The sequence below is a fragment of the Aptenodytes forsteri genome, unplaced genomic scaffold (genome assembly GCF_000699145.1).
Source record: "Aptenodytes forsteri isolate BGI_AS27 unplaced genomic scaffold, ASM69914v1 Scaffold63, whole genome shotgun sequence".
Taxonomy (NCBI): domain Eukaryota; kingdom Metazoa; phylum Chordata; class Aves; order Sphenisciformes; family Spheniscidae; genus Aptenodytes; species Aptenodytes forsteri.
The window spans coordinates 2,263,240-2,327,740 of NW_008794709.1; the positions used below are offsets into that span (position 1 = coordinate 2,263,240).

Consider the following 64,501-nt stretch of genomic DNA (forward strand, 5'->3'; position numbering starts at 1 on the left):
CCATCTGGCCCCATAGACTTGTGAGCATCCAGATGGCGTAGCAGGTCGTTGACTGCTTCCTCTTGGATTACGGGGGGTTCATCCTGCTCGCCTTCCCTGTCTTCCAGCTCAGGGGGCCGAGTACCCTGAGGATAACTGGTCTGCCTGTTAAAGACTGAGGCAAAGAAGGCATTGAGTACCTCAGCCTTTTCCTCATCCTTGGTGACAATGTTCCCCCCCGCATCCAATAAGGGATGGAGATTCTCCTTGGCTCTCTTCTTGTCACTAATATATTTGTAAAAACATTTTTTGTTGTCTCTAACAGCAGCGGCCAGATTGCGTTCTAGCTGGGATTTTGCCTTTCTCATTTCCTCTCTGCACGACCTAACGAGATCCCTGTACTCTTCTTGAGTTGCCTGCCCCTTCTTCCACAAGTGGTAAACTCTCCTTTTTTTCCCTGAGTCCCAGCAAAAGCTTCCTCTTCAGCCAGGCTGGTCATTTCCCTGCCCGTTCTTACAGCACATGGGGACAATGTGCTGGCATGGGGACCAACGTCCTGGCTAGCAGCAAGCAGAAGCAGTTACCTGCCCAAACCCCAGCCTATCTTACTGCTGCAAATTATACCATCTGCACCACCTCATGCTGGGCAGCAGTGAAGCAGTTAATGTGACTTTTGTGGGAGAGATATGAGCTCCTTGCAAGCCTAGGTAAGTAAGTCAATATTACAAAGCAAACTCCATAAAGAACCTCAGGTTCTCCGGCAGAGAACCTTCATTAAAGCAGCAAGCGAAGCAGTATGCTTATTTCCCAGGGGTCAACCACTTACACCTTAAACTTTCAAAAATTAAATTTATTCCCTGTGTTCCAAAAGTCATTCTACATAGTAGTGCCCTTTTGGGATTATAAAATCAAAATCTCTGACATTTTCCTGAAATTTCTGTGATAAGAAGGCGGGCATAAGGATCATGTTGTTAGAGCTAGCAACAACCTGAAGGACACTAGAGTGCCCCACAGTGGAAGAGCTCTCTTTTTGAATATCTGAGCCACCCTTGGCTGAGATGGGGTACCTACAGGGAGAAATCAACACTCCAGCAAAATCTGGAAGTATAGATGGCTTCCAGAGAGAAACAGAACTAAAGCCGCAGACTGGAGCTCCTCAAAACTCTACATTCTGCTGCAGGTATTTTTCAGATGAGACTTATTTCTATCTGAAGTCTCTATCACATGCTAATGTGAATTTGCAGCCACAAATGTGGGCAATTCAAGCAGCACGTGGCAACTGGAAGAAGTCTTGAGTGAATGAATACAGTTTAGGACTCAGGGCAAAAAAAATGGCTAACTTGAGGCTCTTTATTCTTGAGATGAGAAGATGGAAAGGGAACATCATATCTTCAAAGTGCATAAAAGACTGCTGCAAAAGAAGTAGCTTCTTTTCTTTATTTTCTTGCCAGATGGGACAAGAAATAATGTGTTTAAACTGTAGGAAGATTCATGTCAGGCACTAGCAAAATAAACTTTCTAGCAGCAACACACTGAAGCACTGGAGTGGCTTCACTTGGAAGCTCTTGGGATCTTCTTTGCTGGAGGTATTGAAGTCCTAGACCAATCTGGTGACCTAAATATAGCTGACATTATCTTGTGAGAAGGCCAGACCACCCTGCTTCTTGAAGGCCCTTTAAGGCTGCTTCTTTTGCTCAGGGTCAGGAAGACTCTACCGCAGACCAGGCCAGTTCCAAGACTTCAGAGGAACTTCAGCGAAGATGCAGGAAGGACGATGTTTACCCTGGCACAGCAGTCTGCCCAGTCGCATGCTTTACTTGTGCCACAGAGATGGCACTCAAAACCTTGCAGTGTGCTTTTTTTCTCCTCGTGCATGATTTCTGTGATGGTAAATAATATTGGAGAGGTTTTTACACAGTTTGTCAACTACTTTCTTAGCCACAAAACATGACAGCATGAGGCACCACTTGTCTGAGGGTAGAAATTTCTAAAATTGAAAATAAATTTCCAAGTTGAGGCTCATAGAAGTCAAAGGGGAATTGCAGACCAAAACAAACACACAAAATGAATATTAATGTCTCCCTATATAAATGATGTATAGAAAGCAACTTTTCTCATGCCACATATTTGAGATGCTCAGGTAAATCTTAGAAATATGCCTCAGAACACTGAAAGTAATGCATAACATGTACAAAGTTGTACTGTTTTCCCTGGCATCAGCTGCATTTGAGATTTGGGGAACTGCTCGTATTACCTCATTTATCAATCTCTTGTCCTGTTCTATTCCCACATTATTCTAACTTGAAGTATAAAAAAACTTTCCTGTTTTATTTAATCATTTATATGTAACAGATATTAGACCACAAGGAGGGCAAGTGGAAGGAAAGAGCTAAAGCAGTGCCTATTAGGTATGTGCGAGTCTATGAAATAGCTCACCTGGAGGTAAACCAAAACATTGACTACAAAAAGCTTTTCTTTTTGTAGTTCTTTAAGAAATATTTAGACTTAAGAAACTAAATATGTTAGACATTTCATAAAGAGCTCACTCTGTGCTCAGACTACTGAACTGACAGGCTAAGATGAAAAGGAGAATTAATTAGAATTAGTCTTAGTAGGAATAGGGGAACTGTTGGAAACGGATCAAATTTTTGCAGGAGAAAGGAAGAGGCTGTTTCATTACCTAAAATAAAGGAAAAGCAAACATTTTTTGATCTTGAAATCAACTGATCCAAAGCAATTTGCACCTGATCAACTGAGGAGTATTTATTCAACAGCCTGCAATGTAATATAGAAACACCTAAGCTAACTTGAGTCAAGCTGGGTAAAAGAAAGCAGTGTAAATTAGCTGGAATAGATTTCCATTCTGGCATGATTAGACTGCTTTCAGTGCTTAAGATATACTGTTTTAAGCTAACTCAAACGTTTTCACACTGCACTAGCACAGACTACTCGGTTCTGCTCTTTCGCTGCAGAAAGTTGTACTGTGGTCGAACAGAAAAGGTGGGAAATAACTGAACTTCAAGTTGATCTGAAAAGTCTTTTTTTTCTTTTTACATTCCCCAGAGAAGTGTTTTGTGTTTAAAGACCTTATATTTGGCTTTTAATTTTATCTTTTCTATAGATTTGTGTTTTTTTCTCACCATTTTACATGTCTAAGTAAAACATTCCTTTGAAACAAAAAAAGGATGTTTTGAAAAATTTAATTTTAATGAGGGGAGGGGCTTGCTAAAACAATTTGAGTTTGGTGGTAATTTGTGCATACTTTTGATCGATCTAATTTTTTGGTAGTTAACATTTCAGTTAAAAATTATTTGCTCTGTGCCCATCAGCATTTTCAGTGTATTTAACTAAAAAAAATCCCTTAGTTATCCATGGGCATCTGCTTACCTTCATCGTAGTGCAGCCTTAATATCAAAATGGAGTTGGACCATGGTGTGGTCCTGCTAACAGACTTCTGAGCAATGAGCATGAGAAAATTACACATCCCTGCCTTGCTCTTTTCCCACTGCAGTGTGCTCAGGGAGTGTCATGAGTGACTGCAGACTGTAAGACATGCATCCACTTAAAAGATTTCCATCCTAAGCAGACATACAACAAAATGTAATCTCCCTCTGCACTACCAAGGACGTCTTTCATGTCCTACACTATCTAAGAAATATCCAGTTCATCCATTCTCTTTCTGAGAGGGGAAAAAAAAAAAAAAAGAATTCAAGACTTTGGAAAGTCTTATGACTGCTAGACAGAGGAGCGAGTTTGGATAATAGGGCCCATGTGAGACAAGCTGACACTACATATTCTACCTAAAGAAGAAACAACTATAGGATTCAGGAAAGGTGAAGACTGGTGCCTTAGAGCACTGTCCTCAAACCAGCAACCACTGAAAAGGCTATAACCAAACACCTGAAATACCCTTTCTGGGGTAAAATGACTTATATGCTACTAAATCCTACCCCAAACAGTGCTTTCCAATGTGAAGATTTAGAAGGCAGAATAGTTTGTTTAATTAATTAGAAAATAGGTATTATCCCTAGGAGTCATTGTATTTTCATTCTCCTTCTTAAGACTATTTTGCCTTCCCCATGCTTAAAGGACAATTTAATCTAATCAAGATAGCTTTTTATGTGTCAAGATATGTATTTGGTCTGAGTGCCATTTAATGTGCTCCAAAGAGCCGAGATACCCCTCTGAAGCTGTCTATCGGGCAAAAATGTATGTTGCCACATGCATATAGAGGAAAACAGTTTCAGAAGTGTAGGCAGGGATTTTCAGAGGTAACTAAAGGGAAAGAGCTCAACAGCAAGCACCTCTGGTCATATCACAGTTACCGTGGGGACATTTACTGTTGAAAAACAGTAGAGAGGAACATAAGAAAAACCAACACAGCTCAAGGAGAATAAAGTCATCGGTCTTTTAAAAACAACTCAAACGGCTTTTAGGAACTGTGCAAGGATTAAAGTGGCACACCAAGTTTGGTTAACAGAGTACCCAGATATTCCTTGCAGGTAATTCATGCTTACTGTAATAAACTGCCCCTTCCTTCTCATATTAGCCTGGTTTCAAATGACTGTAAGAAACCAGCCAAGGGAATATGGCTGAAACAAATCAATGAGCAATACTTGTCACCGAGCGAGGTGGACAGTGCCACATGAGGGCACAGGCTGCATTAAAATATTTGCCAGGTTTTTAGGCAGGCAATTATCACCTCAGTCTTTTGTAGGCCTCTGATGTATAATGTCATATTCGCACACAGACACATTCTCTCTCACTTCTGCATTTGCCATTTTAACCACATTTCTCTAATTGAGCTCTTTTGATGGGGATTAGCAAGCTACTTTAACACGGCAGTTATGGCAGTTCACCTGGAAGAGATGAGGGTCAGCGGGGTCAGAGAAGCAGCCAGACGAGTTAATCATCCTCTGAATATGAAGATGACAGTCTCACCACAAGTGTTTCACGAGTATGGCTTAAACGGAGAGGGAAGAGACAGGACTGCCGAATCAGAGCTCAGACTTCACTGCTTGTTGGCCCAGGCGTAACAGATTGCACCTTACACAGACCCAGTGGATTTTTTCTTAATAATATAGTATTATCTTAGCCATTGCAATGCAGACTAGACACCTTTAGCCAGCTAATGAGAGAAGGAAATGCAGAGAGTTATGGTTGTGTAAACACAGCTGATTCCACCTCTGGTGTGTCGCTTGATCTCCAAACAGTCTTCCAAAGGAAGGCAAAACACTTCTAACAAAAGTGCATTTTATCTGGAAGACTGAAAGGCTTCCCATGAAAGATAAAATTGTACGTGTTCAATCCTAGCATTTATGTTATTGTTCTGAAAAGCACAAAAGACTGAAATGTTTAGACATTAGATTGTCAGTCTGTGGGGTAGGGCTGTATTTTCCCTGTATGTCTATAGTGCCTAGCGTAATGAATACCTCTGCAAGTTAAGTAAGTAGTAACTACTGAGATACTTCTAATGTCTACTGAGATGCCTCACAATATGTGAACGAACAATGAATAAAGCATTTTTTAGTATCTAAAATGTCACTATCAGGAGGAATTATTTGTTTCTCTACCAGTAACTCCAAGAATGGATACATAAATAGAAAATCTAGTTATATGTAATTTCTGCCTGATGTTTAAAGGTTAAAAATCAGATAAAATCTCACGCAGCTTTCCATTGCTGTAATCTGCATATGCCCACTATACTTCTGAGGACAGAAAATCAAAACTGTTCTCCTAAGACAGAGCAATTCCCTACCTGAACAGTACTCATCTGTCCATGTTCATGTTGAAAAATCTCTGAAAATCTCTCTGACGCATATTTTCCCCCAGGCACTGAAGTATCGAAGTCACTCTGAAGTTAGTGGGTGTTAGGAACCTAAATGACTTTGGAGATCTGAGTCTTAATGTCAGGTGAATTCTTTCTACCTTCTTTAACACCGAGTTCCTTTACACAGAAGGCTGAATACCGGTTGCGAATACGCTGTGACGGCTGCTGAGAATATGGGACCTTTGAAAGGTGGCCTAAAATGAAGCTATGCTGCCCAATACTAATATACCAAATACATTACTCATCACTGCTTCCGGGCTGTTTAATTATGTGGCTGAAGGAGGCTATTCCATGAGTCCTTCATACAGATCTGCCAGTATCCTTTAAGGATGAAGCTCGGCTGTACATGATAGGGTGGATAATACATCTTTTGTTGCTATGTGGGTAAGCACAATAATCGAAACTATTTAGAGGATAATTGGTGTGCTCTTTTTAAAAGGAAATAATCTGGTTTCCAAGGGGACTAACTATGAGGCCTAAAGCCTGTAGTTTATCTCGGTGTAGGAATGGGATCATTATGGAGGAAAACAGAGCGCCCATCCAATTCAATTACCCCAATTGTATTACGAATGTAAAAGAGGAAATTGTACGTATCCCAAAAAGGAAAGTTTCCCACTCTTCCACTTCCACGCCATTTGGAACCTACCCTGGAACCACTTGGTCTCCTGCAGACTACAACGGGGCTTTTGTACTCAGAAAACTTGCAAGGTTTGTTCCTTGCAGATTACCCAGCTACCTCTTAAACCCTTCTTTGTCCTATATGAGCAACACGCTGGAGCTTGTCAGGCTGTATTCAGCCACCCGGTAAACTGCCGCATCTACAACTTCTTGCTGGTATTTTTGCAATCAACAAAAATGTAATTGAAAAAAACACTGCTTGGAAGGGGCAAAACATTTGCCAAATATAAGTCAACTATTATAAAATTTGGTCTCTTTTTGGGAAAAACTTTACTTGGAACTTCCAACTAAAAAACATTAGGGGTGGGGAGAGGGGAGGAACCATGTTACCCACTCCAGAAGCTTTTATTCGCTATTTGGATATTGCTGTGTGGCTCTCTTCTTCCAACTGGACCAACATCGCCAGATGACTAGAAGCTTATGCGATCCGAACAGCTGATCAGCATATAGATACTGAAAATACTGCAGTGGGAAATGAACTGCTGAGGTGCTGCTCATGAGGGAGCTGGTGCCAGGCTGGGATATTCTGCCTGACCAACAGAGCTACCTGCCCTGCTGCTGGGCTGGTGTTTAATTAACCACTGCAACCATCAGCTCTGTTACACTGGTTTCTAGCCTCTTATGGGACAGGTCGTCTGCTAGTAGAATTCATTGTAAAGCTGTGTATTTCTCCTTAGCAATATTTTTACCTTCTCCCTCCTTGTTAGCAGGTTTCCTCTCCTCTTCTTCAGTAATGTGGGGTCTTCAGTAACTTGGATGCTGTTTTGGTTCTGTGTGCTGACTGCATATGCCTGTGACCAGATCAAATTAATCAGATGCCATTAAAAATGAATGCATCTGAGCCTATTTTGCTATTCTGTTTCAAATACAGTCCTATATCTGGGCCCAGTATGCTGAATTATTGGACTTTGTTCAGTATGCTCTGGAAATACTTTGGCAGTCCTGTTGTGGCACCCAGAAAGCATGCACAGAGGGCAGCACCAGTGCATTTTAGGATGATTTACTCGATGTATAGAATAGCATGAAGTGTCAGACATCCATCATATTTGTACTGACCTAATTGAGTAAACCAGCTTACTTTTTACAGAGGGTTGTGAAGGTCTTGACCATAAGAAGAGAAAAAAATATATCCCAGGCTGTTTAGTTCATTATTTGGTTCTAAACTATTCACAGCTTCTAAGTAGTGGCCTAGTAGCACAGGTTTGACATTTGGCTTTTTTTCCTCTGAAAACTTTGAGTTCGGTGCAGCCTTATTAATCTGTGCCTGCTCACTGGAAAGGAACGATTGGACCAATTCATCAGAATAAGTCTGTAAGTCAGTATGGTAGCTGGAAAAGCTCTCTGCAAATCCTGTACATTACTGCTGGTGGGACTGATATCCTGATGATCTACTGCCAGTGGCTCTGGCAGGTGATCAAAACAAGTATTCATCAAGAAGGCCACACCTAATTTTGCATATGCTTCCACTGCAGCTCTGGTGCCATACGACCAAGGCTGGACAGCTGTTGCTGTCTGAGCCAGCCAAGGGAACTCCACCTTGCACTGCAGTCACAGCAGCGGCTTCAGTTTTCCGTCTGAAAATAGCTGGAAAAAACAAGAATCCCCATACCCTCCTGTTTCGCAACCCTTTGTGGGTGCAGAGTAGTGTGAAATTATAAAGATTCTTTTTTTTACTTTTTGTGGCTTGCAGTCTAAAAAACACGGATTGGGAGCTGATGAACGAGCACTGCTAGATTAGCCCCCCCCAAGCCGTTCATGATCTGCCAGTTGGGCCCAGCTCTGCAGAAACATTTAGATCCTCATCCATTATAGATTTTAGCAGGAATTAGGCATCGTGCAGCTGGGCCTCACTATACATTTGTCTGGTGCAGAGTTCTTTCATAACACAGAGTTTGTTTTAGGAGCATGGGATTGCAGGAGACCCTGCAAGCTGTCAGAACCAGTTCTTCAAAATGCGGATAACAGCCATTCAACAAACCACCACACACCATTAGGTGAAAACCACCTCCATTTCTCTATGCCTTCCATAGAGACTTATGATGTGTGACTGAAAGAGAGAAAGCCCATCACGATGTCTGTCTAATACAATGCTTGTTTTTAGTCAGTGCTGTCAGTGTCCCGCTTCCAGGGGAAATAATCTCAAATATTAATTAGATTCCCTGGAAAAGAGTTTGCTGTTAGAAAGGTTTCCAATGCAGCTTTAACAGACCTCAATGGATAGCAGAATTGTTTTATTGCAGGTGAAGCATCATTTAAGAAAAAACAAGAGTTCTTAAACCATATAGTTCTTGACAGCACCACTTAGAATAGGAAATATCACAATGCAGCCCAACAACAGCTCAGTAAAAGTTGCCTTTTAAATGGCAACTAGTAAATGCCAGGGGCAAGGTTACAAAGCAGCTCATTAGCAGCTCAAGTGTACTCTAGCCACTTCTTTCTCTCTTTCTCTCTCACAACAGGAGGCAATTTTAGACTGCAGAGCACAGATGTGTCTGGCAGATACATCCTTCTTCCTGCATCTTAAATAAGTGTCTCAGAGATTGCGAGCCATTCATCTCGTAAAAAACAGCTACTCAAATAGGATTAGAAAAAATATAACAACAAAAATCACCTAAGAATTGTCACTAGCTGTAAGAACCAAATGGACACCTCCTGCAGTGAAAAAACCACTGTCTGCTATTGCTATTATTACTCAGACTCATAGAACAAAGGCCGGAGGAATCCATTTATCTACGTATTTCTAACTCGGCCATCCTTTTAGGACCAAGTGCCAATGCCAGGTGCATTCCCTTAAATATTTTATTTAACCACTCCACAATGCGTGTTTGGGTACGCTGTCATGGTGGTGACTAATGTAGTAATTTTGCACTTTTGTGATTATTTTTGATTGGTGAGTGAAGTGAGCACAGCTTCTTCTCCCTCAGCTCCCCATGCTCAGGCTGGTATCTCACAGCCAGGTCCTTCCCATCTGCCAAGGCAAAAGCAGGGAAGTACTTCACCCAGGACTGAGTGAACTGAACCTCACTGCTTCACATGCAGGGATTTTCCTCCCATCTCTCCAGGTGACCTAAAATGGAGTCCACCAGAAGCGATATGAAAATGTTACGTACTACAGAGTACATAAATACTCTAAATATTCCAATAAACAATCAGTTCAAATGTCATGGAGCCTCTGAGACTGAGAAAAATTATTGACTCAATCTGATGTTTTCGGCGACTGGAGCATGGGTCGGTTTTAATGAGTCATTTGCACAAGGTTGCACACAAAGACACTGTCAGGGTGGGAGCTTTCAAGTCCTGTGTCTAGGACTTGGAGTTCATTATAAATTACCCTCTGACTATACTTTTTGTGCATTATACATAGTAGGTAGGCACCAGATAAACTTAAGAGAAACAAATAGTGTTTTCCAATATGAATCCTGAAAAATGAGGTTAGCCTTTGACTGAATCTCTGCACAATGGTTAAAACAAGGGCTTGAAAATTATGAAACCCAGGCTTTATTCCTGACTTTGCCACCGGCTGACTGTATGATCCTGAGAAAGTTGTTCATTTGCTCTATGCCTTTCATTTCCCCATCTGGGAAAGCTGATACTTTATCCTAGGTACATATTTGGAGATCCGTTGCCTGCTGTTTATAATGCATTTTGATATACGCATACAAAAAGCATTTTGAAAGTGGAAGTTAAGTGCTGTCTGTAACTTTTTCAATGTTTTCAATTTCAGGTGAGTTTCCTCACAGGACTAAAATAAAACAAGACTTTTAAAGGATATTTTCCTTGCCTAGCTAGAAATGGTACATGTAAAGCAATAAAAACGTTGCAGAAAAGCTTTGGTTACATTGTTTGACAAAAAAAAAATTAATTTGCATTTTTCAACTACCCTACAATTGATCACTGTTATCAGAGCTGGGGAAAAGGTTTTCTCTGCATTCCATTCCTGAGAACACATTGAGTCTTTGCCAATCAGGAAAAGCCATATTTTCTTGAGCACAAATTTATTCTTCCATCTTCTTCCTGCCAAAACAACTTATGTCCTGTTTTATGACACACAGCAGTCAAATCACATCCTACACACAGACCTGGATCCATTCACCAGGTGAAATGTAGCACTCATACAGCAAAAACAAGTTAACCTCTTGTGCACACTTGCTCAACACAATTCTGAATCACTTTGCTTTCTGAAAAACACCTCTTTGAGAAAAAAAAAAGTTATGCTACCAAAATCTATGTTAATTCACTAACTCCTATGCAGAACTTCTCACACAGATATTTTATCAAAACAGCCCTAGCTGGCTTTAATGCTTTACTTATGCTGCATCAAAGCTCATATGGTATTTGATATAATTTACTTACTGCTTTCAGTGTAAGCTTCTTTCCAACTTGTTTCTTTTAAATGAACTGTTGCTTTAATACTGTAAATATTCAGCAAACATCAATATTGTGGCCAGCACAATGCGGTTCAGTGTACCAGTGCCAGGTTTTCATTGATTGCTGCTTGTATGTGCCAGTTTTAAGACAGGCTTTTAATAAGCTCAAAATATGTTCATGGGATTGGTCTCAAAATGTCTCTAGTGGAATAACCAAGCTTGTAAGAGGCTGCAGAGACAAACAACAATTTTATTCAAAGAATTCCAGCTCAGACACTCAGTCAAAACAATTCCTGCCTTAGCCTCATTAAGCAGGTCTCAAGCTGAATGTCCAGATGACAAAGGCAGCTCTGAAGGGCTGCTGAGGGCTTCCCCTAGCCCTGGCACCCCGTGGTGAGATTTCAGGCTGCTCCCAAGTCCTGGTCCCCAAGACCATCAGCGTGTTTGTTGCTCCCTGGGACTCCACTGCAACCAGGGATCCCAGCCTACCTCCATGAACTCTCATCAGCCACATTTCACAGACTGAATGCAGTCCACCCTGTCCACCAGCTCCTACTACTATCCCACATGTTAACTGTAGATGGTATCTTCATCTTAGGCTTCGGCTGTCCAAAAACCTGAGCTACCCTCAAAACCCTGGGCAACTACCACCCACTGATACAGAGCTGAAAAGCGCTGGGGCAGGGGAAGGTCACCAGGCACTGGGGTCTGTGGGACACCAGCCTTCAGCCTGAAGGGCCCAGGCAGCAGCAGAAGGCCATTGCCCGAGGGAATCATGAAGAGGGAGAGAAGGGGACACAGGTAAGGGCAGTATGAGCAACAGCAGGATAAGATACCCAATTTTGGCGGAAAGTACTAGAGCAGAATAATGTAGCACTTTAAAGGAGAAGCAGTTTGGGAGGTGGAATGCAAAGGTGAACATGGGTGGGGGCTTTCCCCTGTCTCCTGATGTCAAACAAAGAGCTCCTCTGTACTAGCAACCCATTATTTTTGTTATCCTGTTTCAGCAATTCTAGCAGTTCTGCAAATGAGAATTGAACCAAACCTGGACCTCTCTGGGAAGAAAAAAAGGACAGAAATAGAACAAAGAAAGGCACAAGAACAAATGGAAGACACTTTTCAAACGGGAGCTGTGATTGTTACAGTTTATTAGGACCTTGGAGGTAGTGAGTGAATCTTTAAAGCCAGTGTGATGATTTGACCACGTTAATGGTGCATATACTAAAGAGAAGAATCTGAGAAAAACATATGTTGCCAAAATGGAAAGGAAATAATAAGACAGTATTTGTCATTTCATAGACTTTCAAGTTGATTTTAAAGACTGTAGACTAAAACTAAATCTTTAAAGTTAATCTTTCCAGATCTTAAGTCAAGAAAACAGATCAGAATTAAGACCTGAACTCACCTAGGGAGATAAGCTACATTTTCCTTTACAACATATTCCACACAGACCAGAATAAATACAATGACAGGTTCTGGAAACTCCTCTTGCAAAATGTGAGCCCTTGTCTGAAGTTCAAATGCAAGCGTATTTCCCTGCCTCATCTTCACCATCCAGCACATTTCAAGAGCAATGATTCTCACTCTAGAATCAGCCCTCTGCCTTCTTTTAGCAACTCAGGCGTGTTCCCAGGGGAACATTAATTTAACCTGTGGCAAAGAGACATTCCTCAGTGCAGTTCAAGCTGGGATAACTCAAATGTAAATGAATAGAACAAACTTCAGTCTTTCTTTTTTTAATAGAAAGGATGCAAACCCAGAAAAAGCCCCTGCTATTTACGCAGCCTTTCTATGACGTGGTTAAGTTAATTTTAGATTCCGGAGGCGGTGCTGTTTTTGCTGTTCTGTATTTTTAAAGCCGCGTTACCACACAAACATTGACTTTATCACATATCATACCATTATGTTATTTCCCCATTGCAAAGTTAAGAATGTGAGTTTTAGAGGGATGTGTACAAGTCCACGCAGGCTACAGCAGGCCCTGGAAATTAATCTAGGTCTCCTGAGTCTCAGTCGAATACTTTGTCATAAGATTACCTTTCAGCTAGGTTAGATTTCTTGCTTTACTTGCACAGAGACACCAGCACCAGATTTGCACAGAAATAAGACAGAGTTTGAGGGACTGAAGCAAGTGTCAGACCATTTTCCACAGTAGCCACCGTCCTTTTTGTCATAGGACAATTAATGTGTAAGCTTGAAGTTCTGGAAGAAGACCTAGTCTGTTCCACTTTCTTTCTCTCCCACCCTTTAAAAAACAAACCGTGTCCTTTAGCTTTGAACGCTCAAGGCTAAACTCCCACTTTAAGCACATACATAGGAAGAAGCTCTTGCTTCTGCTCACATCAAAATCCTGAAGCTCCTGCTACAAATGAGATAACCACTTTGGAGAATGAATCAATCAATTGAATGACCTTCTTTGGGGCTCAAAATATGTATTTAGAAATTGTTTGTTCAGGTGTTTATTTTTCTCACGTATTTCTGGCTTTGCCTGAGACTAAAACTCACAATGTTCAATATAATTCAAAGACAGTCTTTTTCCATCTAAAGAGAACCTGAATTTTTGAATGATTGACAGGCTTTACAAAACTGATCGTGATTTCTCCACAACACTGACTGCTCAGTGAACTGTCAGATATTATGCAGCTGTAGAACAAAAAAGTAAGTAAGTAAGTGTGTTATTTGCTGGAATTGAAATATCAATTAGATCCTGTGATAAGTTAATTCATATTTTTAATGAAGAATGATATTTTCCTTTGATATGCAGGAAAGAAAGTGCCCTGAGTATAAAAAATGTTTGCTAAGTTTGCTGCAGAAGGCAATCGCTCTTTCTCTCCTCTTTTTGAAGTATTTTGCTTAAAGGGGGGTGAAGCTTTTGAACTGAAAAATGTTCACTGAACTTAATGCCTCCTGTCAGACTGTATGCATCTGCCTCCCTGATGAATAACATAAAATAGAAGTCAAACTGGAAAATACAAAAGTTTTTGCATGGCCTTTGTTTTATTTATTAATCTCAGAGGAAAAGAATGGGCCAAGAAAAAGGATATGAGGTAATTTCTCACTCTTAAATGGATTTCATTTTAAAAACAAGTCTGGGTTGAGGCTTAATTCCTTCTACCATTTTCCCTGGCAACTTTCAGTGCACCTGTAGCCACTGCAACTGCTTGGGTCTCAGAGCCCAAGAATGACAGGCTATGGTTGAAACACACAGAGGCAGTGAATAAGTTGAAATCTTTCATGATTGAAAAGGACATTGTTTGGCTCAAATGCTGGCCATGCCTGACAAAAAACTATGAACAAATAGTTATAAAAAATAACTATGAAGGACTTAGAGTCAAGGTGCAACGCTGGAATGTGCTCTGATCTTCTGCTGATAGGTGTCAAAGGAACTTGATATAACATCAGGTATATTAGATTAAGCAGGATTTTGATTGCTATATTTTCCTCATGATCAACTCAGGATCCTCAGCTGTGGATGAAAACCAAAGCCTAGAGTTAGTTCAACTGGACTGATGGAGACAAATTCCCAGCTCCGTATTCTGGAGATCCTCAAGTTCTGATTTAAATTCACATATCTTGATTTAGACGCATCTCAAGAACAGAGCAGGCTCAGTTCACAAGGTGTGTGGAGTAGGTGTTCAGCAAGACTAATCAGTGCCTGTGCCAGCAGAGAGCTTAAAGAATAACCATTTCCACAACAAGAGGCCATTTGCCTGGCCACCTGGCCTTCCAGCTTCTCTCTGTTGTCTATGCCTCCAAGTCTGATGAGGCAGGAAAGCAAGGATGGAGCAGCGGTCAGGAGAATAACCTAGGACTCTTCAGACCTGTGTTCGGTTTGTTATTTTACTGGTCCATGAATTCGGGTAAAAAAATGGAAGAACAAACCTACTGGGATTATTGAATTTAGTCCCAAGTAACTAGGCAATCACATGTGCAATGTTAAGGGCAAGTGCCATCTCCTTCAACACATACCTTAAAACACCTTATGGCAAATGTAAGATTACTGATAGAAAAAATGACCCAAAATAGCGTGCGCTTCAGGAAGAAGGATCAGATCTACCCTGGTATGTATCATAGAGATTAAAATTTACTTATTTCACAGAGGTGCATCCAGAAGAAGTGGTGAGACGTGACAGTGAAGTCTGAGCAAAAAGAGGTAGCTGAATTAGAGAGCGATGTTTACTCACCAAAAAGTTCTCGCTAAATGACCCCAGCTCTGCACTTAATGCAATTGCTATGTCACTGAAGTAATGAAACCATCCTAGGGCTGATTTTGCTTTTAAAATTTAGCTTGTGTTTGGCTAAAAGAATTGAGGCACAAAACTGTTTTGGTTCTTGGCTGTTATTTAATACAATGATCTATGTTTTTTAAGAATTCTTAGTATTCGATTTACAACTTGGGCTTAAAATGGAAGGATCAAGCCAAGATGCTTTTTCTGGGACCCTAAAAATCCCTACTCATTTTTTTGGAAGGGTAAGCCATTAACACAGAGCTGCTAACAGCAATTAGTAAACCATCCTTGTACAGAAATAAAAGCATCAATTATATCAGCTGTTTTCCAGTTCTATTGTAGCACATGAAAAAAAAAAATTTTAAATGCTGAAAAATACAGCCCATGCCTAGAGCTGTTTAAATGATTCAAAACAAATGTGTCATAATTTGGCTTCCATAATCTCTTTGCCTTTTTCTCACGCACAAAAGGCTAAAGCCACTTCCTTCTGTTTGAAGAATTTTGTCCTCTGAAATGCATTTTCCTGCAATGCAGTAGGCCTTTAATGAAGCAAATAGGATTAGGCCACGGGAGGAATAGTTTATCCTGATTTTTGAAAATCTAAATCCAATATTGTTTGAATAATGCTGGCCCTTCTTTCATTAATCCTAGTCCAAAAGATGTTCTGAACTTTCTGTCAAAGTACATTGTATAACAACAGGACACTGATATGTGTTACTAGAATATCTCTGCTCCTTATAACAGAACATTTAATCAGGCCAACACTCTGTAACTCTTTCCATTGCCACCATATAAATACACACATTAGAGAAACAATATTTGGGGCTGTCCCTCTCCAGGAAACTCCAGTCAGGCTAAAACGGCCTCTGTATCCAGACTTAAGAGCCAGGGGCAAGTCTGGGTAGGCAGCTCACAGCACAGCCGCAGTGTAAAATTGGGGCATTAGAAGCCTCACAAAACAAACCAGGTCATCCAGGTAACTGCATGGTTCTGCCAAGAAAACTGTTTCTGAACTGGAGGCTGCTCCCAGCTCGGTTATGCTGGTCAAGGTCGCCATCTCATCTTTTCCCTACTTAAGTAAGTGGATAAAACCTGCCAGAATAGCTCTGCTGGCCTGAGCTGGAGCGATTTGATGTGGGAGCCCATCAGAACTGCCACTGAAGGGACGAACAAAGACGTAATCTCTGTGGCAGTCAGCATGGAAATCTGCCTTTGCTATGGCCAAATTCAGTGCTGCCAATTCTTCTTCTCAACTACGCTGGTTCTGCCTTTTGAACTACTAAAATATTAAGCCAAAAATTTCCTCATGTATCCTGTAAACAATACAGTGAAGAAACGCTCACGTAACAATTTCCTTCCTGGTTTCTTCTAACCTGAATCATGCGGTAAATGAGGCTTTCGAACACGCAGTGCCCTTCGGCTGACACCTGGTCAGTAGTATAGTCATCACTCCCGATCTGCATAGGGCAGATTCTGTGCCCTATGTTCAGAGGTTGTCATGAACGTTTGTACAACTCCCCCAGAAGTTCCTGAGCTGCCACATGCAATCCTGGCCGTACTTCTCCCTTCTGCCTCCCAAAGGGGCAACATTTGAATAGCCAAAGGATCTGCTCTACCTTTGGCAAAAACTTCAGGAGTTCTTCAACAGTCTTTTTAAGGTTTTCTCTATGGAGAAATAAAGAATCACTGCAATATAGCATGGAGAAGAGATAATGCAGGACTACAGCAATTGTCTCCAGCCCATCACAGCATCTAGCCTCCCTGCTGTGCCCTATATATCATATAGCATGCATTTTCCGTTTCCAAGGGTGAGGCATTTAACTGGATGTGTGCAGGTGGGAAACTGCACAACTGTGATACTGCCCCTCAGGGAATTATTGGGTTTAGTGGGTTAAATCCAGCTCTATTACAGCTAAATTTGGATCCAGTTCTGAGCAGGTGTTGGTGCACCCCCTTTTGAGAGGTCTTTGTAGCCTAGTGGACATGAGGTGCACTCAGTGGTCCTTCTGGGGACAGAAGGCGCAGGATGCAGTGTGGGGGGGTGGATTTCTCACTACTTCCATTAGCTATGGCCATGGGGATGCTAGCATGTTGCATTTCCCTCCCACCCCATGAACTCTACTCATCCCAAGCCTACCCACCCCAAGTGAGCAGTGCCAACCAGCTCGCATAGTTCTCATCACGCCAGGCATTTACTGCACCGGTTGAATCTACTCCAAACACTTTTGTCTTTATCTTGCCTCTCTTTTTTCCCCATGCCTTTTGGAAATATTGTATCCTAACTCAGATCTTCTGCTTAACCAGCTGCATACTACACACTTATATTACAGTCCACCACCCCTATAACCCAGTTTCCTGTTTTCTTCCAAGTTCACAGTCTTCATGACTTCACTTCCCAGAGACATATATCTCTGCCTAATCTCACTGTTCTTTCCTCACCCTTGCCTTCCTTACTTCGCAGCACTTTGTCTCCACCTAGCAATCCTCTGCCTTTTCTCATGCCATTTTTATGGTCCCGATCAGCATTTGCTTCTTTACCTGAGCTTTGTTTCTCATCTGATTCAGTGCTTCCCTTTCCCATCTTTGCACCTTACAATTAATCATGGGATTGTGTCTGTCTCACTCTCAACACAGCCCTCTCAGGTCACACAACTCATCTTCCTACAATACTCGTAGCACCTATGGTGTTACATAAATGATCCAAATGGGCACTGTATCGTGCAAGTTATATCATACAGCCTGGACCATGGCCAGAGCACAGACAGAGATTTCTATTCATGGCATCAGTCCTCTGCTTGTTCCCCTGTTCTTAGCGTATTCTTTTTCTGCAGATTCTGAGAATAGCTGGTGTTCTAGAGCCCAATTTCTGCATATTTTCCACTGTGACTCAAAAGACAGAGGCATTTTCCTTTTCTTCACATTTCCTCAATCTTTTGTGCATCAACAAAAAGAGTGTAAGGAATACATTGCAATTAGCACTTCCCCAGATGCACTTATCTGTTGAGAGCCCTCAGCACTGAGCCAGTCTTCTGCAGGTGGGTAACTTAATGCCTCCTCTTACCACTTTTATTTATCTTAAGTTAATTGCCAGAAGTGGCAAGCTCTCAGTGTTCTGCACTGAATTCGTGATCATACAAATACTTAAGATGGTGGATTGTGTGGCTGTGACAGCTACCAGTAAACCAGAGATGGAACAGGGATTCTCAGAGCCAAAACCAAGAGTACTTGAAAAAGCTGGTGCAGACAGGATGTAGAAAAAGACCTGAAGTTCATAGAATCACAGAATAGAATCACAGAATCATTAAGGTTGGAAAAGACCTCTAAGATCATCGAGTCCAACTGTCAACCCAACACCAAATCAAATTGCCTGCCATGGCAGGCAAGTTGATACACATTCAGCAGCTGGTGACAGAAGATCCTGTTTAGACTTCTCAGATCCATCTTGATGCAATATTGCAATAATGCAATAGATGCACACATTTCTCCCCGCTCTCATTTTTACACTTAGTGGGAACAATGGCTTACATGTAAAGTGAAGTACACACCACTGTCACTAGCACATTTTCAGCACTGTAGTCACTGGCACCTGAGAACAGGACTGTGAGGTGTCCACATGACAGAGCAGAGTATGACAGCTTTGTGTGCCATTGGTTTTTCAAGCTGTCTCTAGAGCAGAACAGGGTTGGAAACTTTTGCCTTCTCCCAACAGAAGGTCTAATCGTAACTGTACTGGCACCATGAACCACAATGATAGGTGAGTTCATCTTGTGCAAGGCACTGTGCAAACAAAAGCAATTCCACTTCCAAAAAGCCAACAGTCTGAAGTCTTCATCCAACAGTCACATTGCCCTTGAAGTCAAATGGTTGGCCCTGCCTTGCATACTGTTATATATTAGCAGGGCACAGCCCAGAAAAACAGGTGGTTATTACTGATTAGTGCTCATCACTAATCTGTTAATTCCTTATAGATACTGGGGGATGCATGTGTTGTGAGGAAAGACACAAGTGCTAGAGCAGTGCTGCTGTGACACACCAACCCATTGGGCTTCGCGCAAGAGGAGCTTTACAGGAGGTGTCGCATCTATGTATGCGTTGACTTTCTCAGCAAGCTCTTCCTAACAATGTTTCTGGTGCATATACTGTTGTGAGAAGCCAGCTGGCTGCCATCTGAGAGCAGATGCCAAGTGGCTGTCAGATTGTCATCTTGAGTTTTAGTATTCAATTCGTCTTTCTGTGAATTGGCTTTTGGCCTTTTTTTCCCCAGGAAGAGTTGTGCCTGAGCCAAACAACCTCAGATTTATCTCCTGTAAAAGATATGAAAGTATGAGTCACTATTGCTTCTGGTGAAACAATCTATAAATCAGAATTTCAGTGTTTTAAGTGGTTTTCCCACTTTTTTTTTGTAGTAGTAGTTACATAAATTTTCTCCTGCAGTTCCTAAAAGAAATCTCAGAAAAACACGTAACAGCCACTTCAGACAGTTTACTCATTCAATCTGTCCATTATGTAATTAATTAGAAAAGCTGAGAGAAGTATAGTTTTTCAGTTTCTGAGCTCCTGATGCTCACATTTTAAGTTTTAATAAAAAGGCTGGTTGCATATGGTCTTCAATATAGGACTGGTCAGTCCTGGAGAAATGTCACCAGTTTATCCAAAGATGCAAGACAAAAATACATGAAATCTGAAAAATTCTCAAAACTGTACAGCAAAAATCCCTGGAACAATTTTTCCATAAGTAGTGATCCAAAAGATGCAACTTCAAGTAGCCTTAAAGGATTGCAACTTTTAAGAGAAGGGCTCCACACGCACTCTTTGGGAATGGAATAATTTTCAGACGTGTCACAGCAGGCAATTTAATTCACTGGTCTTGTAGGAAAATAATACCCTTAAGAGTTCTGGAGACCTGAATAGAAAGAAGTTGTTATTGCCATTGAAGCAAGAAAGTATCTGCTGGGAAGATACTTACATGAGTAGAAAAAGCATGATTTCTGTAAAAAGTACTTGCTAAAAAATATGCAAGGGCCCAGCAAAGAGATAGTTCTGAGTAACTTGTTCCGTCATGCGGGATTCCCATTCTGTGTTATTATTTGACCACCTGAAACCAATCACACTTGTGTTATATCCCATTAATGCAGAAGCACTATACAGGGGGCATACTTGTTATATTATTTCTAATTCTGCTAAAAAGTAAAATAGTTGTTTCTTTTTATATTTTGGGCATTCACATCTAACTTCTGACAATAAAATATTACTGGAGTTTATCCAATGACACAAACATAAGTGTCTGCTTGTTCACTACCGGACTGAAACGGCACTAGGATTCTGACTGAAACCAAAGGGCTCTCAAATAGCTGCCCCAAAGGATGGGAATCAAATAGTGCATGTTCTTACTGCCCCCACTAATGCATGAGCTAGAGCACTAGCCAAATGGTAAAGAGAACAATCAGATGCATACTTGTCTGTACATTTTTGTTTGAGAGTTACCTAGGATTAGTTTCACAGGTATACTTTAGTTCTCACGGGTGTAACTGTCAGAATGAGAGTGAGATATCATTTCACATTTCCTGGCTTCGGAATAGATGCGAGCCTGTTTGCACCACTCCAATCTGCAGGAAGCTCTCAGCTGACGCTACTACAATAAATTGGAACTTTCTCCTTTATTTTTTTCCCGGTGGAAAGAGAATAAGGCCAATGAAACTGAAAGGAGGAAAGATGTTTCATGTACACTCAGAGTTTACAGAAACAGGTTTTAAGCACAAGAATCAGAGCAAAGCGAAATGCACCTTGCAACACCCAATGAAAAGATCACAAAAATGTTAAAGGACCTGAAAGGTCTAATACAGAAAGATCACGTTGGTTTGTGCTGCCAGCTCCCATAGAACTAAGCTGGTAACGAGGAAATGCATTTATTTTTAGGTCTTTTCAAGAAGGAGAGGGCTGACGTCTTGACACAGCAAAAAACCTTGGGACATTGCCAGCACTTGGCACAGTGATCCTTTCTGTATAGCTCACATGCTGGCTTGGGTGAAGAACTCTTGATGTCATTTTGGTAACAGCAGTAGGAAATTAAAATGTTAAACTAGAGACAGCAAAAAAAGAGCAATACACAACATCCAATGCAGCAGCATGCTGTTTCCTGGGTATCGGTGCCTGGCCTGGCAAAGGTTGGAGGCTCCCAAAATAGACATCGTTCGGTATTTGTTGCATGTCCTGAAGTGCCACGTCAGAATTTTCTTGAGGTCTCTAAGTTAAAATGTTCTCTCATTTGAAAGAGACAAATTGCAGCAAAATCAGGCACCTTTTCCTTTACCATGGAGGTTCTAGTAAGTTTGCATTTCCAGGAATTTGTAATAGCACCAAGAAATAAACCAAAGCATTTTAAGCCACAGTTGGGATTAAAGGCATTGCTGCAGTGACGGTGGAAAGCAGGTGTCTAAATTACTGTGCGTGAAGGCATGAAAAGCCACACAGGAGGAAGTGCAAGCAGCAAGGGCGTATCCCTTCCAGTACCCAGCCAACAGGGTTTTGGGAGAAAGTAGATGAGAAGAAAGAAGAATTGAATCACTGCAATGGAAAAAAGAGATACAGGGGAGAGGCAGGGCAGCCGCAAGCACACATCTCATTGACTCTCGACAGTGCTTCATCTTAATTTTGCATCTTATTACACACCTTTGGCAGGTTAATAAAATGAAAACAAGGTAATTATCAGGGCACAGCAAGGGACAGCAGCACCAGGTGTGGTGGTGGCTCCCCATGGGACTCAGCAGGGCCCATCCCACCATCCCATCCAGGGAGCCGGGCAGGCCAGGGGGCATCAGGGGCAGACCCAGCCCTGGGCATTGGGCACTCACTGGGGCAGGGGTGGGCCAAGGCCAGGCTGGGATGTGGCCCATGGGCAGGCAGGGCAGGGCTGTAGGGAACTGGAGACCGGCACTGCTGCGGCGTCACTGGGGCAGGGTCTGACAGCCCCGGGCAGCTGAGATGGGGTAGCTGAGATGGGGTCCTGGGCTGTGGCAGGGTAGAGGGAGCCTGAGGGGGCTGGGCAGGGACATTGGGGCTGTTGGTGCCCTTGGGTCCCTCACAGTTAAAGTTGTACTTGTACCAACTTGGACAGATCCAGAGATATCCAGGAAAAACGCAAGGTCTTGTTCAGGACAGCATATACCAGTTTCATAGTAAAATACGATTTCAGTCAGAATACCAGAAACTCTGAAAAGAGGACAAAAACATACTTGGCACGTGTTCATTAAAAAAAAGGAACAAAACCACGTATGGATTTCTGAAAAATTATTTGGCTGTTTTTGAGGAAAAATATTGTGTTTTTCTGATTTATTGTTTCTAATCTTCACATGTTGTTTTACTCCAAGTTTCTCTGTCTCATCTTAAAATCACTCCATTTGATGGGAAGCTTGTGTCATCTGACCAGACTCATTGAAATGGACATTTCTCATGCAAATTTTATTTTTGTGAAAATGTGAAATGGAAAAGGGTTTTCAAAAGAAGGAATCTTTAAAAAAAAAACCACAGGATAAAAAAATCTATTTTAAATAGCTTTTTTAAAATTCAGTTTGGCCTGCAAGGAAGTACACAGGACAGTTGAAGAGAAAAACCTCCCCATGGTTGGTCTCCAGGAGTTACAGCAATATTGCCATTAAACAGTGAAATGGTACCCAAGAGACGTGAAGACCTCTAAGACTGTTTTGGTCCTGGTCTGGCCAGATCTCTGAAGGTCTTGCAAAGAGGGACAGGGAAAGGGACAGCTCTTTCCCACAGGCATGCTGAGCTGCGAGGGGAAGAAGGATGCTTCTGCCAGCACTGACCATGTGGTCCTCCATGCAACGGAGGATGCCCCTGGGGCTATGCCCAGGCTCTTCACCTCACCAATGGCTATGGGAACAAGGTCTCTTGGCACAGAGTTGGGGCCAGCTCAGGGACCTCTGCTGGGCACTCCCTTGCTTGGGTCACTTTGTCCTTAAAAACTTCCCTTGCATCACTGCCAACCCTGGCTACTGTGACCACCAACCCATTTGCTTTCCCAGGCCATGACACTTGGTCCTCTGCTCCTCCTGTGCTGCCAAAGGCACGCACCAACACTGCTTCACTTTGAGGAACATCGCAGCCACATGTGAGTGTGATGACTCTGCTGGCCTGGGCACTGGTAAGAGGAAACCTGGTTCTCCCTGGATCCCCCTGATTAGAGCCTCTCTACCCCAGGAGGACTGGGGCAGCACTCTGGCCTCCTCTGCCCCAGTGGTGTGTGGCCATGCTGCTGACCTTCCTGCCTCTCTTTACAGCTTCGAGCATGTGGTTGGAGCTGGCCAGTCCCAGCACCACCAGCCAGGCAGTACAATCCCACAGCTCCCTGGCTCCTGAGAAGAGTGGCTGGTCAGGCCAGGCTGGGACAGGAACTCCCCGGTGGGTCTCTGCAAAGGAGAGACACCAGATCAACGCCGGGGCCGACTGAAGACCAGGTCACTGGCTGAACTTCTGGACAGTGGCACAACCAAGCATTTGACTACTTGTCACAAGAGCTCCACAGATGGGAATTTCAAACAGTCCTGAAGATTCTCCATGGCATCTCCTGCTTTGACTAGATTGATCCATAGGCACAATCTGTGTGTGTTGCTGTGTTGATTAGCACCGTGGGTGGAGGATCTGGACATTCATAAACTCCTTCAGGTGGTTCCTGCTGCAAAACTGACCACACTGTGCACAGATAAGATGTCAGTGTAAACTATTCCTGCAGATGCAGAAATGTCACATAGGGTAGTCTTCTCTACATCGTTAAGGTAGTCAGGAGATGTTTTGCATGTAGTACAAGGGGTGATGGATCCTGCCTGTGCTGGAGTGGTCATGTAGGAGCACTGGCCAGTTTGATATGGGAATTAACATTACAAGTAACGCAATGGTGAACACAATACTGCTTTTCCAACTTGTTTAAAAGCTGGCTTAAAATGCTTTTCCCTGATCAGCCTGTAATTTCTGAGGCATGCACCCCCTCCTAAAAATTGCTTTAAAGGACCTGGCTATTTCAGACACCCTTTTGTGGGGAAAAAGAAAAAGCCGTCTTCTGTGCCCATCCCTCCTTTCCTGGGCTGCTGTAGGCCCAGGCAGATCAGGGCACCCTTCTGCCTCCTGCCTCCTGAGTCAGTCGCCAGAGCTTTTTGAAACTTTCTATAAGGTCATTGACCTATGGATGAGGAAATACGTACAGCACCAGCCCACATCCCGTGATGGCCTTACAGGTAGCTGTGATCCTCCCAAAGCCCTGGACGAAGGCAGCAAATAATTAAAGTCATGTATACCGGAGCCAGAGCTTCCTGCTCCTCTTGTTTATCCAGAAAATAAAAAGACTTTCAATGTATGGAAATACAAAGGCTTGTGTCCAACAATGCATTTGGGATCCAATCTCCTAATGTAGACTTTTAGCTCCTTTGTAGAGTCCCAGCTTCACACCAATGCCAGCAGCATCTCCTTGAAAACTAACGGCCTAAAAGCTTTACTGGATTTGGCCTAGCATTCCTGTTGGTTTCTTGTCCCATAGCTATGTTTTCCAATCGGTTCTAATTTAAATGACTTTTTATTATCTTCATGGTAATTGCAAGCTTACATTTAAACGCAGCATGTAGTTTGCAAGAAGGAAGAACAAAATATTTCCCAGTAATGGCTACTTGGGGACTATGAGAACAGCCTAAAACTATTCAGAGCATGTAAAAACACAAAGCTGTAAAATATTTTTTTTTTTAAGTAAAATTAATGGGATGAAGCTGAGCAAAGAAAAAATATAAGTCAGATGGTATCAGGAGGGATGTCCTGGCACTCCATTAAACTGCAAAATAATCTCCTGATGGAAGTGGGTGGAAGCATCATTAGCCAAAATCATTTAAAGCAAGACAAGGCAAAGCAATGAATGGAGCAATGACCTTTGTGGCCACAGATCACCACGCTAAGCAGTTGATGAAATACCCTTGTGCTGGTATTTCAGTTGAACTTTTGGAACTGGTGTAGTGGTCTATACTTCACCCATACCACATATGTCCATTATATGCTCATTTGGAAAGGAGGAGGCTGGGTTATCTGGAGCAAGAGCAGGAGGACCTGCAAAAGCAGGTCTTGCTTCATGCAGAACCACAGAGCAGCCATGAGGGGCACTTCTGAGGCTTTTGGCAGGCAGGAAGTATTTCCTTGTCACTTAGTAGCTTCAAGGCCCAGGGGCCTCTTTCAGGTGTCACAAAGCCCGCTTTCCTCAGATGTAGCTGTCAAGCTTGCTGGAAAAGACAGATTCAGAGGCTATCAAGCAGACACACCAGCTGTTAGATAAGATAATGCTTCTGAATTGTCAGTGCAAAATCATTTCCTACAACATTGCTCAAGAACCCTGTCTAGTCACTTCAGGTAACTGAAGTGATGAGGTTTCCACTGTTCCTCCAGTGAAACTTTTCAACTCAATACATTCCCTGTAAAGAATTGGTCCTAATACTGATCCCGAGTTCTTTGTCCAGATTTACTACTCAGCCCCCAATTAAAGTTCTTTATGTGACAAAGTTGTCTGATTAACATCGCTGTTATGTAATTGGAGCAACTGAAACAACTGATGCAAAGTGGATAAGGACATCGTGTTATCCCGTTTATGATAGTCATCTCCTGATGCACTGCAGTGTTGTCAGGCCCCTCCCAGAATGACCGTAGGCAAGAACGATCAGAAAGATTTTACGAGAACATCTCTCTGGCTGCCACCTCCGCAGCTTCTAAGATGCCGATGCATCTCAACATCTGCTCCATGCTATCAGGTGACAAAGAAGTATAAGATAGATAGCAGGCAATTAAAATTCAAACAGTTTATGAGTGGGAATACTGGTTCAGGTACATAGATCACTTTAGAAAGAAAGTTATTTTTCAAGGGAAGAGCAAGACTGTATAGTTAAGCAAACCATAAACTCTAGGGTTACCTTGAGAAGATGGATTGCCGAAATCAGTGTTTTTCAACATTAACCTTTTCCTTCTGGAAAGGTCAGTTCATGCCTCTATTTCACTGAACATGGGAGCTTAAGTGCTAGAATTAATGCATCCTAGGAGCAACCACCCTAAGAGAGGGCCTGTCAAAGCTGTAACAGCATAAAACAAGGGTATTTGTGTGTTTTTTCAGTCTGCCACATGCAGCTTTTACAGTCACTAGTATAATGCCCTTTTGGAAATTCCTTAGTGATAGCACATTTCATTTGTTCTACATTTAGGTTACCACTTCTCAACAACTAATATGGGGGCAAAGGGGCTTTGTTTTTTTAGCTACAGAAGTAAGCAGAGACATTATGGTACTGCAGAGCAGCTCACACAGCATCTCCCCACCTTATTCTTACAGCAGCATCCTAGATTTCTGCAGATAAACAAAGTGATGGCAGATTGGAGGCTTTTATTCCAAGATTTTTTCTGAAGTTTTGAAACATATTTTCAACCTTGAACAAGCATTTCCTTATACAAATGGCCTACTAGGCTGATAACCCCTTGTTTCCTCATCTAGCGATGGTCTTATTTTATGTCATTGGCTTATTGCTCCTATTAACAGCATCAAAATTCGGCAAACATCCCCCAGGTTTGCCAGCAATGATGTATTCACAAATTGTGCTCTACAGCCATTATGTTTTTGCACACATGAGAGGGTATACTTTTAAAATGTAGCCTTAGATGATGATGCTTGCAAACTACTTACCCTAGTATAGAATATTCCATCTAATGATGTAAAGAGCCTTTCAGAGAAATGTTCCCCTATAAAGTGTAAGTTAATCTTACAGGTGTACTAGTCACTGAAGTCACTGGTTGTGAGTTTCCAGGCTTTCCATTATCCCACCCCATTGGACTTTTACGGCTTTCTAACCTAAGCCCTCACTCAGAGACACAAGGCAGCACAAAAAGTTAAAACAGCATGGGATGTGCGGGCTCAGGAGCACCCGTGATACTGTCACTGTGCCATCCTCCCCTCTGCTGAGGCAAGTGCTTTCACTCTGTTCTCTCCAATATCCCAGATGGGTCCATGAGATTTGTTGATACTGGATATATTTTTTTGACTCATTTAAAAGGTTAAATCTTTTGAGTTAAAAGAAAAAAACAAACAAACCTTTTAGCAAGCATGTATTACCTTTCCTACTTGTGGGCTACGTTACCCTTTGAAAAGTGTGCTTAAGAAACCAGTACACTTCTAATATGCCACGTCTCCTAGATTCTGTAAGGGTCCGTGTAAATCTCAGCTCTTTCTACAAATATCGGAAGCCAGTAGGTGGTAAAGAGAGAAGGACATTCCTAACAACAGCAAGCCTAAACTCCAAAGCTCCTGTTATCTGCAGAAAAAATCCTGGGCTTATAAGAGCTACTGGAAAAGTTTGAGGTAAAAGTGACCGAGGCAGCTCATCAGGAAGAGTGGGTAATCTGAATTCCTCGGGACTTCTCCCCCAAGGAAGACGTGGAAAGCAGTCTGCACTCCATCCATGGTGCCCTGCAGACAGACCGAAGAATCTCAGCACGCAAGAGGAAGCTGCCCTGTGAATTGCAACTGCTCCACATGAGTGGTGACAAGAACAAGAGCTGAATCTTCACCAGTATTTGAAATTACAGCAGTGTATCCCTTTTGATATGACTTGTTTAAGAAAATGCCTTCTCACCCGAGGGAAGCCCAGGCAGAGGTAAACAAAAGCCCCAGTCATTTCAGAACAAGTTAAGTTTTTACTTGTTCTAAGAAGTTAAAAAAAAAAAATCAGTTAACTAAGAGGGAGATTATATTCTTCTTTCTTGCATCTAGCTTGCATTACCACAAAGAAAAATTCTTAAGTCAAGATATTTTAAGGTCAGAATAAGCATTATGATATGGTCAAGGCTCTGTCTGAAACTTGGAGGCAAAGTTAGAGTGGAGTTATGTGGGGGAAACAGGAGAAAAATTTATAAAAAGAAGAACTCAAAATGAGTCAGAGAGCAGAAAGATGACTGACCATGTGTGTTCAAAAATATGCCAACTGCACACAAGGAAAAATTTGGTGTGAAAAAAAATTGTACATGTAGTAGCTGGCAAAAGTTTAGTAATTCAAGTTCTCACTGGACAAGTAAACTAAGTAATTCGAGGCACTTTCACAGCTACTGAACTGAATTTATGAGCCTAGATTGCTGATCTCGCATATGGTTCAGGGAAATCTGCACCAGTCCATATCATTATCACCTTCAATTCTAACTCTCTTATAGTTATAGCAGTTTGGGAATGTTCAGTGTGAAAATTAAGTTCCTTACAAAAGCAGAGCTGGTGAGATTCTGGCTTTACACTTGATTCTTCACTTTTCAGTCACTGCTGCCTTTATTTCTAATTATCTCACATTACGGAACCACCAAAGGAATCCAGAGGCAACTGGAAATCCACTGTGCTGAGTGCTATACAGACAGCTAGAGACAGTCCCTGCCCCAAGCAGCAGGAGAAACAGCAGCAAGCTTCTAAAAGGTAAGAAAATAGCCACTGTTTAAGAACGTTTTTCAGGGCTGGAGTATTGATAGATTATGTATTATATCTACTGGGGCTGCATAATCTTCAGTTAATAAGGTTATAGTAAAATGAGTCCAAGTATCACCACTTTGGGGATAACGCAGAGCAAAATCATGGGGGGGGAAGGCAACAATGCAATGGCTAACAAACAGCATGTAAGTACTGGAAGATAAGCACAAAATACGAGGGATGATTATCAAAGATCTATAAATATAACCTAGAGAAAAGAAAACTCAAGGGGCCAGAGCTTCAATCTATAAATACCTTCAAAATATAAATATAAATGAAGGAAGGGAATTACTCAATCTCAGCAGATGCTGAGACACAGAAGCAAGCTAACAGAGTTGAGACTAAGCTCAGAGTGTATTTCTGAACGCTAAAACCAGTTGGAGTCTGAAAGAGACTAACTATCAAAGAGGGTATCATCCTGGTAATACTCACAGATGTATTAGGTGAGGCATTAGCGGGAAGAAATGCAGGCAGGGTGTAATCCTGCAAAGAGTAGAAAGACAAGCTGGCTGACCTGGCTCCCACATCTGTCTGGTGTCAGGCATGGCCTGAATGGATTCTCAACCCATGGGACAGGTGTTTACAACATTCGGGCTCCTGCAATGCGACAGTAGCTTAGTAGCTGGAGAGCAAAGAACCGCAGTGGTAACAAAATAGACATGAAGCAAGACCTTTTTGAAATCAAAGGACAAACAAAATCCAAATTAACTTGGGGAGTTTATCAGAGTTTTTAGGTCAACTTCACCCCAGAGCATTAAGGCTTTTGTCTTTCCTTTTGTTGAGGGGAAGCTTGTCAAGTACTGACGTGGCCCATAGCTGTTCTCACATGGAGATGCTGTCCTTGAAAACCTTGGCTCCTAGGATGCACAAATCAAAATGCAACATCGCATGTGGGACTGGCAGTCCCCCGAGCCTGCCTGCAGGTTATGTCTGAAGGTAGCTTATTTTGTGCACGTTACTCAGGGATAGGGGACTCTGGGGGTCTCAGTGTAGCATTTGGTTGGGGGAAGAGTGTAAGTATCCTCTGGGTTTCTGTAAATCTTCCCTAGTGATGACAGTTACAGCATGGTCAGAAGGAAGTTCAGGCTTTGGCCTCGTATGGATAAAACTGCATGCCAGAGTGTTGTTAATGCAATATCCCACATTAGAAAATCACATAGCTGTAGTGCTCCATAGTATTTCAGCCTCTTTCATTGTAATTTTATTTTCTTGTTTAGATGCAGGGCTAAAAATGTCTGTTATTATATATGCAAAAATGGGCACATTGATACTACTATAGGACCACTAATTTGTTCCATTTCTTAGGTTTTTTTACAGCTATATTAGCAACTGCAACATTGCATGGAGAATTTTCACATCTAACACATTTTATTGTCTTGGCTACTGAATCCTGACTAGTAACGTTATTTTAGATGTGTTACTGATAAACAATTTTCTTGCAGTGCAAAATGCCAGGCTTGATAGAGAGCAATACAGCAGTTGCTCTCAGTCCTGCCAATTGCCAAGCGCTTCAGCTTCTAGCATCTTCAACGATTTCCTGAAGACTAAGTCTCTTTTAAAGGCTTTACATCCTTTAAAGCCCAACTAACTGTAAACAGCATAGAAGAAGGAATAATTCTCCCAGTTAAGCCTCCCACAGAGACTGTTCTCTGTGCCAGTGTACAGATGAATAGGCTTTGAATGCTAATTGTAACACTGTGTGTACTCTTCCTGAGCTAATCAGCTCACAGGGTACAGACAAGCAACTTTTATTATCAGTTCCATTCCACCACACAAACCATCCTGAAACGCTTTTCCAATAGCTAATTTAAAGACCTCCCGTTGGCTTAGTTCAGGCTGTGGAAGGTTTGTAAACAAGCTGTGTTATTCAAGAGGAATTTGCTCTCCCTCAGTGTCTCTCTTACTTTCTCTCTCTTGCCTAAAGTATTAGGATCTAATGGAAATAGCTGCCCAAGTGTGGGAAGCAAAGCATGTTAATACCTACTGGCAAAAGCACATGTTCAATGTCTCAAGAGGTTTCATGTGCGACAGACTAGAAAACTCACTTGCAGACCTAAGTAAGAGTTTATTTGCTTTACAAAGTAAAAAATCATTGCAAAAGAAGTATTTTCTCCTTTTGATAGTGGAGTAGTTTTACCATTAGAATTTATATACAAATTTGGTTTTGTCCCTCTCTTTGGAATGAGATATTGTATATATGATCAAAGCTAGCAGTGATGACCTTCAGATATAAAACCTCTGCCGGGAACTCTGCCAAGATGAACTGCAGACAGCATCAATAAGCTGAATCCTAAGAGCTTCCCCACACCTTGTATGGCTGTTTAGATCTGTATTGAATGGGTACAGAAGTGCTGCTAAAACTGAGTATTTTCCTTTGGTACAAATGACCACAACAGCAATGTGGTGAAGACACTTTCAGACTAGGTATTCTCTGCTTTTATATCCCCAATAAATGCACTCCTAATCTGTTCAGAAGTCTGTTTTGTTCAAAAAAGAGTGCAGTTTCACAGAAAGAAGCCTTCTAATGTTTCTGGCACTGCTCTGTTTTAAATCTTTAGGAAAAGAGAATTCAGACTGACTGTGGAGAAACAGGCTTTCTTTATAAGCTAAAATGTGTGAATAGCTGGTAGCAGTCCTCAGGGAAAAAAAAACCCAACCAACCACTCCCCCACTCCCCCCCCCCAAAAAAAAAACCACAAGAGAGAAATCCTTATCTGAGATAGAGGTAGTTTTGTAATTTAATAGTATTCTTAGTAAAGAACAAAGATTTTAGTGTACCACAAACGGACCTGCAGAGACCCTTTGTAATTGTTCCCTCCTTGCTGAAAGTTCATTTGATCCTGTTGTGTCCATATTACACTGTAACAGGTTGTGTACTATACTGAACTGCACCAGGGAGCTGCTGCTGTTATATACTACAATCTGGTGCAGGAAGCTATTTGTAAGCCAATAAAAATCCACATTGAGTTGAAATGCAGGCATACATTTCCCTGCCATGGAATTAAGATGCAAAACAAGGACCTTGTCATTCACAAAATCCCCAGTTTATGCTGAAAGAGGAAAACCACTGAATGATCTGGTCTCTCTTACAGCTGAAAACACATTTATGAAAGTGACTTAATTCTTCAGCCACTCTCTGTAACCTATTTGTTCAGCACTGGAGCCACATTTTTCAAAGGGCTTAATATATTTCTTGACCAACTTTTGAAATGGGAAGTGCAGACCAAACTGCCCTTCTGCTGAAGTCAGTAGCAGAATGCCACTTCTTCAGCCAGCAAGTGGATAACTGTGGTTCCCACTGGCAGTATGAGTACCTCAGGAAATAGTATTCATGTCCCCCATTAAGTGACCCCTTTGTTTCTTGTCCACATTGACTGTGTATGCCACCACAGCTTCTTATACAATACAAGCAAAGAGTCTAAAGAGTGTTTTAGAACTGCGTGAAAAGGGCATCTTGTCTTCACTTCAGACAAGGATCTCTTACATGCGTTTCCTTTGGCTTTTTCTCGTTAGTGAGGAGATGAAAATCTCAAGCATCTCATAGCTCATTATTAATACATAGTCATTCTCTGCTGCTCACAAGGGAGATGGAGAGACTGACAGGCCCCTGAGACAGCAGCCTGATTATACAGCCCCTATACATAGACAATTCCTAGTGACTGCATAGAAGAAAGGACCTGTTACAGTTGCTACCAGTATTTGTTAGGCACCAGTAGTGTTTGTGGTGCTCTACAAGGCAAACGCTGTCCTACTTTATCCTGAAGAATAATGGATGTCAAAAGACTGTTTTGAAGATGCAGAGATAGTGACAACTTACAATGTTCCTGTCCGTTTCCTTTTTGCTTTCTATTTTTTCTCCTGTCATTAAAGGGCCTGTAAATAATAATAGAATGATGAGGGCAGGCTAGTGACAATGGCTCTGATGAAATGCGCTTTGAGGAACAATTTGAATGAGAAAAAGGAGATACCCACAGGCTGGGAGATAAAGTAGCAGCAAGCAAACATGAGGGGGAGTAAGTGAAAGGAACGCTGGTGTTGGCAGTGATGACTATACAAAAGGAACCAAAGTTAGAGATTTGGCTTGGTGAAGTGTTGGGATGAAGCGTTTGATCACGGAAGAGCGAGTGGGAAGATTCAGTGACACAAAAACATGACTTGATTGTCAGGCAGGAGAAGGTGGTTGTAGGAGCTGCATTTCTGACAGACCAGTAGGGAACAATGAAGATATGTAGAAGGTGGGGGAAGGTTAGAGGTTATCATCTAACGATACTCAGTATGAAAGAGAGCAGGATTATTATGTTATTATTCATGTATTTAAGGACATGGAACATTAAAATGCATTTAGGACTTGAATAGAAGGAGCCACCAGATAAATGAAGGAGGGGAAGGAAGTAGTTCAGTCATGCTGGCATGCATCACTGGGGAAGGAAACAGATCAGGAAAAGACCAGGAACAAAAGCTATTAGGAGAAAAGAAGGTAAATTGTTGGAAAAAGCTTGTGACAGAGCCTTTCCATCTTCTTCTTGAAGCCAGTAATACTTGTGACATTTGGAGAAAGAATGGCAACAAGAAGGCTTAGGGAAAGAAATGAAAGTCTCAAAGAGGGACTTGATGGGAGCAGTGGGACTTCTGCTTAAGAAAGATTTGAAAAGACTCCTGGAAGTAATTCAGTACAGTCTCTCTGGTTCCTGAAATGCCCTTTCAAGACATTCAGTGGTGGAAGAAGCAGAAGCAAGATGTGAGCTGTGGTTGGGTGTACGTCACTCAAGTACAAAGGAGAGAATTACAAAGTAGAACTTAAAGAATTAACTTGGCCACCTGTGAAAGCAAAAGAAGGAGCAGGTGGTAAGAAGACCTGGAGCTGCAGGGACGCTATAGACATACCGATAACTTAGAGGGTAGAGTAGAATGGACAAGGAAAGGGGAAAGGCACAAGGAGCACTAAAAGAGCAAAGGCTGGTGACCGCTGAAAATTTTGACAATGAACAGTCGGATAAGGGACAATTAGGCATCTATGTTCAGTTCAGTTTCTCAGCAAGGTGGACGTCTCTGATGTTCAAAAATGCCCAGGGTTCTTGGTAAGGAAGAAGATGCCACAATGACGCAATTCCGAATTTAAAAAAAAAGGAAAGGTAGTGAAAATGAAGGCAGTCTACAAAGCTGTATTCACCCAGAGATAAGGATAAATACAGTGTATTCTGGTATCCTAGCTGAGAGGCTGCATGATTAATCTATTCCTTTCCATTTTGCAGACTTTGACAAGAGTCAGCACTTGCTCAAAGTAATGAAGTATCAGTATTAGATGCAACCAAAAGACAAGTTCATGCAGTTGTTTACATTCATTCCTTATTTGATCATGCAAAATGCTTCCTTGAAGTAATCTACAGGGCAGTACTTAGCAGATGCCACCTTGGCTGAAATCAGCAAGTGGGATCCACTAATTATAGTATCTCAGCTACTTCAACGTGTGGTTTCTGGACCCCTGAGGAGACTTCTGAGTCTGCCAAAGCAAGTCTAGAATCAGTAGGTTCAGATTTGCTGCACGGGATTTGTATCTCCAGTGAGAAATTTTAAGGAATCTGTAAATTAAAAAGGAATGTCCAAATACATAGTAGTTTTCAGTTCCTTCTCTCCCCAGATCTTGTGGTTGACCTAGAGAAATATTACAGAAAGATAATTAAGCATGCAATAGCTTCCCCTTTTCTTGAGTTTTATGAAGATTTTCCTTCTTTCCCTTCCACCCCCAAGGGCATTCCATGCTATTTAGAAAGTGTTTGTTCAAAGATAGATAGATTAATCTGTATATAAGATGCTAAGGATGAGATGTATATCTGAGGTCTCTCCATTCTAGAAATAGACCACATGCTGTATTTACACAGTCAAGTGACTCAATTTTTAATAATGAGACTATCACAGTGGAGGATAAAGAAAGGATTTACACTTTAGTGCCCAAAGTAATGGGTAATTACTCCTTTTTCTTTCCAAAAGTGCTAGTTTTATCAGCATTTATCCTAGTTCTTTATAGAATTCTCTCACTTCAGTAACTCCAAGGTTGGTTTTGACACAGAACAACTGAAACAGGACACTGGGATTTGCTTTCAGAAAAGAGGAAGGTTACCTTAACCATATGTCCTGGTTTCAGCTGGGATAGAGTTAATTTTCTTCCTAGTAGCTGGTACAGTGCTGTGTTTTGGATTTAGCATGAGAATAATGTTGATAACACACCAATGTTTTAGTTGTTACTAAGCAGTGTTTATACTAAGCAAGGACTTTTCAGCCTCTTATGCCCTGCCAGTGAGAAGCTGGGAGGGGGCACAGCCAGGACAGCTGACCCAAACTGGCCAAAGGGATATTCCATACCATATGACGTCATGCTCAGTATATAAGCTGGGGGGAGTTGGCCAGGGGGCAGCGATCGCTGCTTGGCGGCTGGCTGGGCGTCGGTGGGTGGGTGGTGAGCAGTTGCATCACTTGTTTTTTTTCCTGGGTTTTGTTCTCTCTCTCTCTTGCTGTTTTACTTTTCGTTACAATTTATTATTATTACTACTACTACTACTACATTTCAAGTCTTAAAATGTTCTTATCTCAACCCACGAGTTTTCTTACTTTTGCTCCTCCAATTCTCTCTCCCATCCCACCAGGGTAGGGGGGTAGGGTGAGCGAGCGGCTGGGTGGTGCTTAGTTGCCGACTGGGGTTAAACCACGACACCATACTAATTAGTGTTCTAGTACCTCCTTTATTTTCAAACTATTAGTTTGCTTAATAAGAAGGGCAGAGGGAGAAAGTTTGCAGATATATTGTTTCACATCAAAAGATACATTTCAGATCAACTCTACAAGTTACTCTTCTCCACTTACAGTAACCTTCCCTGTTGGTTCCCTGTGGTAACACTCTGCCAAAGATATTCAATATTCATCACTTGCTGCAGTCCTTAATTTGTACCTGCTATCTTCAGAGACTTGAGTTGGCTGTCTGTCTCAAAGGATGGGTTTTTAACATTGGCTGATATGTGAACACCCTTGCAGATGCAGGACTGGACATACCACTTATGTAGGTCCTACCGTTTATGTATATACAGCAGTATATGTTTGCTGTCTAATGCAAGAGTGCAATGGAACTTCACCTATAGATGCCTAACTCTTCCCTCGTATGGCTTTTCACTCTTGTTCTTCAATGGCAGCATGGGCAACCAACCTGCAATACAGAACTTCTGTGAAGGGAAAAACAAAAGTGTATTAGTAGTCTGAGAACCATAATAAAACCTGGAGTTTTCATTTGACTGTTAATTTCTACATGGTATTCTGCAAGCAAGCAGGAGCTCACTCTTCTTGCTCCAAGCCAAGCAGAAGCCATTAGTTTCTCAGCAGGACATACCCTGAGCTCAGTGTCACACTATTAAATCTATACAACTTCTAGGGGCCTTGCAGTTTGAGCAAAGTGAGCTTGCACCTGCCTTCAAAACACAAGAGAAATACACTCTTTTTGTCTGTGGGCAGAACTACTGTATCCTTGTTTCTCTGATTATCAGAAAAGGATATATGCTACTTTTCCTCAGAGCAGTAAGAGAAGGAAAAACAAATACTGGTAAGTTGCTTAAAAAAATTAATATGTATTTCAAGATTAAGAGTTAGATCTTCTTATTACACCATGAAATTTTCCTTTTTATTTCCACAGATAGATAGCATTCTCACTTTATACTCCAAATTTATGTCAGTCTTTGAACATAAACTTATTGCTCTTTCTTCTTAAAATACACAGCAATGGGGGACAGCAAATACAGGTGTATAACCTTTGCTGAGGAACATGCAATTCACTGTACACTCTTAACAAACAAGAGGAATTTCCCCAAATGCCTAACAACACTGGATTGTACAAAACAATTACATATCCTCTAATCATGGAGGGCTCTCTGAATCTGCACTTTTGACCTGAAGGCTGTTAAGGAATATTTAAAGGAAATACGAAAATGTAGGAGTCAAGATCAAGTAGATATATCAACATTAAAAGGGAGAAGGGGGTCATAATTAATGTAGTTCACGTAAGTTGCTCCAAGTATAACTTCAAACAGTATCACCTTTTGTTATCATCTATTCACTTAGAAGTAAAAATAAAATCCTTCTTTTGATTTTGTATGAAAGACAATACATCTATCATATCTTTGTCATGCAGTACAAACCAGTGTGCCAGTGACACTCTGCAGTAACTTATTTCTGCTTTTTCCATTCAAAGAGAATTAAAATGTCACATCTAACTTCTTGTAGGTAAAGGTGCATGAGCTATTGGAAAATCAGGGAAGTCTGCTGGTGACTGTAGAAAGTTCTAAAAATCTTTGCCTATGTTTAAGAGGTCCACCTTTGGTGACTGAATCTTTGCCTATGTTTAAGAGGTCCACCTTCTTCTACAGATAATGGCAAGACCTTGTATGAGGACTTTCTACTCATGTAGAAATGTTTGTGTTCAGCGATGTGTTCAGAGGTTTTTTCTTCTCCACAGAGGGCACTGCAAGCAATAGCAAAGCATGGCATCTTTGAAAAAGGATGGTGCTCAGAGTCAGATGCAGAGAATGTTCTGGTTCTGTCTGGATGATAATCATACTGCCATTTTCAAAGTCAGAAAAACTTCATATACTTCCTCCAAGCCTTCAATTTCTGCCCTTGGAATCTAACCAGCGTAGTCTGTAACAGGGATAGCTCTTGGCAGTGTAGGGGCTGCATCTGTGTCCTGGGATTAAGGTGGTCAGTAAGGCATCCAAATAGAGGAGACTGCTGTGTACAGCTGATTACAGATCTCGTTTAGGTCTGGCAAGATTTGTTAGGACACAGCTGTACTGATCTGGCTGCTAAACGTCTACCCAACTACAGCAAAATTGCATCAGAGCTCTATAACACAGAAAAATCTTTTTGAAAACAAAGAAAGAAAGAAAACAATCAATTTGAGTAAATTTGAGCGCTTCAGACACTTGCCTGTAAGTTGACTGCAAGCAACAAAACAATTAGATGCAGTCTCCCAACAGAGTAAGTCTGTGGAACCAAAGGCAACCAGTACTGCATGGGCCAACCAAAGGTGACACAAAGCTGGATCTGCTAGTCACTAACAAGGAAGAACTAGCTGGAGATATGGTAATCAATAGTAGCTTTGGCAGTAGTGGCCATGGAATAGTCAAGTTCAAGATCCTGACAGGTGTGAGGAAGGACAGTAGTACAGTACTCAGGTGGACCTCAGGTGAGCAGACTTCAGTTTATTCAGGGGACTGTAAGTAGGTTCCCATAGGAGGCAGCTCTGAAGGGCCAAGGATCTCTGGGAAGCTGGCAGGTCTTCAAGGACAGCATCCTCCAAGTGCAAGAATGATCCACCCTGATACTCAGGAAGACAAGTAGATGCTTCAGGAGACTCTCTTGGCTAAGCAGGGAACTTGTGAAAAGCCAGTATACAGGAGGTGGAAGCAGGGACAGGCTATAAAGAATGAATATAGAAATATTTTCTGGGCATGCAGGGACAACACTAGGAAAGCCAAAGCTTACCTAAAGTTGACACCTGTAAGAGGTATTAAGGGCAACAAGGGCCCTTAGTACTAAAAAGACAAACAGGGAAACTGTGGCACCATTTTTACATGGGGTGTGTGACAGCAGGCACAGATATGGCAGAATTACTCAATGTCTTCTTTGCCTCAGTCCTCACAAACAAGATTTCCCAGGCTTCTTTGTTTAGAAAAAAAGGGTTCAAGGATAAGAACTACCAGCAGAAGATGAGGATTATTTGAGAGAACTTGACCCATAAAAGACCATAGTACCTGGCAGGCTACATCCATGGGTGGTCAGGAAAATGTCTAAAATCCTGGCAGGGCCACTCTCAATCATCTTTGAAAGATCATGGAAATCAGGGGAGAGCCCAGATGGCTGGAGAAAGGCAAATGATGCACCTCTCTTCAGAAAAGGCCAAAAGAAGAATCCAGAGAACAACCAGCCAGTCAAGCTCACTTTGCTCCCTGGGAAAATCATGAAACAAGTCCTCTTGAAACACATTTCAGGGTACACTGGGGAGAAGAAAGTGATTAGGAACAGTCTGGATTGAACAAGAGTAAGACATGTCTGACCAATCTGGTTGCCTCCTGTGCTGCAATGACTGGATCTGTGGACAAACAGGAGAGCAATGGCTGACATTTACCTCAACTTTAGCAAGGCTTTTGACACTGTGTCCTACAGTATTCTTGCATCCAAGTTAGGATGTTATGGTCTGGACGGATGAACAACAAGATGGGTAAATAACTGGTTGGATGATTAGGCTCACAGGATAGTGATTAATGGGATGTACACTACCCAGAGGCTGGTGGCTAGTGCAGTACTCCGGGTGTCAATCCTGGGACCTATTGTGTTTGACATCTTTATAAACGACCTAGAGGAGGTGATGGAGGGCACACTGGCAAGTTTGCAGATAACACCAAACTTAGTAGGGGAGGGGGACAGTCCTCCCTTAAGCAGGAGAGCCCTGCTTAAGGGCAGACCTGCCATTCACCGGGGCCTACACAGACTGGAGGAATGAATGGGCTAACAACAACCTTATGAAATTCAAGAGGTACAAATCCAAAGTCCTTCCCCTGGGAAAGAAGATACCCAGCATCAAGGCAGAGCAGGAACTGACTGGCTGGGAAGCAGCTCTGCTGAGAAGAACCTGGGGGCTGTGATGAGCAGTGAGCTGAACATGACCCAGCTGCATGCTTGGCAGCAAGGAAGGCCAACAGCATCCTGGGCTGTACTGTACATCCAGTAGATTGATGTGCTCAGTAGATTGACATGCCCACTACTCAGTACTCATTAGATGACACCTAGATACTGTGTCCAGTTTTAGACCCCTCAATACGGGAAAGACATTGATAACCTGGAGCAAGTTCAGTGGAGAGCCACTAAGATGGTTGGGGGCTGGAACTCTTGCCCTATGAGGAGAGGCTGAGAGATCAGGTCTTGTTCAGCCTGGTGAAGGTATGACTTCAGGGGGAACGTAACAGCAGCCTGCCAGTACCTACAAGGGGGTTACCAAGAAGATGAAGCCAGGCTCTTCACAGCGGTGCACGGTGGGAGGACAAGAGGCAATGGGCATAAATTGAAACAAGAGAGGTTCAGACCGGCTATAAGGAAAAGCTTTTTCCCTCATGAGGATAGTCAAGCAGGGGAACACATTGCTCACAAAGGCTGTGTGGTCTCCAGCCTTGGAGATTTCTAACACTCAACTGGTTAAAGCCCTGAACAACCTTGTCTGATCCCATAGCTGGTCCTGTCTTGAGCAGGAGATTGGACTAGAGACCTCCTGTATTATCATATGATTGTCTGAACATGACAACCAGTCTAGCCTCTGCAGCATCGTGAATCTTGAAGAGTGCTGTGACTTCTTTCTTTCCATTGTCTTTTTAGATAATGAGAACACTTACTAGGACTTGCATGAAAATGAAAGGAAGAAGCCAGATCTCAGTAGGTATCTGATGCCATCCTATGCCCTTTAGAGCCATGCAGCCAACTAGTGTCCCAGACACCCAGCTTTCTAGATGTGAAAGGAAATGTGAAGTTCAGCATTCCCAAAGAAACAACAAACAGCTGCTGTATCTACAACAAGGAAGGCAAAACAAATATCTGCAGCTTTTTATTGCAGTGGTGTTAATACTTGTATTTCCACTTGCAGTAAAGTTGCTAACATCAGCAAAATTTATTCTAGATTATAAAACTGCAAATATCTATATAAATCAAGTGTCGTGCTTGAATTCCTGGCAGTTGGCCAGTATAGCTCTCTGTGTAAACAAGTTTGGCTACTTCTATATTAACCACTCAAGGTTATGCCTCTCTCCTAGACGATCAAGCTAGAAGATGACCCTTCACTGTATGTTTCTCTGTGTGGGACAAAGTCTAGCAATGGAGCTGCATTTACAGGCAATAGAATATGTAAATGATATGCACTGCAATTAAATAAATATCCATTCTTCTGAGTGAGGTCCATTTAGGAATGCCCTGCTGGCTTTAGAAAAGAATTATAGTTCATTGGTTCCTGACTGAAACAATAAACGAACCATGTGAGTGGTAAAGTTAGCTGGAGGAACACAGATGATTTGTTCAGTGACATAAATTAGGACGTAGAATTATCCTAACAGTTTACATAACATTTGCTGTGCCTGAATCCATTGCCTGTGGTGTTTAATATTGCATGTATGATTTGGCAGATCCAGTGCAATTTTACAGTGAAGCAAGGACACAACAGATGACAACTCTCCACGAAGCAAAAAAAGTGATAGCTGTATTCACATATTGCGGATGTAGTGAAATGGATCTGGGTTTTAGTAATTATTTATCTGCACATGGGATTGTTTTCTCTGTTTTGCAGATTTTCATTTGGGGTTTTTATCTTGTTTTTGGTTTTGTACATAGGTCGCTATTGCCTAAGTAAGAACCTAGTATTTGTAACGTGCTGAGTGCATCACTTCATGTTTTGGAGTACAGTGCCAATTGCTTCTTGTAACACAGCGATAGTAACAAGGAGCGATTTGAGACACCGATACTGTTCAAATCAAAATAGGAAAGATGATAGCCTTGCAGATAAAAGGGCATGCAAAAACATATGCGTGTTTTGTCCATGTAATTGTAACTCTCTGCATTCATTATGACAGATTTTAAATACTTGAACTGAGAAACCTAAACATGCCCAGTCACCCTACACAGAAATCTGTGGTTAGAAAAGAGCCTTGCCAGAGAGCATTTCAGAGCTTTCATACCACCCTGCTATACCTTTGCCAAGAGGACTCAAGGAAGCACTTCAGCAAGTGAAAGACTTGCAAAGGGTGCCCTTTGATGGTAGGCACCTTACAGATATAATTCTTGCTCTGTGCAGCAATCAAAAACCATTTCAAATGCTGAGATCTATAGTTCTGCTTTCTGCTATGTTTAGTGCCATCAGCAAAACCCACCCAAAAAAATTAGAAAACAAAACTCCAAACTAAACAACTTCCCCCAGAGGATCTGGGTTAAGAACTTTCTTATTGCCAAGTAGCAACTTTGTCCTGACTGCAGGGTAGCAGGGGGAAAAAAAGCTCTATATGCAATCTATTTGTTTAATACATGGATGGAGATATAACTTCTGGAAGTCCCAGAAGGTGCAGATATGGCATACGGGCATGTACTGGCCCCTTTGAGCATTGCTTGCCATCAGTGATAACAGGGTTAGTTAAACACACTCTGCTGAAGAAATAAACAGCATTTTCTATTCAAATGCCTGAGCAACAAGCAGCCAGTCATATTAGTGCTGAAGGAAGGAGTCTAAGGTTTAATTTCCAGGAAGGCTGTCTGTATAACAGCAACTATGTCAGAGGAGCAATATCTAGTTTACACAACAAAATATCCTTGCACTATTAAGCTGCAGGCAGACTGCAAATCAAAATTAATTACAAGTGTGTCTTGGCTGCATAGAGACAGAAATGCTGCAGCCCAGTAGAGAAGCAAGAAAAGCCAACCAGGGCACTGGTGAACATTTAATAGGAGTTTATATTTTTAAATGCATGGAGTACATCACTGGGAGGGACAGCATCTAGCAGCTTTGCCCTCAATTTGTGGTACTTTTGTTACTGAGACCGAAATAAATGTTTCACTTCTGTATATTTTTGAACACAAAACTATAGGGCATTTTCATAGGTGAGGATGACAACTACAGTTTGGCTTTACCCATCTTATTCCAGGCTACAAATAGACTCACCTTGTCATTGTGAATACCCGTTGCCCTCCTCCCACCCCCAACTGTTTATTCAACCATGACAACATTTTGGGAGAGCATTATGATATGGCTGGGATAAATTTCACCATGATTTAACTTGTCACAGCCTTTTAAGTGAAAGCATTTGCTATTACAGACCCTGATAATGGCACCCCTAGGTACAATACCCTATTGCAGAAGATCTGTGTTAAACATTATGAATTCCAAAATAGTTACCTCCTCTGGAACAAAATCATTAAGCTGAGTAGCCTGATTTAATTAGACTTAAATGTCATCAGTGATTCACTCTGTTTTAATAAACTTATCTGTTTTCATGTCACTTCTGTAATTTATGCCATAAAAAGCCAGTCGTGTTGTTCCAATGCCTCGGGAGCACAGTTAGAAACTATCTGAAAACCTTTCAGGGCTACCTTCTCAAAGGTTTCTTGCCACTGTAACAGACGCAAACAGTGTCTGTGAAGGTAAAGCCTTTTCAGGGAAAGGTATCACAGAGAACTTTGTGGCTACTAGAAAATTTAGAGCAAGAACATAAAAAAAGAGCGCAAATGCACTGAAGGAGGAGCTCTGTTGAGAGCTCTGCTACACTATAGAGCTCTGAAAGTGAGTAGAGTAAGAAGCAGAAAACATAAGGAAATGGGTGTTTACTGGAAAATTATTTCAAAATGGTAAGTCAAAATTTGCCTGGTAGCTTAGCAGGTTCACTGTCTTCCCTAATTCTTTTGGAAAGAAGTGCCAGAGCTGTGGGTCAGAGCCAAAGAACAGGCTTTCTTCAACATATACACTCTATTCACCCTGACCTTTCATTATACATGGACATTAAAGTTGCCTCAGGAAATCTGTGTAAAGATATTACATGCATTCAGTCCACTAGCAATTTAAAAGTCAATATATGACTTACTAATATACTCCAAGTACACTTTTACCTGTGGGAGGGCAGGAAAGGAGCTGTGGTAAGGATCTCACTTCTGTGCATTGAACTGAGTAGTGCACAGATAACCATCCTAAAGGGAATTTAAACACTCTGCAGTGGAACTGCATGTGATAACCTCCGATGCACAACCCCTAGGAACATGCTCTTGAGCTCTCCCCACGTTTACACTAAAATCAGAAAGCATAATTTTTATGAGAATAAAGTACAAAAAAAGAGAAAAAGTATTCTCTGAAGATATTCTCCTTTGATGATGGACAGGGGCCAGAACATATATAAACAACTATAGGTTACCTAAGTTTCATAAGGTTGGTACTTACTACTGTGATGGATCCAGTCTAGGAGCAGAGTTTGCCGAACAGGAAGCCTGCCCCAATTTACTTCAAAGCACAGTTGGGAGTAAACAGGTATGCTAATGAAGAAATTACATATGCTACTCATTTACCAGCTCCCAGAGGAGCCTTAATAGCAGAAGTTGATTACACATGCAACAGCAAGAAGGTCCTATACATGATTAAACACATTTGTGGGTACAGCGCTCCTTTCTGTGCTAAAAGCAAACAGGACAGGCAATATACAGCCAAAATTAATTGTAATGCATCTCCTGGTCAGATTAACAGGACCAAATGCTCACCCTGGCTGGTGGTATTTCCAGAGACTGAAAGACACTACTTGATATCATCTGCGATTAAAGAAAAAAAAACACAATTAAATGAGCATACAAATACCCTAGGTATATTTTGTTTGTTTGTTCTTTTTCCTCTACAAATAGTGAACAGATTTGTGTGCATGAGTTGGTGATGATCGGATATTGCTGAAACTGTTTGCTTTCCATCTTGTTTGAAGCAGCTCCACTGGAACCAGGTTTGTTTATTTACCTGGTGTTTGACAAATAGCCTCTGACACTCAGTTATCAGGGATTCATGCTCACATCTCTTATTGGAAACTCCATTCTCCTAATTGTTGCTGTAAGCAGGACAACACAAGAGGTGGTTTTGCCTCCAGGCTATTTCAGCTGGGTCTGGTATCAGCCATGTTTTATTACAACCTGTAAGACAGGGATCTCTTTGATTGTCCTTCCTAAGACTTACGGTTTCTTTTTCTTTTTTCTTTTTTTCCACTTTCACATACACTCACACACACAGGGTACAGTTAAAGGAATATGTTGATCTTAATGACCTCTCAAAATTTATCCTGGGGCTAATCAGAGGCTTGCTGTGTTGTGCTGGCTAAATCTATCATGGTATTGAATAATTCACAGCCTGCCTTAAAGGCTCCAGACTAGGTGATTTACCCCATATTAATGTGATGCTTTTGCATTTTAATAAGCTTATGTTAATGTTTTACAAAATGATAAAGCATGCTTCTGAACTCTCCAGCGACAAGGGATGATGGTATGAACCACATAATTCTAGCAAAGGACAGCCAACAACATCAGATTTATGAGTGTCGCTACAGCATCTGTTGTAAGCTTGGGCCAGACCAAACCATTTTGTTGAGTCTTACTCCTATTCTGATTGCACAAGTGGCTTTCCCAACCTGTCTGATACTTTAATGAAAGTAGTCAGGCATAAGAGAAAAGGTAGGGCATTCTGAAAGCAGAACTAAGTTTTCCAAAACTGTTTTAGTGCAGAGGTTTTATATCCCTTTGAGAAAAGACCTAGAAGAGAACAAAAGGGATTTCATTGCTCTGAAGCTGGAATTTCAGAGAGCAGTGCTCATGAGTGGGGTCATATTTTTCCATTTGAAAGGGAGACAGCCTGTCAGCAAAGCTCAATGTGTTAGGCATATGTTGGGTGTTGAGACTCATAAAATGCAGGCCAGGTGATGTGAACACTCACACTCTTTCCCTCCAGCTGTACCGCACCTTTCTATCTCAGCTGCTCAACAGGTCACACGTGCTTTTACTAGCCTCTCAAGAGAACAAATGAATGGCATTTATATCTTAAAATCTGCTTATGTGCTTGCTGTAAGAAGGGAGTTGGGGGGGGGAGCTACAATGTCTCTTCAATATCTGCTCTGTATACTTCACTGGTAATGGTGTCCTTGTACCTACACAGGATGGAAACCAGAGGGCAAATACTTCAGCCCTGGACCTTCTGGTAGATGGCAAGGTGGCAAAGGAACTCCAGTTCTGCTAAATGCAGCCTAATACATGTAGGAGGAAGGGGGAAGCTGAACTGCTTACCCATCTGACATTGGTCAACTCAAGCTTTTAGGACAGGGCTTGCTGACAGTTTGCATGGAAGATAGTAGCTCTCCGTGTTCATACAAGGAAAGGCTAGAGAAGAGAAAAAAAGAGACAAAGAAATGGGAATAGGGAATGGACAGCAGTACAGAAACATAACATAAAACAGAGTGTGAGGTATTATCTGGATTGCAGTCTGAAGTACCATTTCCTATCACTGACAAGCAAAACAACTGTATTTACTGATTTAAAAAATAAATTTTTGTTCCAAAAGGCAAAAAAACACCCACACTTGTATTTTCCTTACATGACTTTGCGTTTCGTAATTCTTCTGACAGGAAGAAGAGGGCAGCATTTAACAGAGTAAGCCATCTAGAAATGCTAAGATCTTGAATGCTCAGGTGCTCACCTAGCAAACAGAAAATTCATTTTCAGCTTGTGTTTCCTGGCTTGCAGCAGAGACCCAAACCTTCATTTCACATAATCCAACACAGTTCCTCAAATGCCAAGGTATAGAAGCCATCTCTAGCATAATGAATATGCAATGCACTATGGAACATCTGCTGTTGTTTTTTAAATGGACTGTGAGCAATTATGGAACTCACCTGGGATATAAGAGACCCAGGTTTTCATTCAGCGTTAATTTAGACAAACATGGTAGCCTCTGGCTTACTGGCTGTTCTGGGGTGGGGCTGCTTGTTTCCAGAAAATTCATTCTGCACCTGAGAGATTTTCATGACAGCTGGAATGTTTTGTTAAGACATGTCAACGTTAACAGCAGCAGCAAAATTGTCCACCAGTTCTTCTGGACACTTCTAAAAAGATATTACAGAATTATTTTTCACACCACATGCAATTTAACTGCGGAGACCATGGCTACAATTCAAAAAACAATGATATAAAAAATGACTGAACATTTAAAAAGATAACAATACCATCTGGAATTCAAATGATTGCTATTAATACACAAGCTGGAAGAAACACTAAACTGCACGCTTGAGAGTTTAAGCCAATCTTTGCTACCAGGTATTAGAAGGAGATCTATTGCAGGTTATCCTATCACTGCCTAATTTAGGGTTTCATGAATCTGCATTGGAGCATCTGGTGCAGTCAGACAGGAAACTGAAGTATGAGGCCATGTTGGTATTTATGTTCTTCTACATCTATAGCATGTGCAAAACTTAAAAACAAGTTGTGCACCTGCAGAACTTTAGAGAATTAAGTCATGCATCTGGGTGATTGAGAATCTTGTTACATACATGCCTGAGATTAAATATCTACATTTGAAAATATTGGCCATAACATACATCCATCACTGTTATAAAGTGCCCATAGGACCATTCAGGTTCAATGCCATGCTGAACCAAAAACAGCCTCAACAGAGGTGCTACTCCATCTCCCAAGCTCTGAGAAGGATCTGAGTATGACATTCCTGATGGATGTAGTCTAACCAACTCTTTAAAACTTCCAAAACAGGCAACTTTGTAACAATGTTAGGCAGTCCATTTCCAGTGCTTCATAACTTCAGTGCTGGAAAGTTTTACCCAATGCCTAGTTTACATCTCTCTGACTGTAATTCAAGCCTATCAGTTATATTCACAAGAGATATGGAGAGCAGATGATATCCTTCCTCTCTGCAGCAGCCTTTATGTGTCCTCTCCTCCCCTTCCCTCCCCTTCCCTCCCCTCCCCTCTAATTCTTTCAACATTTCTCCGAGCCTATGTTTTCAAACTTCTCATTATCCTCACTGTTATTCACTGGACTGACTTCAATTTGTCCATCTTTCATGAAGAGTTGTGCTCAAATTTGATACAGTACTCCACCTTGGATCTAATGAATGTTGAGTAGATCAGAAAAAGAGGCTGATGTGCCTTCCAAGGCAGGCTCCTGTCTTACACTGTACTAGAGCATCTTCCTTTTTTGCAACTGTTGCCTTACGTTCAGTATGTGACCTATTAGATCTGCCAGGTCCTTTTCTGCAGAGCTGTTACTAACAACCAGATCTATCCTGTGCTAAGCTGATTCTTCTTGTGTAAGAGTAGAACCTTTCCTCATCCTTACTCAGATGCATCCCACTTTTTCAAGTCACTCTGCAGTTTGTCAATATCTTTCCAAATTCTCATCTTTTCTCCAGTTTCTTGGTAGTCCCTCTTAGTGCTGTGCTATCTGCAAATGGAATAAATACAGCTTCTATCCTGTTGTGCAGGCCCATGACAAAATCCTCTATATCAATATGGACATCTTATAGGACGAAATAACAATCTTCAGAGTCGAGTCAGCACTTTCTTAGAAACTGCAGTCAAACAAGCACAAAATTGAAATCTAGAAACACAGATTTTTTTCATTCTTTTGTTCATTAAGTACTTGTTTGTTACAGCTAACAATCTAAAAAAATCAAGCATTCATCTCATTCTGAAATCAAACTAAGTTAATACCAGGAGTAGATGACACGTATTTCTGTTTTAGCACTAGTCAATTTAAACATCAGTCATACAAGAACAGATTTACAGCTGAAATGAGTTGCCTTCTCAGAATAAATGAAGCAGGAAGCCTATTATTTCCTCACTCAATCTTTTGCATAGTATATGTATTGTAAGTATAACCCATGTATTTCAAGGTCTGCAGAATTTAAATGCATCCATATCTTGCAAAAGGAGTCTTAAAACTTACTCTCAAGACACTGACTATTCTGGAGCATGACTCATTTGGGAGTGTATTAGATAATAACAACCTGCAGCGGGGAGTAATATTTGGGGAAGAAATTTTATTCCATAGTCCAAAGTCTTTTTTATCTTCTCTAATATCAAACTTGATGGAACTAGCTCTTCTCCTCATGGTAAATATAGTTTTATGGTGTTACCTAACAAATCTCTTTGTCTTTGGAAAAAAATTCATCTATTTCCCTACACTTAGATAGGAAATTACAGCAGATTATTCAGTTATTTCCCTGAAAGATTAAACATTTCTGAAGTGTAGCCTTTGCATATCATTGCTATAATTCGGTCACTCACAAATCCTCTCCACCAAGTTGCATAGAAAGACAGTCATACGTTTCACGTAGTTTCATACATTAGGAGAACACCAACCATCTTTCTGAAAGGAAAATCAGAACAATGGGAGTTCAAGAATATAAGCGAAAATGATCTTACTGGATCTTGTGTTCCTCACTGATCAGAACATGAGTAAGAACTTTTGTGTGTCTTTACAAGTTCTCTTCAAGGCTAACAGTATATTTGGTTTCTCCATATTATGGGAGATTCTTAATACTCATCTGTCTTGCAGGACTTCTCAAATATTTTTTTCAGCACTTCAAGACTTAAATGAGAGATGCTGTATAAGTGGAAAGCATGATGATGACAATTTTTTTTAATCTCTCAACAATGATGACTTATTACTACTCTTCACTCAATTTCTTAGCCAAAGCACTTGATAGTCTCATTCAATCATCTATATAGGAAAGCATGATGACAATTTTTTTTAATCTCTCAACAATGATGATATTACTACTCTTCACTCAATTTCTTAGCCAAAGCACTTGATAGTCTCATTCAATCATCTCTATAAAATTCCTTATTTACAAAAATAAAAGACTTCTTCTGATTAAATTGTCTCCCTTTAAACAAAGATGAACAATTTTCGCTGTGGGTCTTCAACACTTAGCTGAAATATAACCAAATAGATGTCAAGAATTGGTAAGAAGCATCCTCAACAATGATGACTTATTACTACTCTTCACTCAATTTCTTAGCCAAAGCACTTGATAGTCTCATTCAATCATCTATATAGTAAAATTCCTTATTTACAAAAATAAAAGACTTATTCTGATTAAATTGTCTCCCTTTAAACAAAGATGAACAATTTTCGCTGTGGGTCTTCAACACTTAGCTGAAATATAACCAAATAGATGTCAAGAATTGGTAAGAAGCATCTTAAGAAGCTACTTAAATTATGAGTGGCTTTGTGTAGTTTTAAAATTTGCACCTTTTCCATTCTGAGTGGCAACAGAGTGGAGACTTATTCTTGTTGCATGGATATGTTGTAACCAATCTATTTTTCACAGGGCTGTCCAAAGGAAAAATGACAAATTAATTAATTAAAAGCTTTATGGAAGACAATGCCTAAAATAGGATCACCAATTATTGCAACTACATTGCTCCACATCATGAGCAATGGTTGCTCGAGAACCTGAAGAGACCTTGTTCTATACCATTACAGAGCAGAAGGTAATACCCTTGGATAGTTGTGACGGTCAGGTAAGTACACCCTGTCTTACACAGAGGAGTTGAAGCCATGCCTGGCATTTTTAAGTGCTACCACAAAGCAAAAAATCAATGATAGTGTTTTTTAATACTCTCTGAGTTGTCACTTCAGGGCAGGGATTGTTTTTGTGCTTATAGGACACCTAATAAAACAGGGCCACAATTTAATTAAAAGGTCAAAGAGCTTTTAAAATTGAAATTAAAAAACCCAACTGCTATAGTAATGTATTTCACAGAACCAGCCTGCAAACCCCAAAGAACTTGGTTAGAATTGCTGAGCCAGTACAGAGCAGGTGATAATTAGCTTCTTATGTATGCCAGTGTCACATTAGGACTTAGAGCAAATCTTCTTGCTGCAGCTTTAGCTCAGTATTTCTTTACCTATTCACCATGGACAGAAAGAACGGATCATTCTTTTTCTTTCTGAAGCAGCCTCTTATGTACTTGAAAGCTGTTAATTCAACTCTGTTCAGTCTTCCGTTTTTTACTGTCAGTAATACCAATTCACTCAGTCTTTCTTTGAAGGTCATGTGTTGTAGACTTCTGCTCATTCTCATTGCTATCGCCCAATATACATCTAAAGTGTTCATTTTTTTCTTGAAGTGCAATGCTACCTTCTTGACCTAGCAGGAATATTGCAGCATACTGTTAAATATAGAAGGTTTCCAGAAAGCTGACAAAATACATCCTGTTAAAAAGTTGAGTGGCAAATAAAAAGCTAGAGGAATGATAGTCCATAGCAATGCCTAGAGCACTGTTTGATAATGTTATAATAATAATAAGTGCATGTTTGTGTGAGAACTGGCAGGTAAACATACTGTCTGCTATGAACAATTTCAAACCTCCTGGGGGCAGTGGAGATAAGAAACCAACACTCCTATCCCAAAAGCAGACTCCAGCCAATTCAGTTTAATAGGTAGATCTCATCTCTCCAGTGCTGCATCAGTTCAGTACCCAGTATAATGAAATGAATCATCCTGTCACCTCTTCCTACTCCTAATGCTGTCAGAAAATTGCAACAGCTTAAGAAGCTCAGGAAAAAGTCTCTCTCTGCTGTTTCCTAAACTTAACCCACTTAGAATCCATGTGTTACGGAACAAGAGTACAAACTGAAAGCTTCCTAGAAATATTTCAGTTAATAACAGAGGGAATGACTGTTACCTCCCAGAGAAGAAAATGTGAAACGAGTTTAATGAGATAAAATGAGCCTGGAGAGGGTTAATAAAAGCCGTTCCAGAGAGTAATTTTATAAAGAACATTGTTGATTGCATACCTACTGGACAAGTTAATACAGCGAAAGATGTCTGAGGAGAGGAAATGTACCGAAGATTGAGACTGGTTTGTACACATTTGAAAAAAACTGTGTCACAGTGAAAAAACAGCATTCCAGTCTGCTTTCAAATATGTAATCAGCGCATTTTGGTTTGTTGATGATAGGGAGGTAAGTGGATAGCCATGTTCAGGTTAGCACAAGTGACTGTTAAGTGATTAATACTTAAGATACCTGAGGCAGAGTAACTACAAGTGCAAGATGTAATTAAGAAAATAAAGAACATGAATAGTAATGCTCTTCGCACCTGGTGAGAAAGAGCACATTGTTGACATGGTGTGATAGCTACAGATGGTAACTGAAGTGGGAAATGCGTGAAAGGTAGTGACAAAATACAAGGATTTGTAGGACTTTTCTGAAGAAGACCTGATTTTCAAAGGTGCTTTCAAGTCAGGAGTATACAACCCTGTAAGTCAGTTGGAGAAGGTGGGGGATGCAATTTTGTTTGTTAATTACAAATACATTAATGGTAGTGAATGGGAATTCACTAGTTATTTAATCAGTGTCATTGCTCTACTATAAGGGTTTACTTTAACACTATGTTAGATAGTTCCCTTGTCTTAAAAATGCATTAGCAGTAAACTTTAACCTCTCTCATACTTTACTTCACAATTTAGGCAGATGTTTATTGAAGTATAGATAAACAAATTGAAATAATGAGCACATTTAATTAGGAACTTAAATTGTCTGAGAAATTATATTCTAAGCTGCATAGAACACGAGCCAAAGACAAGGAAACAGTTCATGTGTAACACCTATCAATGCATGCAATGATGCAATATATATCACTATCAAGTTACATTTGGGGTTCCATATTCACCATGTCTCTATGATTCCACTTCAGTTTTGCTTGCCTTGCAGTTAACAAGTTAATATTAAACAACAAACTCAATAACAAAAAATACATAAATGCCTGCTCAGGTGTTTATGTTAGAAGAAAAGGCTGTGATCTTTTTGCCACTTATAAAGGACTAAGCAACAACCTCAATAAAGCAGTAGCCACTGCTTTCATATCTGAGATTGGTGGCATTCAGTAAGGTCTCCAGACAGCAAACTGTCCTAAAAAAATTGCCGGTATAATGCAGTCACCTTCAGCAGTGCTTCCACCACCATCTCAATTAGCCACCATCTCAATTATCTCCCTCATGTATTCTAGCGTCTGACAAGCAAGCAGCCCTGAAGCACGTATCACAGTCCATGCCTCCTCTTTCATTTTCCAAGTAGCATTTAGACCTAGATATGACAGAATACGATGTTGTGGATGTTCCCTTCTCAGGGAAGGGGTCACATGCTCAGAGGAGCAAAAATATCCATGAGAAATCATGAAACTTGAATCCATTTTTTCCTGAAAAGTAAATATTTTGGTATTTTCATGGACTACCTGCTTCTTCACACAGGATTCTTAATACCAATCTCTCAGCCTTGACCATACTGCAAATCATGCTCCATTTGCTCCTGGCTGCAGAGCACATAGCAACTCAGGGGCAAGAAACATGTACTTCTTGGAAAAACATTCTTTGGGCATGCAATGGGTGCTCTACTCCCACAGCACTTCTAACGACCTATGAGAAATGAAGGTCCTGTGTTGGTATCTATGGGAAGATCTTGTCTACACCACATGCTCTACTGTGAAGGCAGAAACTAACTTGTAGGGTCTAACCCTCTTCTCAATAAATCAAAATGGCAACATTCAGCTCTATTCCTTTTACAACTCAGAATGAAATAATTTATCCTGCATCAAAACCAAGCAAAGAAGTTGGAGTAGGGAAATTGCATTTATCTTTTTGATCTCAAGAGCTGCTATACTATGTGACTGGGGAAAGAAGAGGGGAATTTCAGGAAAAAAAGGCTAAGTAAAAAGAAATCAGATAGCAAGTGAATGTCAGTATTTTTTGTTTTATTTCAGTACGGGAATTTAAATTGATGACTTCCTGGGCAGCAGATTAAAAGGTTACAGAGGATGCAGATAATCTTTCATGCAGAGCATGTTGGAGGCTTGGAATTCACTCTCCAGTATTTGACATAGCAGTTTTAATCCTCATGTTAGCTCTTGGGAACTATCTGACCAAAGGTAAATAGCCAGCTTGTCTCTTAATGAGCATCTGGATAACAATTTACAGTAACCTTAGGTTCGTGTGGAAGGGATGCTGCTTAAGTATGTGTGCTATTTTCTGGATGGGACACTGGAGCAGATTTAAATAAGTTTTACTGAATGAAGTTAAATGAAGGTTTTTAGCAAACTATAAAATCAGTTAAGTAAGTTCAGCATAATCAGATAACTTTCCTAATCAGTCATACACTAGAAATTATTTTTCTGCTTAGCCAAATCTGCATTTACATGTTCCAGATACCAACCTCAGCAGTAAATAGGTACTATGTTCCTATAGTACATAAATGACCATTTTCATTTTGCACATATCAAAATATTTTTCCAATATTTTTAGAATACTCTAGTGCCAATTTTTCTTAACAGATACTTATTTCATACAAGAAATACTTTTACACGTGAATGTAACTTACCCTATAATTGCTCTAAACTAGTATGAACATCCTAAAAATATTTAGTCCCCATTTCTTCAAAATCAGCTCTTAAAATGACACTGTTCATAAAGACCTTCAATATTGGATTTGGGGCTCTATTCAGATTCAATAAATAAATTAAATCCTTATTCTCAATCTACCACCATTGCTAGTAATGAAACATAAACTAGATGGTAAATGAGTGAACCATATTGGTGTCTTTTCCATAGGAAATACAAAAACATATCCTGATTTTGATAAATAAATCACTGTTAGTTACAGTATGGCTGTAGTTGTGTGGTTTGCACTACTAGAGAAATAAAACCTCTAGGTCTTGCCTAACAAGGTGATTTATCCAACAATTGTACATGGGTTAGAAAGGAGAGACCTTGGTTTTCTCCCTTTCCTCGCGGATATATAGATCCTTCCCCTGACATCATCTGGTTGGTTTGCATTGGATTCTAGTGGTATCCACTCACTTTACCTGGACAGCAGTGGCCCCAAGAACTAACATGTTCATAAACCCTCTGTTATAAGCATATTATACCACTAGATTTTTAGGCAGGACTTGAAACCATTTTGTATTAAAAAATGAAGGTACAGAGTAACCACTATTTAGCTGAAACCAGAAGGGCTTTTCATCAAGCAACATGCATAGCAGGATCCCCACTCACTTCAGGAAGATGAAATTCAGCAAGGGCATAGTAAGAGTTATCAGAAATCTGTATTTACAGCCAAAACCACTGAAATTACATTCTTGCTGCCTTTATAGTAGGAATCAAGTAAACAAAGACAGAAACTGTGTGGATAAAAATATTCCTATGAATCCAAAAGTTGGTGACTATGATTCATAATTACTAATCACTTCTTTAACATATGCCTGTACTCTTTTTAAGGACTAAGGTTAACAATAGTTTCTAGTGTTTCTTGCTTCCTATTCTTTCACTAGATTAGCAACTGCAAGACATCTCATTTTAATTGGTCAAAAAGGAAACCATGAAGATTGATCACCAAATACTTTTTCCAGACTTTTTAAGATAAGTAGGGTTAAGAAACAGAAGGAAAATTAAATAAGAGGAGGGGGAGTATGAAGCAATGTTTAATGCCTTTGGCATTATTTCTTTTAGTGGTGAATGCTAAGCGATGCATTCTGAGATCACAGTTGAGCAGACAGAAAAGGAAAATATCATTTTGTCTGTGAAGTTCTCAGAAAGATGAACCTGTCAAGAGGTAGAGAAATAGGTCACATGAAAGTTAATGGAAAGTCATAAATGGAATACATTGTGCCACAATGCTTCATCTCAATTAAAAGTTCACATGCTGAATGCCATTTAAATTGACAGATACCCAGCTCTTATCAGCCTGCTTATTTATAGTCTTTGCATTTATAAAGGCCGTTGTTTATTCCACTGGGTAGCCTCTGGAATCCTCCTGTTGCATTTCTTAGTCAAGAATAATTGAAGTGTAAAGTAGTGAAATGCCAGGATTCATAGGAAAATGTTTCATGGGAGAATGTTTCTTTATTACAGATGTTCAGGTGCTTCAGAATAAACTGATGTTAGAGAAAGACTGGATTTTTCCTTCTAGCATTGTCTAGACTGACATGAACTAACCATTGCTCTTTGACCATAGCAATGTCATCACTTCAAGAGGCAGCTCCAACACCCCTGTTTTGCAGTTCAAGACAAAAAAGAGTGGTTTGGAAGGCAATATAGGGAACGTCATACCTGCATGACATGCCGCACTGCTGCACCCCAGCTTCCCACACAGAGGTGTGATGAGAATAATGAACTTGCTGAAAGGGCTATAATATGCTAACTGGTGGGTTACAGCTTTATCCTTGCATTACTCTGTTGCGAGAGGTGGATAATAGTTTATAGAGATGACTTGAGCCACTTGTATGTCTTTGTAGCTTTTGTATGGGAGGGATGACTTAAAGCTGAAGGTGAGACACAGAAAGATACCACAGGTAGTACTAGAATTGGGAACATGACCGCAGCATGCCGAGGAGTAAAAAGTTAGGCATCAGAAGGGTGCACTTTTTGAGTTGTATGTCAACTCTCATTCTCTCCAGGTCAGGTGTCTGACTTAGAGCTCCATGTTTAAGTAGTTCATCCTTCTTAGGTTAAGCACTTCACAAAACTCACTTGTCTCAGGGTGATAGTGGGAGACATTGTCTACACAATTGCTTGCTAGTCCTTGAACTTGCTCAGGAAATGAGAGCTCTGGTGTGTGGCCCTCCTTCAGTGCCAGGATCTCAACCATATTTCCTCCAACTCCACAGTAAATGCCTGCATTGTATAAGAGTTCGAGAGTACCTTTCACTTCCCATGTTATAGCTGTGCCACTGAGCTGCCTAGACTGCCAGAGGCAGCTAGCAAGAGGGAGCCTGACATTGCAGGAATGGTCCACCACTACAAGGTGGGAGGGATGAGTATGAATCTCTGTTTTGGGATGAACGGATGGATGCCAGAGTGCCACAAGCACACCGAATACAACAGAAACACACAGGGTGTTTGGTAGCTTTACTGACTGAGAGCAGAGCTGAGACAGATATTAATCACTTCCTCGCTCAGACTGGGAGACTAGTGCGCATGGGCAGAAGCCTAAACGTGGGCACCAAACACTTCCACTGCCAAAGTGTTAATGGGATGCTTCATTTTAGGCAAAGATGTTTCTTAGTTAAACTGATTATGTTTTAGCTCCTTCTCCCAGGGCTTTTCTTTTTTTTTTTTTAATCATAGCCCTGACAGAGTAGTGATTTTGGAAAAAAGACTGCATCAAATCTACAAGTGCGCAGGCGTTCCAGGCATGGTGGGAGGCTGGACTACATGGGAGACATTCAGTGTAGCCTTATCTGGGGACACACAGTGCATCTCAGTGGCTAAGAGCAAAACAAAACCCAAGAGATTCATCAGTGAAAGAAAAACAAGCCCATAGTACTGTGGCTCCAGTTTACAACAGATCCAAGATCTGCGCTCCTCTGACAGTCAGGCTGGCAAATATCAAAGCCAGGAATAGGGGAAAAAAACCTCTTACAACTTGTACAATTGCACAAGTACGCAGACATCTTTTCAGAGAGGTTATAAATGAAAAGGAGAACTGTTCATCCTTGGCTTACAAACACCTAAATGTGCACTGCTACCATGCAAATCAAAATATCTGTCTGTGATTTGAAAAAAATCATACCTGTGTCTGAAGGTCTGATCCTGAATCAGCTGCTTACATTTAACTCTCCCAAGCTGTATATGTTCTAAGGACTTGAGCACTAAGGATTTAGCACTGAATTCTTGACGATTCTTACTTGTTCAGCATAGTTGAGAAATTGAGCACTTTGGGTAGCTGTCTCCTCTCCTCACCCAAAGCCTTAGGCTTATTCTGCTGTCAAAAGCCTGAAAAAGAATGCATGAAGGGTTATTTTTAAAATGCTTCTAAGTGGAATTTGTACTCAGTTAATATTTAAGTACTGCCTACAATGCATGTAATAAAATGGGAGCACGCTTTGGAAAGCCCGGATTGAATGTGCATGTCAGTTAGTGCTCTGCTAGCCTAATGCAATTTGATTTTGATATAATGTAATGGAGCACAGTGATGAAAAACAGCAATCCTAATAAGGCTTCTCTTTTCACAGCTTATTTATTTTTGGCCGCTGAAGCAGGTGCCTCTCTATCCCTCTCTCTTTCAGAGCATGTAATCTCGAAATAATTAGCTAAGACGACTTCTCTTTGTGTCACAATTAAATGAAATCTAAGTAACAGACTATTACTTTTATACTGCAAAACCATAGGAACAAATTTTCAACTAGTATATACTGGCAGCACAAACGTCAGCTGAACAAAGAAAAAACCTACAGCAGCAACAACTTTACTCACGGGAAAGCAATGGACTAACGGGACCTGACTGCCCTGTAGGTGCTCAGAAGAGAGCTGGCTGCATTTCACATTGTTTCAGTCACCTGCTCTTTAGCATCTAGGCAGATCAGATTGTGCTGTGATTTGTGTAAGGTGGATTAATGTTCAAAAGAAGATTGTATGAAGCTACCAAATTAATTTCTGTGTGATTGTGGTTTTGAACACAGGTTTCTAGGGTGAAAGGCTAATGCATTAACTCATCACGTCAAGCACATCTCATTATGCAGATGTTAATACACTCCATTTCCTACATTTTTAAGGACCTGATGCTTTCAGGGACTGTTTTTTCTCCTCATGCTAATTGTACTATCTGCATCTTTTATCTAATTTAACATGTAGTTTGTGTCAAAAAATCCTTTGAACAAAACAACAATCAGGCTTTCATGAAATCACAGATCATCTAGGAAGCAAGGAAAGCAAGCTGTGGCGGAATAGAAGAGGATGCTTTCTCAGTCCCAGTGGGCAGCAAAGCTAAGCAAATGAGTGTTACCCACTGAATTGAGTACATTCACTCTTGGAAGAAAAATGCTTTTTCACTTTAGAAGTGTATGCAATTATCCTCTTTCTGTCCCAGCCACATGCATACACATCTGGCGCTAATTCTGGCCTTTATAGGATGCTTTTTATGTCACTGTGGGGGAAAAAAGAAAGAAAGAAAAAAAAAGCTGTAAATATCCTGAACAAGTACTCCTGGGATAAAAGTGCTAAGCCACCAGCATAGAGAATAGTCTGTGACACTCTAGGCTCAAAGATTTTAAAGGATGTATCCAAGGCCATGTCTGAAGTATGTTGTGCTGAACCAACTGAGATGGTTGGCAGCGATAACTTCTTTTCCCATCCTGAATAGGGATGTAGGATGAAGTGTAGGGAACCTTGATGAAGTCTGTTGCTGACATTTAAATAAATTAATGATGTACTCTGTATACAAACAAGAGAAGCTGATGTTTCAGCAGTGATGGGCCTTATTAGTTTTTAATGATGATGAAGCCAGCACTTTAATGGTTTGTGTTGAGCTTTTTAAGCCAAATTTTCAGTGAGCCTGTTCGTGTGGAAACATAATGCTTTTATTGGTATATTCAGCTATGTGAAGGTATGTAGATACTGGCTAAATCTAAATTGTGCATCAAACACATGCTCCTGATTGTCCCAACAGCAGGCTTTCTTCAGAGAGCGAATGTGACTCCTTTCACACCTACACACCTGTTTCCTTCCCAAATAAACCACAAATCTGAAGGTAGAGAGGAAATGGCATGCATCTGGGTCTCTCCTGGACACATCACAAAATGTCTAGCAGCTCTATACATAGGAGCCAAGAAGCGCCTCCGGCTCAGTTAATTTAGACATAGCCACTGCCATTTTCCCGTCTGCTGCACTTACAATGAAGGGGAGTTTCTGTCCTTCTGTGATGGTAGCTATGAGGCAGCTGCTATTTTATGAGAGCAATTGATGCAACATATTAAAAGGGCAATTTTAAGATGGATACATTACCGTTATTCTTTCTGATTTGTTGCTTTTCTAGATCTTGATAGTCAGTCTGAAAAAGAGTGGATACTTTTTGTGTAGAGAAAAAAAAAACTATTTCCATATAGTAAAGGGAAAGTGGGAATGTTCAGCTCTGCCTGGTAGCTTCAACAAACTCACTGAAATTCATATTATTTTATGATGCTGTGAAGATGTGGTATTAGGAAAGTATTAGTCTTGACCAAGACTACAGAGAATTGATTCACATGTCATTCTTAAAGCTTAAGTGACTACGAGTAGATGAGGCACTTAGGGACATGGTTTAGTGGACATGGTGGTGTTGGGTCGACGGTTGGACTTGATGATCTTAGAGGTCTTTTCCAACCTCAATGATTCTGTGATTCTATGATTCTATTAAAATGCAGGTAATTTGTCTGAGTTGGTGAAGTAATCTCGGGTCCTTGAAGGGGAGATGTTAAGCCAATTAAGGGGACAGGTGTAAGTTGCTCAAAAGCCAACAAGTAAATTAGATGGTCTATCATTAATATACTATTTGTGCTTATTTTTATTAAATGGCAGGTGATAATGTGGGATTTTAGGGTTTTATTTCTTTATTACATCAAATAAATGTTCTGCAATAAGAAAATTGCCAATTTAGCTTCCTGTCTGGAGGTAGGTGAGAAATATTTTTTCTCTCCTACTTGAATACAAAAATCTCAAAGTTGTTCCCATATCCCAAAAAAGACAACTAAAAACTCACATTAAGACATTGTGATAGGGCAGAGACATGTTACGAGTCCAGTGTGATCCACATTAACTAAAAAGATATTTAGGCTTACACATACAGGTTTTCTTAAGCATAACATCCATGAATACTGACATAAGTTAAGGATATTTAGTGTCATACTTGGAGACTACTCCCATAGGGGATTTTGGTTATAAACTGAGACAAAGTGTATTTTGTAGGTCGTCAAATGTTCCCCTATTTTAAAGGCTGTGATAAAACATGACACCTTTGGAATCAGGAACTTGTGTTTTGTTCAGCTCAGGTGACGATAATCGTACTTTACAAAATTCTAAAGTAACAAGAGCAATGAAACCTGATTTCCGAAGGATGTCTCTTGTGGCTGGATTCGCTGGCACCTCACACGGTGTCAGTTCCAGCTGATGCTCTTCCCATTTGGAGTGCTTGTAACATACAGACTCTCCCACATAGACTCCCCTGTGCCTCATAAGGGCAGAGCTCATGCTACCGTGGACACTCCCTTTACAAGGCTGCTGAAGCTGCCTCTTCTCTGTCCCCTGGAAATTGTATAGAACGTAATACCTTTGAGACAGCTACCTCTTCCAAATTTTGAATCATTCAGACATCTTCTGCTAAAGTCATCAGGCACAGATCAGACAGATACAGAGAGGGAGACTGTGTAAGTCTTGTTTCCTTCTGAAACTAGTAAAAAGGAGCAGCCATGCATACCCCAGTAGGATTGTGACAGGACAGAGCCAGCTATCCCTCTGATGAGCTGCAGCGTACTGGCTCCTGACTGATGCTAGAGTGGTGCCACAAAACAGTTAATTACAGAGGATGCAAGGCAAAAAATGAAGGAAAATAAGTACCCTTAGATCTGTTTAGTACTGTTCCCATTTTTCCTCTCCCTAGCAGTAGAAGTGTACATTGCTAGCTGCCAGTGACTTGGTCTCGCTCTTAAACCCCGCAGGGGAAAACACTGATGTTTTGAACGGTGTTAGCTCATCCTGTTCTTTCCCAGCATATCATGTTACCTTTACGGTTGAAAGAAGGATCTTTTTACTTTTCACATTGAGATACTAGGACATACATAGCATTTAAAATGTAATATTAATTTGCATTGGTTGCAGATTGCAGTCCATTTAGTATGTGGAGACAATAGTACCTGTGCAAGTAAATCACAAATGATGTGACAGATATTTTTAAAGAGTACCATGTAATAGTGTGTCAAAGTTTTCTTCTTCTTTTTCAGTGCATTAAAAGAAATCTTACCCTTGAACTGCTGAGAAAATAATTTATCGTGGTTTTTGTAAAAGCCTGATTCAGTCCTCTTAACATAATTTCCTGAGCTTTGAACTCATTGAGTCTTCTAATAATGTCCTTAAATGAGGGAAGGAGGTAATTTTCTCTCTTACTGCCTTTAGGGGATCATCAATCATGCATCACTCATAAGTGTTAGCATTGCACCATGGCTGCCTTTTTTTTTTTTTTAAAGCAGCCTAATCATGCATGGAGAAAGTGCTGTAGAGTAAAAGTTTCCATTTATAAATTGTAGTCTTTGTGCAGAATTGCTGTACCTCCTGCGAGGCAATTTTAGTATAAAGCCTTGCAGTGATTCAGATCCCTAGCTACAATAATTTTTTTTATAACCTTTCCTCCTCCCACTGCCACAACACATTTCTATAACAAGCAAATCCCATGGATGTTATAAGGACAGATTTATAAATGAGTTGTACTGTGACAGTGTCACAGAAGATGTGCTTATTAAGCCAAGAGACGATGCAAGTATTCAGCTATTTGAAAAGCCAAGCTACTTTTGTTTAAATCCCAAGAAATAGGCACCAAGATATTAAGAACTGGTTTGACTGAGCATTTATTCTCAAAGATTTGCATATTCAGTTAAATTCAGTATTAAAACACTGTCAAATTAATGTACTAGTCTTTTCCACTTGAAAAGCAGGTTAGATCACACAAAATGTGATGGTCTTCATCTGAGCCCTCAGCTGACTTTTCCCACATTATAAAAATCAATATTTGCTTTTCCAAAAAGAATTGCAATTGGCAGTGGGTGATTAGGAGAAATGAAGTCTGAATACTAACTGTACCCAATGGCAGTAAATGTACAGGAAATATCTTCCATATTAGACATTACTTCTTTCAGGAAAATAAATCAGAGATGGAACAAAATATCCCTGTTGCCTTCCTGCTTATTTACAAAGTTCTGTTTCCTGAATACACTGGTGCTCAGCAAGAGACAACGTCTCTTCTCACCGCTCCAAGGCCCCATAGCATGATGTGCTTGTTCAGGATCACACTCCCAAGGACTGTTCTCTGCTTCTTTCACCCACTATTTCCACTTTCTTCTTCCATTACTTTCACATACCTTTCCATTCAAACAACACTCTCTGAACTTCATTCACTCCTGTAATACACATTTCTAAATGGCCTTACATGAACCTTTGCTGTGGGCAGTTGCATGCCCATGTTTTGGCATGGGAGACACTATTGTTTCAGAAAGATGCTTATTTGTTTCTAAATGCTTGTGGAAAAGGAACACATCTTTTCCCGCTATGGTTTCATCACACTTTAAACCAGTCTTTCATGAGGTATATATAGTAGCAGCAGCAGGGAGCAGCCTACACTTGAGGCTAGCAGTCTCACAGAAATACTGTGCAAATATGACTTACAACTTTCTCCTCTTTCATGCAAGACTTGAATAACTGGCATTGCCTCATGCCTGTCAAAAGACTGCTCTGTAAATCAATTCTGAGCAAAAAGGAAAATAAGTAAAATGCACATGTTCACCAAGTCTGGTTTTTTCACCTTTTGAACTCTAGAACAGCTTTTTAAAGCAATCAGCTATAAGTGCAAACGATACCCTGCTGCCACTTAGCCTCCTTTCCCAAGAAACCCATTTGCAAAGTATTATTTGTTTGTTTCTCTCAGGACAGAAATAAGCATTAAACATGGGAACATTAATACACTTCATAATGATAAACCAGGGGTTTAAATGAGCATGAAAACTTGCTGAGGCAAAGCCTTTAAAATTATTTTAAAGCTCTAATAGGATCCCTTGCATGCATTTGAAACATATATTCACACAAAGCACTGACGCAGGACATGGTCACTGCTGTTTCTATTATCATTATGACTTTGCAAGCTGTGTCTTATTAATGAGCATTCAGTGCAGTGCTTTACCTATTGTGGGAATCACTGTCTTTGACATGTCCCCCCCCCTTTTCTAAGAACTATCCCCTAATTAATATGAAACCGCTGTGAAATAAGGTAATACTACATGTAACAGAAGAAGCCCAGAGTAGAAGATTTGCATATTGACAAGGCAGGCCAGCATAATGCAGAGATACCTGTGCTACCTGAATGACCAGCAGCAATCCAGCATGGGCCAACTGTGGTACCTCCCCATGCAAAGAAGGGAGACATTGAATTACCCCTGCCAGCATTACGTAAGAAGACTCACTTCAGGGAGATGAAAAACAAGAGAAGTGAAGAATTATTGTTTTTAAGCATGCAAATATTTGGTGTCCTTCTCCTTTGCAGCCAGCCACCCAATCATGCACATGGAGAGCACACAACATTTTTCCTCTTGGCAGAAGAGAATGGAGAAGATACACAGGTCATTGCACCAGGCTGGCACTAGGGAAGAACTTAGCCTGTCCAAGAGAGGAAGAGAAAGGAGAGTCAGCAAACAGAGTGTGCTTCTATAAACAGATGCCACAAAACTGCACATACACAGGGAAGACCTCATTTAGAGGTTAGATGAAGAAGAATTGTGGGAATCACTGTCTTTGCAAAGTAGCATTAAGCGTCAGCAAATGGGAATCACTCTTTGCAAAGTAGCATTAAGCGTCAGCAAATAAAAAATGCAAGACTTCAGCACCATCCTCCCTGTGAGGTGCAAAACAGGGAGCATCTAACTCCCAGTCAACAGTCACTCTGTTGAGTGTGACGAAGTCACTGCATCAGCTGGAGGGCTGAGCCCAGCAGGACTCTCCTCTTCCCCAGAGGAGAGCCCATTTTCTTCCCCTCAGCATCCTACCAGTCACCAAAGAATCTGCTATGGAGCTCCCACAGACCATCAGGGAGGAGACTCCTCTCACTGCCCTTTTTCTCTTGTCTCTAAGTAATCGTGTGTGAGGACAGGAGAAAAATAGCACTATTACAGGAGTTTCTTCTTAGGCAGCACTACAAGCTTAGGTTTATGAGAACCCGCCTCCAGTATCACGACCCCATTGTTTTAGGTGCTGGACAAAGAAGTTTCTTGCCCCTAAAATCTTACAACCCTGGAAGGAAAGGAGGTCGCAGGGATTTGTCATTAAATGCAGAAAGGGACGTGATTAAACCTTTGCAGTCTAAGAGTTTCAGCTTGCCTCACAGTGTATCGTCTCTCAGCCCAATGACCTTCCCTCCCTCAAGTGTCTTTTCTATGATTTCTGCATTTAATGACAAATCCCTGGTGAATGGAGTTACATCCAGTTGGCGGCCGGTCACGAGCGGTGTTCCCCAGGGCTCAGTACTGGGGCCGGTCTTGTTTAATATCTTTATCGATGATCTGGATGAGGGGATTGAGTGCACCCTCAGTAAGTTTGCAGACGACACCAAGTTGGGCGGGAGCGCTGATCTGCTCGAGGGTAGGAAGGCTCTGCAGAGGGACCTGGACAGGCTGGATCGATGGGCTCAGGCCAATTGTATGAGGTTCAACAAGGCCAAGTGCTGGGTCCTGCACTTGGGTCACAGTAACCCCATGCAATGCTACAGGCTTGGGGAAGAGCGGCTGGAAAGCTGCCTG

At 41.0% G+C, this 64,501-nt stretch overlaps 1 long non-coding RNA gene across 1 annotated transcript; it reads right to left on the reverse strand.

Annotated features, from left to right (window-relative positions):
• Nucleotides 1–35,386: 35,386 nt before the first annotated feature.
• LOC109279309 lies at nt 35,387–45,554 on the reverse strand. Its single transcript, XR_002086119.1, has 3 exons — nt 45,469–45,554; nt 43,915–43,962; nt 35,387–35,819 (listed from the first exon to the last, which is right to left on the reverse strand). It is a non-coding gene; the product is annotated as an uncharacterized LOC109279309 (long non-coding RNA).
• Between the last annotated feature and the right edge of the window lie 18,947 nt (nt 45,555–64,501).